Raw genomic sequence first — 72,089 nt, forward strand, 5'->3', positions numbered from 1 at the left:
ATTTCCACCACAATATGCAATATGGAACAAAATTTAGAAAAGCGATTAAAGTAATTGAAATTAATAATTGAATAGAAAACAATGAGAATCTATATGAAACTATTACTAGAAAATAAATATTATAATTCCAGAGTTTGTAATCCCCACCGAAGAGGGATTTAAGCAAAACCAAAAAGAGATATCAATAACAATATTCTTTAAATCAATTGATAACAATATCTTCTAAATTAATAGCAATATTTTCTACCCAAAATCTTTAGCATTTCCCTCTTATGTGCTGCTACTAGACACATCAATTGGGTCGGGTCGAATGGAGGCCCGACACGAAGCACAAAAAAAAAGCATGGCACAAGAAAGCCCAGCCTAATATTGTAATGTGTCGGGCTAGGCCCATGGGCCTATTGGGTTTTAATATTAAGCATGTGGGTTGGCCCAACCCGGTCCAATACTGTTAAAATTTTTTTTTTTAATTTTTGCTGGCAAAAGCAAGGCTTTTGCCTTGTACATCCTTTTGTGTTGCAAAAACCTTGTTAGGCAGAGGGAAGCAAGGCTTCTGCCTTGTGGCAGAAGCCTTGGCCTTCATTTTTTTTTAATTTAATTTATTTTTTATATAAAGCTATTCAATTTTTCTTTATTTTCACTTTCGTTTACAAATCTCTCAATCTCAATTATTTTATTATATTTTCAATCTAATTTTCTCTCATCAATTATCTTTCAGAAAATATCTGAATTCATAAATAATAATTCTTTGTGTTATAATTTTATTTTTATTTTAATTTTATCATTACAAAATATTACAAATGTATCAAGTATCAAATGAATTCAATCTATTTGAATATTATCATGGTATATATTTATTTATGTTTTATAATTTGAAAAATAATTTGTGTTTAAAATTTTTTAAAAATATTTAAAGCCCGGCCCGACCCATTTTTATATAGGTCAGACCTTGTGCCTTTATATATTAATGGGCCAACCTGATCCGAAAGTCCATTACTGTTTAAACTTTAGGCCTGACCCGACCCATTAGCCCGATAAGTCGAGCCTGAGCCAACCCGACCTGACCCGTTGACACCTCTAGCTGCTACCATGCATAGCTTATGGATTCCCTAAATTTGTAGTTTCAATATCTTCTAAATTTCCAAAACTGTTTTGCCTCTATTTGCATTTTTGGGTCTACGCACATAAACCTTTGTTATTAGACTTCTATCATATCACCACAAAGATAAAATGATTATTAGACATAAATTATTATTATATTTAATAAAAATTAATAGATATAAATAATTAGTGTTTGGTTGGACATAATAGAATATTACTAAGATGTTATTTTATTTATATATCATTGGGTATAATTATTCTAAAATATTTTTTATATTATTTATTATATTAATTGAAAATAAAAATACTTTTCTCCTAAAAAATTAATAAGTAAAAATATAAATATAACAAAATTAAGATAATCATGATAATATTTTAATATCTAAAGTAAAATTAATAATTAAATTATCTCTTATATTTTTTGTTATCTCACTATGAGTAATAAAAAATTATTAAAATTTTTTATTACAAATTGATAATTAGATTATCTTTTATATTTTATATTATATCATCACAAATAATAAAAGATTATCAGAGTTTTTTAAGATTTATAATAAAAACAACTAACAAGAAAACTATCAAAAGAGTCTTAAGAGGGAATACTATGTCAATATCTACTTCCCATCCACAAGAGTTTTTTTTTTTTTTTTCTAAGAAAGCTTGAATATACCGTACTAGGGTCTAGCCATCTAAGCTAGGTGGCACACTGATGCGTACCTGAACTTGAGATGATGATGCTGCTGCAAGAACTGTGACAACTCTGGAGCTGCTTTCAATTGCTGGATACCTGGAGATGTAAATACTTGTATAATGTGTTTGTAAAGGCTGTGTAATAGAAATTATTGAATGGTTGTAAAAGACAGAATTGATATGAAATGAATGTAATTTGCTTTATTGAATGAAAGTGTGCCAGAATACACTGTTCATTGATGAAACTAGAAGACCAGAATGACCAATACACTGGTACTGCAGAATACAGATAACCCTGTGTCCCTAGGCCCAAGCCCCCAAAACCCAACCTAATTGTTTGTGTTTTATCTTGATGATTCCTCCTCACAACATTGCTTCCCTTTTAAAGCCAGGCTCCTCGGTTGAGAATGTGTCTTATCCAGTTCCTTGAATTATCTTGATATGCTTCCATGCTTGTGTGAGAGTTATATGGATGATGTTTATATCTAATTATTGTAGTCTGAGCTGCAGGAGGTGCAATCGCCATCGTACCCTTTCTTTGATAAGCCTGGATAATTGGAGGTCTATCACACACTTGAAACGTAAGACCTAGTCTAGTATAATTTAAGCATGACATTACGATAAAAAGGACAACCCATAAAAGTAAATTAACAAAGTTACCTAAGATATAAGACAAAACCAGTTTCATGAAATATTAATGTGAAGATTAACTATTACTGGTAATCTCCCTGAAATTACCAATTTGCAGAAAAAAAAAAATGCAAGATTTAACCCGAACGGAAGCTTTTAATTGCGAAGGCATCATACTAAAAACAAATGGCAGGAATGGCATAACAAAAATCTATTTTTATTAAATAAAAGAATAGTCAGAATTGAACTAAATATCTTCATTTTGAGGCTAGAAAAGCTTTTTCTTTAATCAAGTGAGCTTATAAGGCCTTCAGGAAAATATGGTACTCATATAGAAGTCAATGAATGCAATATCCTGCACGCAGGCTTGATTGTGAGGTATAAAAGGTTGCAAAAACAACGGATGCGTCAAAATAGTCATTCTATGGAAATTATTGCAGAGTGATGAAGCTCCTTCTTGGATTTATAGAGAAAAATGTTTTACTTAAAACATAAAAAGGACTCTGGCAGCTTTGGAGGGTACAAGTCTCTAGGAAGCCATAGGGAGTTTTTAGGCAATAAGGTGGAAAACTTTATCTGAAAACAATCCCCATTTATGGGAATCAATTAATATAATGTTTATACAAATCCACTTAGCAGAAGTGTTACATCCACAAGTCAAATTGTATTTTCTTAAACTAGACTCACGCCTAGTAGCTTATTGACATGGACTACTAACCAATCTGATGCGAATTTAACCCGACAAATCCAAAATGATGCTGCTCAACTAACGGTAAATGAAGGAGCACGTGTTGTCAAGAAAGTGGGCGAAATTCAAAAGGGAAATGCACTATTTTCAGTTTTAAGATAGATGGCATTCCAGGGATAGTCAGGTGAAGATCGCAGTTCTACACTTATAAAGGAAGGCAATTCAATAGAACTAAGGATTCGTTAAGGCTTGAGGGGATCAACTAGTGACTTAGGAAGATTATGTGCAATGTCTCAACTCTAGATTTGGGTATTGCACATACGACAATCCGTTCTCTAATTTGTGAAACCTCAAATAGGTAGGCTCTTTGCAAGAATATATTGATTTGTTTGATAAACTTTACCCAAGAGTCAAAATCTACGAGGATCAGGTCTGCAGTTTCTCCCTATCGAGACTGATCGATGTGCCTCAAATACCAGTTTGAATGTTTAAACCCTAGACATTGGCTAAAGCTTATTCATTAGCTAAGCTTCAAGATATCACCATAGTTGCTTTAAAAGAGCAACCAAGGCCTTCAACCAAGAACCCTTACCTGAGACCATCCTTTCGATCATCTCGTAATTATCCCACCTCCCAAAATGTTACTGCAACACAATTCCACCAACCTACTCCTCAACCAAGACTCTTACCAACTTCAAACACATCCAAATTACCACTTATAAGCTAAGTAGCATAGAAATGGAAACATCAAAATGCATTTTCTCGAAAAAGTAGGACACAACATAGGGATAAAACTGTAATTATCTTTTATGCCCAATGAGTCATAGTTGTACATCACTCCTTTGACTGACGGTCTTCTAACATTTCCCTAATGTCAGTTAAACTCATTCAACTCATCATGACCGTGCTACTGAAATATTATAAAAGAAGTGGTGAAACACTTAGGGATTAATTTCTAAGACATTGTAGGAGAAGTGGTGAGATAATTCAAACATACTTCATCAATTAATTGTTGAAAAAATTTAGGAAAAAGTGAAGTCACATTTCCATTATCTTTATACTAATCTGATATACTCTTATATAAGTATGGGTATCATATTTGACGTGGGTATTCATTTTTAATCTCTTTGAGTGATTTATTCTCTTATATACCTACTTAGAATCAATAAAATACTAGTAAAAATCTCACCCATGAACGTAAACCATGCTAGTTGAACCACGTAAATCAGTTTTATCCTTTTTTAATTTACTTTTTTTCTTTGTGCTTGTTTTTTCTATTAGTTATTCCTCATGTGAAACACCTTGCTATCATTTTGGTATCATAGTATCCTTTGGTGAGTTGAGTGTTTGAATTTTTTCAAAAATATGGCTACAAAAAATACAACCAAGTTTGAAATTCCACACTTTGATGGTGCAATTTTTGCACTTTAGAAATTGAATATACATGTTGTGCTAGTTAAAGATGGTTCCACAGTAGCATTCTTAGGGAAGGATAGCAAACTAGAAGGGATGCCAAACAAGACATTTACAAAGAAAAATGAGATGGCCTTGGCAAATCTTCTTCTTGCTTTAGAAGACACAATATTATTCAACATTGAAGTTGAATCGATTGTGAAAACATTGTGGGATAAATTGAAAAATATTTATGAAGGAAAATCTTTAACAAATAAGATTTTCTCACAACAATAGCTTCATACTTTAAAGATGAAAGATGGAACATCAATTTGAGAACATCTAAACCTGTTCAATTCACTCATAAACAAACTCATGACTCTTGATGTTAAAATCAATTATAAAGAAAAAACTAGCCTCTTACTTTGTTTTATGCTAGGTTCTTCGAATAATATGATCATGAACTTAAGTCATGTAAAGACTTTTGATGTAGATGTTTTGATAACATCACTCTTTATGAAACCCCAAAGGTTAGAAAAACTAGTAGAACATTAGAACTTTCAAGATGAAGACTTAGGTTTGAATTTTTGTCACACTTATAAAACCTTGAGTTATCTAATATAGTGGTTATGAGTCTGGTTACTATATCTCAGGTTTACCTATTCAGAGATAAGGTCCTCAGTTATAAAAAAAAAAATCATTCTTGACTAAAAAGCTTAGAAAGAAGACTAGTTTGAACTCTCTGGTGATGTTATAGTCATGAGAGGTAGACCTATTGATTGAGACAATAGTGACAAAAGCAAATCAAGATCAAAATCCAACGAAAAGAAGAAAGTGAAATGTTGGGGTTGTGGCAAATCAAGACACCTAAAAGAAGGACTACAAAACTAAAAAGGCTTCTAGTAAGAATTCTAAAAGTGATTCTTATGGAAATATTGTAGAACCGTGTAATATTTTAGAAGATAAACATGTATTTGCCTATATAAGAAAGAATAGAAAATTCCAACTAATGGATTCTTGATTCTAGAACATCTTTTCACATGATTCATAAAGAATGGTTCCATAGTTATAGGTCGTATAATGGTGGTATTGTTTACATGGATGATAATATAGAATTCCAAGTTGTAAGAATTAAAGATGTGAGAATCAAAATGTTTGATAAGTGTGTTTGCAAGATTTATAATGTTAAACATGATTTAGTATTTCAAAAAGATTTTTGGTTCATGGGAAAGTATGATGAACACAATTTGAAATTTATTAGTGGGAATGGCCAATTGAAGCTAATCAAAGGTATTATGATAATCACAAATGGTAAGTTAGTTAGTAATTTGTACTAGTTGATTGATGAGACTCTTGTAATGCCCCCAGGTATGTATCAGGGGTATTTATGTTTTTTGATCTTATTTTGATATATATTATATATATTTATAATATATATATATATAACATAGTTACAAAAAGATAAAGATAAAGAGATAGATACGCATATAAAGAGAGAAAAGACAAAAAAGGAAACTTCAAGCCTTTTTCCATCATCTTCTCCCATCCATTCCAACAAGCAGCCTTCTTCATGCTGTTTTCTTTTGTTTTGTGAAGAAAAATGAAGGAATTGAAAGGGCTTTGGAAGACAAAATAAGAAGAGAAAAAAATGAAGCACTTTGGAAGCCTTGGTAACCAAAAGATCTCTTTCCTATCCCTTTACCTATGTTTATATATATTGGATGCATATTATATGAATATTTTAGGTGTTGATTTAAGGTGGTTTTGGTGATAAAGGAAGTAAAACAAAGATGAGGGAGTCAACTTGCAAAAATTGGCTTGAAACAAGTTAAGGGGTATTATCCTTAGTATGTTTCATGATTTATGTTTTTGGTTCCTTGGCTCTATGTTATAAATTATGATTTTGAAGTTGAGAAATGTTGTTTTGCCATTTGGGTTATCTATGTGTGTTAGTTTGTTCATGGCAGATGATGGTATTTACCGTTTTGTCATTGACTTCGTCCCATGTTTTTGTTGTCTTATCTAATGAATCATGAGTGCTATTATAGCTTGTTGGAAAGCTCTTTGAATCTGATTTTCAATGATATATAACTAGTATGAATTAGAAATTGTTTGGACTATTAAATTTCATGAACAAAAAGACTGTCTTACCAAATAAATAGTGAATACAGTTTTTTACCATTGACTTTATCCCACGTTTTGGCTGCCTTATCTGATGAATCATGCATGATATTATAGCTTGTTGGAAATCTCTTTAAATCCTCTTTTTCAATGATATATAGCTTGTATGAATTAGAAACCGTTTGGACTGTTAAATTGTATGAATAAAAAGACTGTTTTACTAAATGAATAGTGAATATAGTTTTTTGTCACTAATTTCATCCTAAGTTTTGACTGCCTTATTTGATGAATCATAAGTGATGTTATAGCTTGTTGGAAAGCTCATTGAATTTTCTTTTCAATGATATATAGCTTGTATGAATTAGAGACCGTTTGAACTATTAAATTGCATAAAGAAAAAATACTTTATTAAGTGAACAGTCCTGTGAACAGTGATTTACAGTTTTGGAAAGAAAGAAAGAAAGAAAGAAAGAAAAGAGAGAAAGGAAAGAAAAGAAAGGAAAGAAATGAGAAAAAAAGAAAGAAGAAGAAAAGAAAGAAAACTAAGAAAAGGAATTTGAGGCTCAAGACTCAAAGGTCGTCCCAAGAGTATAGTTGTTGGGTTGTGGATAATTTTAAATGGGAACAAGATTAATAAGATATAACGCATGCATGCATAGTATGAACTATGAGGGAGCACTTTACACTACATCACCCGCAGTAAGACACATCTATAGTAAGACATAGACCCACAATAGAGTTTGCTTGTAGTAGAGCATACTCGTAGTAGAGCTTAATTCAGATTCAAAAATGGTGTATGAGAGAAAGAAAGAGAGCTCGAGCTTAGAAAAGTGTCAAATCCCTCTAGTCAACTTCCAAAAAGTATCAAATAGACACTATATAGGACAAAGTATGACCCAAATAGTAAAGAATGATCTAGATTATCCCCTCGATTCCTTATGAAGGTTATGATGTGAGATTGAGTCCCGAGAGTGAGTTAGAATAGGAAAGAAGATAGTTTACTTAATTCTTTCCCCTTACTGAGTATTTTTATCTCTCACTTCCTTTTCTTTCATGATTGCAGGTATAAGTGATCGTGGTAACTACGAGGCAAGGTCAAGTCAGTGAAGATAGATCTGACTGGAGCAGGTTATCTCTGGTTTATATTACATGCATATAGTTACATGTCTTGTTGATTTTTGACCTTCTTGAGATAGTTGTATAATTGTATATGATTACTCCATGTCTTCAGATGCTTTCAGATGAGTTTTAATATAGGATATATACATCTTTTATTAGTTTCCATATTTTTAGTTTTCTTCGAATAATTTCTAAACACTTTTAGTAATGAGTTTAGTTTAAAGTAGTTTTTTTTTTAAATAAACACTTTAGATATTAATTCGTAACATTTCTCCTTCAGAGGATAGTAATTCTAGGGAGGAATGTTACAAGTTGGTATCAAAGTATGATTTTGGGAACCCAAAAGATATTTTCTAAAACAAAATAGAGTAATCCAAGTATTACAGAGATGAAATACCTTCCAACCACACTGACCACCCTCATAACCAATCACTGTAAGTTACGTTTTCACTTATACCTGTTGAGTTTTATGGGACTGATGTGCTCTTTTTAGGACCTATGAGCCAAACACTAATAAATCCCTCTCAGAAGAGCCAGAGTGAAGGAGTAGCTCCCTAGTTACCCTAGGGAGACTCAGTGCACATGATATGCGAGAGATTTTCAAAGAGATAATGAGAGAGCATAGAGGTCCTCTTACGCAGGGAAGTGAGACAACGCATACACCGCCAACTTAGGGACATGATACGATAGAGGTTACTTTAGCATCTACAGTAACCCCAATGAGAACTCAGCTGTATCCTATTTTCAACCTCCCTAGTATACACAAACCTCAAAAATTTGATGGTACAAAGGACCTAATAGTAGCTGAAGAATGGTTGGAATCAGTAGAGAATACAATGGCCCTATTTGACATGATTGACCAAGAGAGAGTGAGATATGCCATCTATCATTTCAAGTCAGAGGCAAGAATATAGTGGAACTTAGTCAGAGAGATGATCAATGTTTCAAAGATGACTTGGTCCGAGTTTAGGTATCGATTTGAGGTAGAGTATAGAGGCACCAATGTTATTTGTATTAGGGCCTAGAAGTTTATTAATCTAGTACAGGGGACAAATTCAGTAAAAGAATATTCCATAAAGTTTAATCAGTTGTCCTAGTATACCTTCGAGATAGTTAGTACAGAGATAAGACATATGACGAGGTAGATCCAGAGATAGCCCGAGATGTTATTACAGGGGTGCAGCCACTTAGGACTTATGCATAGGCCCTTGATAAAGCTTTAAAGGCAGAGGTTTTGTGAGGAGGAGGTTTGGTTAGACCACAGGGCAAAAGGTTACACCCCTGCTACCATGTCAGCTCCCCCAATGAGCAGTGGTTCAGTTTCAACAAAGAGAGGCCCTCCTCTAGAACTATATAAGAAAGGTAAATGACCTCTCCAGTTCAAAGGCATGAAAAAGAACTGGAAAAGTGGAAAGCAATAGAGAGAACCTAAGATACCAACTTGCCAGAAATATGGGAAGCAGTATAGAGAATAGTGTTTGACAGGTCAAACAGTTTGTTTTAGATGTCGTCAACCTAGACATATCACCCGTTTTTGTATAGTTGCCCCAATGAAAGTACGATCACCTAAGGCCTAACAGAGACTAACCCATCAGCAGTCACAATTCAGATTCTTTATCTTAATACTCTTATTTATGTTTTAGTTAATTGTAGGGCTAATCATTGTTTTGTAGTCAAGAGTTTGTCTAAGAGGTTAAAGTTACAACCCGTTAGAATAGCCTAGAGGATTATGATTAAGTTACTTAATAGGGGGTCAGTCACTAGTAAAATGATGCTACTATGACAAAGTATTATGATTTAGGGTTGACAGTTACTGGTAGACCTGATTGTGTTCGAAATGTTAGATTTTGACATGATTTTAGGGATAGACTTTTTAAGGAGATACGAAGTTAAGATTAATTGTAAAAAAACAAATGTGAGATTTAACTTAGACTTTGGAGATCAATTCGAGTTCAATGAGGGTCATATCTGAAGTTTGATAATTAGTATGTTAAAAGCCAGTAAAATATTGAAAAAGGGGTGTACGAGATATTTAGCTTAAGTAGTGAGCAAAGTTGAGTCAGACCTGACTATTGATGAGACATTAGTGGTACGAGCATTTTCAAAAATGTTTTCGAGTGAGTTATTGGGATTAGCTCTCGAATGAGAGGTTGAGTTTAGTATAGAGCTAGCATTAGACATAACACCTATTTCGAGAGCACCCTATCGAATGACCCCTACCAAGTTTTAAGAACTGAAGAAATAGCTTCAAAAGTTACTAGACCATGGTTTTATCAGACCAAGTCATTCTCTTTGCGAAGCTCCCATCTTATTTATAAAAAAAAAAAGGTCTATGAAGAATTGCATTGATTACAAAGAGCTAAATAAAGTCACAGTTAAGAACAAGTACCTATTACCCAAGATTAATGACTTATTTGATCAGTTGAGGGGATATGTGGTTTTCTCTAAGATAGATTTAAGATCTGGTTATCACCAGATGAGAATGGCAGAGAAGGATATACCTAAGACAACTTTCCGAACAAGGTATGACTACTTTGAATTTGTAGTTATATCATTCAAATTGATGAATGCCTCTGCAGTATTTATGGATTTGATAAATAAGGTATTCCACGACTGCCTGGATAAATTTATTATGGTATTCATTAATGATATCTTACTGTATTTCTGCAGTCAAAAGGAGCATAAATAGTACTTAAGGTTTACCCTCCAGAGGTTGAGAGAGAAATAACTGTATGTCAAATTCTCAAAATGTGAATTTTGACTAGATAGAGTTACCTTTTTAGGGCATGTGATTTCAACAGAGGTATATCCGCGGATCCTAGTAAGATTAAAGCTATAGTTGAATGGCAGAGACCAATGACAGTCAAGGAGGTTTGTAGTTTCCTAGGTTTGACAGGGTATTACAGGAGGTTTGTAGAGGGATTTGCTAGATTAGTCAGACCTCTTACAACTCTCACAAAGAAAGCAATGTCATTTTAGTGGTCAGATGTTTGTGAGGCAAGCTTCCAGGAATTGAAAAGAAGATTAACTACTGTTCCTGTGTTAGCACTTCTAGATAAGGGAGTTAAGTATAATCTATACACCGATGCCTTACACGGTGGTTTGGGAGTAGTGTTGATGTAGTGAGGCAAAGTGATAGCATATGTCTCAAGACAGTTGAAAGAACCCGATACCCTACTTATGATTTGAAGTTAGTAGTAGTAATTTTTGCTTTGAAAATCTGGAGACACTATTTGTATAAAGTAAGATGTAATATTTATACTGACCATAAGAGTTTCGAATATTTCTTCACTTAGAAAGAGTTAAATATGAGACAAAGACGATGACTCGAGTTAGTAAAAGACTATGACTATGATATTTAATACTATTCAGGCAAGGCTAATGTGGTTGTAGATGCCCTCAGTAGAAACGTGATGATATCACAACTAACAGTCCAAAGAGAAATTCAGAGAGATATGGATTAAGAGCAAATTAAGCTTGTGATTGGGCCCTCGCCAGATTAAAGATTCAACTTATGCTTATAGATGAGATTTGAGAGGCTTAGACAAGAGATGAGTGGTGTCAACATAAAATTTAGAAAGTTGAAAGGTTTCAAGATAGATTTTCATATATCGAATGAAGTTCTTAAATTCAAAAATTGAGTGTATGTTCCGCAGATAACCGAATTGAGATAGAGAATTCTTACAGAAGCTCATAGTTCTCTTTACACTGCCTATCTTGGGGGTGTAAAAATGTATCCGGATTTAAAAAAATATTTTTGATGGTCGAGCATAAAAAGGGATATAGGTGAGTTTGTTACCATATGTCTCACATGCAAATTAAGGCCGAACACCAGAGACCTTCAAGGTTGCTTCAACCTCTGCCTATTCCAGAATGAAAATGAGAGTATATCTCCATGGACTTCATTAGTAAACTCTCTAGATTTCAGAATTGATGCAATGTTATATGGGTGATTGTTGATAAATTAACCAAGTCAGCTCATTTCCTACCCATCAAAGATACTACTACCATAGATTAGCTAGGGAGATTATATGTTAGAGAGATTATTAGATTACATGGTGTACCCAGGACCATAATATCTGATTATGATACAAAATTTGTATAAGCTTTCTAGAAAAGTCTCCAAAGATCTTTGGGTACAAATTTGACATTTAGTACAACCTATCATCCTTAGATAGATGGTTAGACAAAGAGGGTTAATCAGATTTTGGAGGATATATAACTACTAGGTGACTATTTAGATGACACCTTATAAGGCATTATATGATAGGAGGTGTTGTTCTTCTCTCTATTAAGATGAGATAAGAGAGAGAGAAATATGTTATCTCGATCCTTTAAGCCTGAGTTGATCTAGAAAATGGTCGATAATGTCCAGTTGATCAGACAGAGAATGAAACAGGCCTAGGATCAACAGAAAAGTTATATAAACCATCGATGCTGAGAATTAGAATTCAATGTAGGTGAGTTTGTATTTGTAAAGATTGTTCCATTCAAGCATTTGATGAGATTAGGAAAGAAAAGAAAGCTAGCTCCCAAATTTATTGGTCAATATAAGATAACTGAGATAGTTGGTAAAGTGGCTTATAGATTAGCTTTACCAACGAGTATGAACCAGATTCATGATGTATTTCAAGTCTCATCTTTGAGGAAGTACCTTGGTGATCATTCTTAGTTTGTGAATACAAATGATATTCAGTTATCAGAAAACCTTAGTTATAACTTGACAAGAGAATTAAGCAACTAAGAAACTGACAGATTCCTTCAATAAAGGTTTTATGGAGAAACCAGAAGATAGAGGAAGTGACTTGGGAAATGGAGTAGACCATGAAGGAGAAGTATCCAAAGTTGTTTTTACGAATTCTGAGGATGAAATTATTGTGAGGGGGGAAGAGTTATAATACCCTCTGGTGTATTCTAGGAGCATTTATGTTCTAGGAGCATTTATGTCTTTGATCTTGTTTTGAGATATTTTCAATTTTAAATATATATATATTCACATGTATGTGTGTGTTTATATATATATATAAAACATAATTACAAAAAGATAAAGATAAAGAGATAGATACACATATAAAGAGAGAAAAGACAAAAAAAAAAAACTTCAAGCCTTTTTCCATCATCTTTTCCCGTCCATTCCAGCAGCCAGCCTACTTCATGTTGTTTTCTTTCGTTTTGTAAAGAAAAAGGAAGGAATTGAAAGGGTTTTGGAAGAGAAAAAAATGAAGCACTTTGGAAGCCTTGGTAACCAAAAAATCTCTTTCCTATCCCTTTACCTATGTTTATATATATTGGATGCATATTATATGAATATGTTAGTGTGTTTTGGTGTTGATTTAAGGTGGTTTTGGTGATAAAGGAAGTAAAACAAAGATGAAGGAGTCAACTTGCAAAAATTGGCTTGAAACAAGGTAAGGGGCATTATCCTTAGTATGTTTCATGTTTTATGTTTTTGGTTCCTTGGCTCTATGTTATAAATTATGATTTTGAAGTTGAGAAATGTTGTTTTGCCATTTGGGTTATCTATGTGTGTTAGTTTGTTCATGGCAGATGATGGTATTTACCGTTTTGTTATTAACTTCGTCCCATGTTTTTGCTATCTTATCTAATGAATCATGAGTGCTATTATAGCTTGTTGGAAAGCTATTTGAATATGCTTTTCAATGATATATAGCTCGTATGAATTAGAGACCGCTTGGACTATTAAATTTCATGAACAAAAAGACTACCTTACCAAATGAATAGTAAATATAGTTTTTTGCCATTGACTTCATCCCACATTTTAGCTGTCTTATTTGATGAATCATGCATGATATTATAGCTTGTTAGAAATCTCTTTAAATCCTCATTTTCAATGACATATAGCTTGTATGAATTAGAAACCGTTTGGACTGTTAAATTATATGAACAAAAAGACTATCTTACCAAATGATCACTGAATATAGTTTTTTGTCACTGATTTCATCCTAAGTTTTGACTACCTTATTTGATGAATCATAAGTGTTGTTATAGCTTGTTGGAAAGCTCTTTGAATCCTCTTTTCAATGATATATAGCTTGTATGAATTAGAGACCGTTTGGACTATTAAATTGCATAAAGAAAAAACTACTTTATTAAGTGAATAGTCTTATGAATAGTGATTTACAGTTTTGGAAGGAAAGAAAGAAAGAAAGAAAAGGAGGAGAAAAAGAAAAGGGAGAAAGGAAAGAAAGGAAATGAAGGGAAAGAAATGAGAGAAAAAGAAAGAAGAAGAAAAGAAAGAAAAACAAGAAAAAGAATTTGAGGCTCAAGATTCAGGGGTCGTCCCAAGAGTATAGTCTGGTGGGTTGTGGATAGTTTTAGATGGAAGCAAGCTTAGTAAGATATAACGCACGCATGCATGATATGAACTATAAGGGGGCACTTTATATTACACCGCTTGCAGTAGGGCACGTCTGTAGTAGGACATAGACCCATAATAGAGTCCGTCCATAATAGAGCATACTCATAGTAGAGCTCAGTTCAGAATTCAGAAATTGTGTAGTGACAGAAAGGAAAAGAGCTCGAGCTTAGAAAAGTGTCAAATCCCTATAGTCAACTTCCAGAAAGTATCAAATGGACACCAAATAGGACAAAGTATGACCCAAATAGTAAAGAATAATCTAGATTATCCCCTCGATTCCTTATAGAGGTTATGATGTGAGATTGAGTCCCGAGAGTGAGTTAGAACAGGAAAGGAGATAGTTTACTTAATTTTTTCCCCTTACTGAGTGTTCTTATCTCTCACTTTCTTTTCTTTCATGATTATAGGTATAAGTGATCGTGGTAGCTACAAGGCAGGGTCAAGTCAATGGAGATATATCCGGCTGAAGTAGGTTATCTCTGGTTTATGTTATATACATACAGTCGTATATCTTGTTGACTTTTGACCTTCTTGAGATGGTGTACAGTTGTATATGATTACTCTATGTCTTTAGATGAGTTTTCATATGGGATATATACATCTTTTATTCGCTTCTAGATTTTCAGTTTTCTTAGAATAATTTATGAACACTTTTAGTAATGAGTTTAGTTTAAAGTAATTTTTTTTAAAAAAATAGACGTTTCAGATATTAATTCATAACATTTCTCCTTCAGAGGGTAGTAATTCTAGGGAGGGATGTTACAACTCTACTTAGAAAGGTTATTGTAGCTAGCACAAAGATGGAATCTTTAATGCTTTGGCATAAACATTCGGGACATAAGAGTGGACTATAGGTACTATACAACATAAATCTTCTTCCTCATCGTAAGTTTGTATCATTGAATTTTTGTAAAGATTGTGTTTTTGCTAAACAATATAGAGTATCATTATCTCTGTCTACTCATAAAAGCAATAATTTTCTTGATTTGATACGTGCTAACCTGTAATTTTTTTCGGTTGGTTGTTCATACTTTGTTTATTTAATAGATTATTTTTCTCAAAAAGTATAAGTGTATTTAGTTAAAAGAAAATCTGATGTTCTTGAAAATTTTAAAGTTTTCAAAGCATTAGTGGAGAATCAAATAGGTTCGCAAATCAAATGTTTTCAAACTAATAATGAAGGTGAGTTTTTTTTAAAGGAGTTTAAGAGTTTTTTAAATGAACATGACATTACAAGAAAATTAACAGTTTCTGTAACACCACAACAAAATAGTGTTGTAGAGAGGATGAATAGTACTTTTATGGAACATGTTAGGAGTATGTTGAATTCTACAAAACTATAAAAGAGCTTTTGGGGTGAGGCTTTGAATACAACATGTTATTTGATAAATAGATCATCTACCATTTCTCTTGATTTGAAAACTCCAAAAGAAATTTGGACTAGGAAACCTACTTATTACTCATTCCTTTTTGTGTTTGGCTGTAATGCTTATACTTAGGTTCCAAAAGATAAGAAGACTAAACTTGATATGAATTTAAAGAGATGTATTTTTCTTAGCTATATAACAAATGTAAAATGGTAAAAGTTATAGGATCCTACTACTTATAAAATTATTATTAGTCGAGATGTAATATTTAATGAAAATTCTTTGTTGTGTACAACTAAAAAGCAAAGAACAACTAATGTTTCAGTTGTACAGGTACTTGGTGATGGTCTTGACAAATCTAACAATGGTGAAATTCGTAATGATGAAAGTAATTTTGAATCTAATCTTTATGAATTTAATGATCATCATGGTTGTTCTCATAATCCTAATGATAAAGGTGATTCGCATAATGTTTCATATCAACTAAAGAAAAATATTAGACCCCTATCAAGGTATGATGATTATGTCACATCTTTCAAGTCTCAATTTAATTGTGTTATCGCTTATGTAACATTAGCATATGAGCATGAACCAATTTCTTTTAGAGAGGCTTGTGAGTCTATAAATTCAGATAAATAAAGATGTGCCATGGAAGAGAAAATGGAATCATTGCATAAAAACAATACTTGGGAGTTAGTCAAACTACCAATAGGGTAAACAACAATTAGGAGTCATTAGGTTTACAAAATTAAAAAGGATTCAGAAGGAAAAGTGGAAAGATTCAAAGCAAGACTAATAATTAAATGATACACTCAGAAACTAGGTATTGATTTTGATGATTTTTTTTTCTATTGTTTGCTTAGCTACTATTAGAACTGTTTTAGGTATGGTTGTCGTTCTAAACTTGGAATAAAAAAACTAAATGTGAAAATAGCTTTTTTGCATGGAGATCTCAATGAAGAAATTTTTATGACTCAACCTGAAGGATTTATGGAAAAAAGTACGAAGACATTAGTTTGTCGACTGAACAAATTACTTTACAGTTGAAAATAAACACTTTGATATTGGTACAAGGGATTTGATTCTTTTATTATAAGCTTGGGTTTTCATAGATATGAAGCAAATTATTGTGTTTATTTCTATGATTGTAAAGATGAGTGATTTTGTGTTTTACTATTATACATTGATGATAAGATTATTGCAAGTAATAACGTGAATTACATAGCTACTCTTAAAGCTTGTTGACCTAGGAATTGACATAAAGGACCTAAGTGTTGTAAATCAAATTCTTGGGATAAAGTTGATTAGAGAGAGAACTGATAGAAAAATTTGTTTATCATAAAAGCATTATATGGAGAAGATTTTGCAATGTTTCAATATACAAAATCCCAAACCAATATGTACTTTATTTATTTTTCATTTAAAGTTGTCTTCAAGTTAGTCTCCTAACACTAAGGAAGAGAAAACAACCATGTCTCAAATCCCATATTCATCAGTAATAGGAAGTCTTATGTTTGCCATGGTTTCCACAATACCTGACATCACGCAAGCAGTGGAAGTTATAAGTAATGGTAAATCTAGACAATGATAATTGGAAAGCAATAAAGTGGAACCTTGGATATTTAAGGGGCACTTCAAATTTGGCTTTATGTTATAGCTTTGCAAATAGAAATTGTATTGGTTATGTGAACTCAGATTTTGCAAAAGATTTGGACAAAAGAAGGTCTACTTCAAGTTATATATTCTCTATGGCAGGTGGTGTTATAAGTTGGGAATCAAAATTACAATCTATAGTGGCATTATGAACCACAAAAACTGAATATATTACTACAACTCATGCTTGTAAAGAAGCAATTTGGTTAAAGAGAATAATTGGAGAGTTCTACATAAAGCAAGACCAAATTTCTTTGTATTATGATAGTCAATTTGCTTTGCACTTAGCAAGGAATTCAACTTTTCATTCCCAAACAAAACATATTGATGTTAGTTATCATTTTGTTCGAAAAGTAATTAAAGATAGACAAGTCTTGTTATATAGAATTAGTACAAAGTTGAATCCTGCTAATATGTTAACAAAATGAGTACCAAAAGAAAAGTTCATCTAATGTTGCACTTCTTTTGAACTTAAAGCAAAGTAACAAGTTGTTAGTGCTAGAATATGCCCTAAAAACCAATCGCTTTAATTGATTTTAAGGGTTGTATATCTTGTATATACATTATTAATAAAAGAAGAGTTTTGTCATACTTCACATGTTTTCTACGTCACTTTTATATCTATGTTGCAGTTGTATATTACATCCATATTAGCTACATGCATACGATATATGAAAGGTTCCGATGAGTTTTAATAAACGTCATCAAATCGTTCCTTACATAAGCAATTTGTTTAGGCAATAGTATTGCATAGTGGGTGTGTGCTATATCACCACAGTATATCAATGGATGATATTAGACATGGTGGATATACACATGGGTAAACAATAGAACCGTTTGATGGTTAGAAAATTGATCAAAGGTTATTATATTATATTATTTATCGAACGTGACCACTAAACGATGATCACATGGGAATTAATATGTAGTCAATGATACATCGTAAATCATACTAGTGCATAAATCCTTTGACTTGAGATATCACGGTTGTGCTTTATTCCGGAATGTATGGTTCATACGGTGTATACCATGAGGCTAATCATGTCCCGTTCAGAAGTCGTTTTGATCATATGTTGCTTGAGCGAGAGGACAAGTGATGATCATACAGGGATCCGTCAGCTCGACTGCTCCCGAGTTCCTATACGAATATCAAAAAACATGAAAATCTAAGACACTGGCCAGTGTAGATAAAAGACTACATTAAGAGAGTTTCGATGTGGCACGTTATGATGTATTACTTGATATTCGAAAAGATTAAATATTAGATTTTGACATTCCATGAATCTGAGTTTAATCGGGATGTAACGACGGAGGGATTGAACTATATAGTAAGTGTGAGTAAGAAAGGTTCATTTGACATTATGTGAAGCTTGTACTTCATTATGATGTAGGGGTTATGGGACATTGCTAGATGACACCACATAATTAGTGGGAGCTTCGTTTTATAGCAAAAAATGAAGTATATCGGTTAATGACAACTTTAAGTTATATAGTGATATAATGAAACGTATCCTCCGATATGGGCCTACGGCTACGTCATTATAAACCTTGAAAGTCACACCCATATTTCAAGGAAGAAAATGGTGTTATGAAGCTGAAAATATTTATCTATGGTTGGCTAGCACTTTTCGAGGATAAAAATTGTGTTTTTCGAATAAGATTCAAAAAAAGGGTAAAATTGTCATTTTGCACCTTTTAAATTGTTTAGAAAGTTGCATGAATAATTTTAGATATAAAATTATTCAACATGTGTCAAATTATGATTTACTCTTAATTATCAACCAATGAGAATTAGACACTTGATTTAACTTGATAAATATCAAGTTTTAATGTAATAAATGTGAGAAAAAATAAAGAAAAATATAGATTTTCTCTTCTTCTTCTTTTTTTGCTGGAAAAAGCACCATTTTTCTTCGTTGAAGGGTGCAAGTCAAGAGATCACTTATTTTAGTGATTCAAGCTTCCAAACTTCAAATCAACTTACAAGGTACAAGGTAGTTTACATGTTTCTATGTTTTATTTCTTGAAACAACATGTAAATTTTATATTATCATTATTATATATGATGTGAATATGATCTAAAAATTTTAATTTTCTTGCCAAAATCCTTCAGTTAGATGGTGAGAATTTCTTATTTATTTGTTGATTGATAATGTGTATTCAAATAAGAGAATTGTTGAGATAATGTAACAAAAGTGGAGAAGTAGTGAGACATTTTAGGAATAAATTCCTAAGATATTGCAAGAGAAGTAGTGAGATACTTCAAGAATACTTCATCAATTAGTTGTCGAAAAATTTCAAAAAAAAGTAAAGCCACATTCTTATTATCTTTATATTTATTTAATATACTTTCATATAAATATAAGTATCCTATTTGAAATGGGTATTCAATTTTAATCTCTTTGATTGTTTTTTCTTTTGTATACCTATTCAGAATCAATAAAATACTAGTAGTAATCTTACCCATGGACATAAGCCAAATTGGCTTAACCATGTAAATTAGTGTTGTCCCTTTTTAATATTTTTTCTCTGTGCTTAATTTGTATTGTATTTTTTCTATAGTTATTCCTTAAGTGAAACACTTTGCTATCATGTGCATCACTTGCATGCATAATCAAGCACCTTAATTCCTATGTACAAGCGTGCACCCCATAATACATGTTTGTTCACTCTTTTTTTATACCGATTTATGGTCATGCATCATCACCTATCTTATAGTTTCTAGCATTTTTTCTGGTAATTTGAAATAAGTCTATAAGGCCCCTAGGTTATATTTCCATCAGTGATTACCATACAGAGCATGCATTTAAATTTGATATAAGATTTTTAGGGGTTATAAAAGATTCCTCTTAATACTATCAAGTCGTTAACATCATTATCCGTAACAACCAATGTCATATTTTATACTAATATACTCATAACCTAATCATGTCATGCAAGGCATAAAATCATGTTGGGTGGCACATAGTGCATGGTTTGAAACATGTTGGTTGTGCATGTTTACATGCCAGCCGTGCATGTATGTTGAGGGTGTTGGGTTTGGATGAAATCATTGTTGCACTCGGAGACCTGCACAAATAAAAGTATGCATCAAAATTATAACCAAAAATATACAACACTTACATAGAATAAACCCTAGTCGCAAGTTTTCTGTTTTTCTCTCCTCTTCCTGTGAACACAAATAATCTAGTAAAGAAGCTTTAGCAGCCTTCTACCTGGATTGTCTCTTACGTGTTTGTGCTTCGCATGGATACCAAAGCGTGACCTCTTGAAGGTTGGATAGTGTTCAATCTCAAGTCACATGAAGGTTTGGAGGAGAAACCAATGTAGGTATAAACTTAAAAGTAAGCAAGGGTGGCACTTTCTTAACACGAACGACTTGCTTCATTTATTTGTTTTTGTAAGAATTCCAGAAGCTTGAACAGTTTGCATGCCAATTTATGCACGGTTAAAGTATGATCTTGATTTTACAAAGGGCACAGTTGACACAATTGAAGCATGGTTGGACAAGGCTTTGATGAAGTCTTTGTTTCATTGGTTTGATATCTCTTTTGCATGGCTAGAATTCTTGCTTTTCATGAAAAAGCATGATTGGCCAATTTTATGAAGTTTCACAATTGGACTGAATATTGCACGAATGGAAGCCATTTTATGAAGCATGATTGAAAAAGGTATTGAACAACTATAAGCTTGTTGAAGATATGAAGATGCACGACTGGACATGTAAGTGTGAAGCACGATTAGGAATGCGGTTGCACAGTTGGACAAGAAAGGTTGCACAACTAAATAATAATTTGAGACATGAAGATGCACGATTGTACAACTTCCTTGCACAGCTGGACAAGGCTTTTCTCTTTAAATTTCAACCAAGTTTCTAGAAGGTTGAACAAGAGGTGTACGACTTTGTCACGACTAAGGCATGACTATATTATCTTTAATCTAAGTCTATCTTTTTTTTATCTTGTAAATTTCAAACTTTGTCCATTTTGTAATACTTAACACATTCCTTGGACATGTTAGTAATTTTAACTTATGTTTTTATAATCACCAAAACACTTGGTGTCCAACAACATAAGCCAAATTGGCTTAACTACATAAATTAATGTCATACCTTTTTAATTTTTTTCTTTGTACTTATTTTGTGCTTTGTTTTTTCTATTAGCTATTACGCAAGTGAAACTCTTTGCTATCATGTGTATCACTTGCACACACAATCGAACACCCTGATACCTTTTGTATAGGCATGCACCCCATAATGCATGTTTGTTCACTCCTTTTTTATATAGATTTATGGTCGTGCATTGTTGGTTTTCTTGTGGTTTTTAGCTTCTTTTATGGCAATTTCATCAAAGTCTACACTTACTAATGCAATAAAATAAGTCTATAAGGCCCTTAGGTGATATTTCAATCACCAATTACCATATAGAACATGCATTTAAATTTGATCTAAGATTTCTATAAGGTATACAAGATTCCTCTTAATACTATCAAATCATTAACATCATTATCCAGAACAAACAATGTCATATTTTATACCAATATACTCATAACCCAATCACAAGACCCTTTAATGTTAATAGCATGCTTCTATCTCATAAATTAATTCAGTTAAGGAAAAATCCTACTTACTTGCACTTTTGATGATGCACTGGTCCTCATGTGGTTATAAGGTGATTCTTCTATGTCTAGAGTATTTCTAACGACATCCAAATCTCTAAGTCTCTCACAGTCTCTTTTATGTTTACTCTGAAAATGTGTATATAGAAAAATAACTCTATCAAACACCACATCATCCCCTTTTGTTTTGGTCAAATAACATCACTCAAGACTATGTAACCTCCCTATATAGTTGTATAAACAATTTTATAGCAAAAATCATGTTTCATGATTAGAGGAAATATGTTTATCCAAAATTCAAACATCATGCATGACCATACATCTCCTTATGCATGGGCATTTATGGTGATTAGTTGGCACTGTTCATCTTTATCGGGTGTACGAGTTTGTATCACCTTTATGCACGACTATACATCCCTTAATACTTAAACTATTTCATGTGTCATGCATAAAATAACCAAATTGCCTTTCACGACACATGTACAAGCGTGCACTCATGATGTGCACAACCATACAATGCCCTTTATACATATCGCTTATAAATAAATCAATATGAAAATATTAAAAGACCAAATTACCTTTATTACATACATGTGGGTATGACATGATTGTTGAGATTGAGCATGATACAACCAACAAACGTGTAGATCAAGTGTGATGCAACGTCATGCCATTTACAGACGCCAACTTTGAATCATCCAAGATGCCAATGAAGAGGTGAGATGCAACAAAGAGGAGCGATAAAGATTCAGTCATATCATAAAGGGAGATTGCAAGATTGGGTTGGTAGAGGTTTTGTTGATATGAAATGAGCAAGAAACAACAATATTAGTGTGAGAATAAGTCGAGGATGATAAAATCAACATAAACAATATGTGTGGAAATTAAACCAATATTAGAGACGAATCGCTAAAAGTAAGAATGATAGTTGAAATTTGATGAAACGACAAGAAAAAGAGTATGATGATAATTAAAAAAAAAAAAAGAGAATAAATGAATTGTTATTCAAATTAGATATTTAAAAAGTTTTTTAAATTTTTGTTAATTTTTGGAGATATAATAATTTTTAAAAATATATTAATTAAAGTTAATATAATAATTCAACTTTCTATCACTAGACGAGGATTTTTTTTCGTTTAATGAATTCGATTTTGAGTAGAAAATTAGATTTATGCCAAAGGTGTGTGTCAGACCGTGTTACTCCCTCATTTATATAAAATGGAAAAGACGAAATTGCGCACACCTCGAGTGCTCGTCGCGTGATCTGTTAAGAAGCTGAGTAGACCAAAACCCAGGAACACTGTGACGGAGCAAGTCCAGGGTTTAAGCAAAATGTTGCTCCGCTCAATTCGAGCCACCGTGGCCGCCGCACGGCTTTTCTCTACTAAAGCGGCAGAAGTAAAAATCGATGGAGCCGTCAGAAATGGTGGAGGCGGCGGTCGAGACACGCTGGGGCGGAGACTTCTGAGCCTGGTGTACACAAAACGCAGCGCGGCAATTGCCATTCGGAAATGGAAAGAAGAAGGTCACACAGTGCGCAAATACGAGCTCAATCGTATCGTGCGAGAGCTCCGGAAGCTCAAGCGCTACAAACACGCACTCGAGGTGTGCACAATTTCGTCTTTTCACCTGTTTAGGAACGTAAAATCATATTTAATCTAATTTGTTATGATGCAAATTATTGAAAGAAGTGATTTTTTAAATGCAATAGGAGGTTTTAATCAATCATACCCAGTGAAATTGAATAATTAAGATGATATATTACTTCTAGAACTGAAGTCTATCAGCTTTGAACTTGTGAAAAATTATGTCCATCGATGATGGGGCTTATGTTTTAGGAAATATATTTTGATAATTTATGCAGGTATGTGAGTGGATGACTTTACAGCAAGATATTAAGCTACTACCTGGTGATTATGCCGTTCACTTGGATTTGATTTCGAAAGTTCGCGGTGTACCTAGTGCAGAAAATTTTTTTGAGAATCTTCCTGATAAGATGAGAGGTCAAGCCACTTGTTCAGCTCTGCTTCACACCTATGTCCAAAACAAGTTGTCTGCCAAAGCCGAGGCTTTAATGGAGAAAATGAGAGAATGCGGGTTCCTGAAATGTCCCCTTCCCTATAACCACATGTTGTCCATGTATATTTCCAGTGGGAAAATGGATAAGGTTCCTGAAGTGCTTAAGGAGTTGAAGAAAAACACTTTGCCTGATGTTGTTACTTACAATTTATGGTTAAATGTATGTGCTTTGGAAAATGATGTTGAAACAGCTGAGAAGGTCTTTCTTGAGCTAAGAAAGGTGAAACTAGATCCAGACTGGGTAACGTATAGTGCATTAGCCAACATGTACATAAAAAATAAACTCCCTGAAAAAGCTGAGTCTACTTTGAAGGAAATGGAGAAAAGAGTCTCTCGGAAGAATCGAATTGCTTATTCATCCCTTCTCAGTTTGCATACTAATATGGGGGACAAGGATGGAGTTCATCGAATCTGGAAGAAGATGAAATCATTGTTTCGCAAAATGAATGATGCTGAGTATACTTGCATGATATCTTCACATGTGAAACTCGGGGAACTCCAAAAAGCTGAAAATCTCTATAATGAGTGGGAATCCATTTCAGGGACTGGTGATCCTAGAGTTCCAAATATACTTCTTGCAGCTTATATCACCAAAAACCAGATGGAAAAGGCAGAAACTTTGTACAATCGGATGGTGCAGAAAGACATCAAGCCTTGTTACACTACCTGGGAACTTTTTACGTGGGGTTATTTAGAAACAAGCCATATGGAAAAGCTTCTAGATTGTTTTCAGAAAGCTATTGGTACTGTGAATAAATGGAGTCCCGACAAAAGGTTGGTTAAGAAAGTATTTGAGAAGCTTGAGGAGCAAGGAAACATCGAAGCAGCAGAGCAATTGCTGGTTATTCTTCGAAATGCTGGCTACGTGACAACTGAGATATATAATTCATTGCTGAAAACTTATGAAAAAGCTGGTAAAATGCCTCTTATAATTGCAGAGCGAATGGAGAGAGACAATGTTCAGTTAAATGCAGACACTCATAAGCTTATAAAAGTAACTAGCACAATGCCTGTGACTGAAGTTTCAATTAGCTTTCCTTAAGCAGAATTCTACAAAAGTCTCTTCGAGCTCGGGATGAGAGGAGGGTTTTCTTTTCATGTCAACATGGAGCATTGAGATTTCTTTTTTTTTTTTTTTTTAAATTGTATGTTCCGTTTTCCTTCTGCAGTTGTGAACAGAGGACTATTAAAGAATATCTGAATGCTGAGGAAATGTTGGCATTCATTTCAATATAGATTGCGTGGTGTTCAACCACCACAAAAGAGTTATTTGAAATTAATACCAATTGTAAGGATTGACCAGTGACTTCTATATCTGTTGTTCATGCCCTTGATATATATATATACACACACACACACACACTATTACTGTTAAGAATAGTAACATTACTTAATTTTTAATGATTGATTAATAGTATGCTTGAACAAAGAGGTTGTTGTGCTGTTCCAAAATAGAATACGTGCATAAGGAGGTTTCCCCGTTCCAAAATAGCGAAATCTTACTTGACTTTCCCATCTGCCTAACATTTTCATTAGGGTCGACCAATCAATACTAAAATTCACGTTTCCTCTTCAGTATTGAAGAATGATTGAGTAGCTATGGCCCCGTGCAACAAGCATAAAGAAGACAAAAATCAATTTGGGTTTGTTATTATTGTATCAAACCAATCTCAAGATAAGCAAATTGCTATTGGAAATAGTGGTTCACCTACACCATCATAAAATTATAATCACGTAAACAAGATTGAAGAAACGAGGGCAGATGAATGGTCCCACCAAACAAAACCTGACCAAGCCTAATCTTATAATCTTGAGAAGCGTTATTATAATAACACAGGTAGTTATGCAGAGAGACCACTTTCCTAATCCAAACTTTCAAGGATTTTTCAGGTGGATTGTTGAGGTGGTTAAGAAGAAGAAGAGACAAGAAACCGCGCATAATCAACAATATAACTACGCAATAAAGAAAATGAAGAAGGTACAAAATTGAAAGAAAAGCTACACAAAATGTTAGGGAGTAGCAGAGGATTACGTTATGGGTAAGTTTTTTATTTTTTAAGGAGTTTTTTATGCTCATGGAGCAAGTCATACATCGTGATGACACGTGGATGCAACGTTTCCCCTTGAGGTCGATGCGTTTGGATTGGAAACTAAGTGGGAACGCTATATAAGAAGGAAAAACGCTACGTATAATCACAAGACAAGAAAAAGAAAGGGGCACATTTAAGTTGAGAGTAGAAAATCTGTTAACGCTTACACGTAAATTATTTAGTTGAGTTTCAGGTTTGAAGTTGGAAGTTTGGAACTGAGACAGACCGCATTATTTCTCTTTATTCCAGAGCAAGACAACTAACTAAAATAATAATAATAAGTCTAAGCTATCTATCTCTCTCTTCAATGGCTGCTTTTGTTGAAGATGGAGGAGAAGTCGGTTTTGAAGAAGGATTGCCCTGGCTTCCTTCTCATGTTCTCGATGAAGCATTTTCTGATACTCATCATCATCTTCAGGTTTTATAATTTTTTCTTTTTCTCTGCTTAACCGTTAATTGCCAGGCCTGCCTGTATATAGATTTTGATTGTTTAATTTTTTATTGCAGAGACAAGTGAAGCACAAGCAGCATCAACAGCAACATCCCCCTAGTTCTAAATTGCCAGCAGAGTCACTTACTGTGGTAAACATTTTCTATCTTTCTCTGATTGAATAAATCATTTTGTTTTACTACCAACTTAAAAGTACTGAATTTTAGATGTATAATAATGTATTGTTTTCAAAATAATTTCTCATGCTTTCACCTTCAAGCAATAAGCTCGGAGGAAAAAGATTCAGACTTCTTTCGTTTTTGTCTCTGGGTCAGTATTGCTACTTTTGGCCCTAGGAAATGATAATAGGGAAGAAACTAATGTTGAGGGACGAGAGAGATGAATGATGATTTAAACCATTCAATTTTGATAATTCGATTTGTGGGATGAGAGGAAGTGTTAACAAACCTTCCCACAGACTCGGTTGAATTTCCTTCCTTTGAAGATGCAGAAATATGAAAGTTGAGTGTTATTAGTGCCATTTATCTTTAGGCCAATGTTATGACATTTATCTTAGCAAAATGAACAATGATGTAAATAAATGTGCAAGAAAACGAATGGCTTACTCATGCTGTCTATGTTATTGTGTCATCAGCAATCGAAAACTGGCTCTCAACCGCATCACAAACCGAGGTATCCCAGGGCATACAGAGGATCTGGAATGCAAGCAATTTTTCTAGAATCTGGCCAGAAATCTTGTGGGACTGGAGTTTTTTTACCACATGGAGGCAGCACCAATTTCCACCCGAGCAGAAAGCCAGGTACTACACCCATACATTACTGAATCCTTGAAGAAAATTTATACATGTAATGGTTTTCTGAGTGATGCCTCAATGCACAAGAATTTTCGCTAAAGGAAAACATTGTGGAACTATGTTTTTGTAGCTTGCTCCCCTGTCCTTCTTCCTTCCCGAGTTGTTCAAGCCCTCAACCTCAATGTACATGCAATAGGCCTGCAAATTTCACAGCGAAAAGGTTCTGTCTTCTTCTCTACTGCATTTCATCATCTTGATGTTACAAGTGCTGACACTGATCACTGAACATAAATCATAAACATCTCTTCGTTTGCAGATTATAAAGCTAATAACTGTGATAACTCAGTCAAAGTTAAAAGTACTGGGAATGATGTGTCGACAAAATGCAGTGTAATCTTACAGCATCAAGAGAATTCTTCACCAGATATATTTCTTCCTAAGGAATGGACTTACTAGCTCTCAATAATGAACTGTGACATTCACTGTAAAATTCCCTAAATGCATATTAATCTCAAATTTAAACGAAATGCTTTTGATTTCTATCTATATCATGCTTGATAATCTGTAACATAAACAATAATGGCAAGAAATCACATTCTGGTTAATGTTCAATCGGTGTAATATATATATGTATGTATGTATGTATGTAAAGGTTAACAATAAAAATTAATTTTGGAGGGTTGAAAGTTAATATAGATATTTCATGGCATCCTGGAAAAAAAGTACATATTTTGACAGCTTTTACATACAAAAGATTCTGCTACTTGTATTGTAGCCAAAGTATCTCCATGGAAGCAACTCTTCTTTTAGCTCTAGTCTCTTCACTTCCCAATTCTTCTCCAAAAATGTCATAAAATTTAGAGGTTAGTTCGCCTGTTTGTTTTTGTTCTGTTGCTTTCGGAGGAAACGAACGAACTATACAATTTTAACAACATGAAAACAGTAACCAAATGCTTCGCATTTTGTTTTGTTATCGTGTGAAACCCTAGAAATTGTGCAGCTTTTATTAATTGGAGAAGGCTTTTTTCGGAATTGCGCTTTCAATTTATACGACCACCTGTTTCACTCTTTTTGTTGTTTCCTTAAAGACGCCAGTGTAATGCCAATGGGTCTTTTCTTTTTACTGCATATAACCATAGTTTTTAAAACTGAAACAGATCATTCGGTTCAATCGATTAAATCAAAAATTAACATTAAGTTCTGCCTAATTAATATTAAAAAATAATTTATTCATTAACTTAGTCAAACTCAATCAAAATCATGAATTGGATAAATATGTCAAAATCCGTAGAATCAGGGTCAACCAAAATTTACGATATTTTTTAAAAAATTAATTATTTTTGAATAATTTGATTATTTTTTATTAGAATTGATGAATTTTTAAAGGTTTGTAAGAAAAAATAAGTTAAAAAAAATATTTCATACTTATTAAAATATCTTTTATAGACAATAATTTATGTAATTATGTAATGTAAATGTTAATATTTTTGTGAATTATTCTTTAACTTTATTTTGATCAAATAACTGTATCTTCTTCATCTTCTTCTTCTTTTTTTTACTTAATGTAACATTTTCATACTCTGTAATCCCCTGCATGTGAAGACGCCTGCTTCTGTTAAGATAGATTTAGTAGAATTCAGCCAAGGGAATTTGCTCCTGAACAGACCTTTTTTGTTGAAAGCAAGGAATAAATATTTTATCAGTTCTTCAGATCAGTTTCAAAGTGACTATATGCATGTGGAGGCTAAATCTGCACATTCTGTGAACCTTGAAGTTGTTCCACCAATATTGAATGATAGGCCAGGCATTCCTAGTTCATGCAATGGCAATAACATGAGAATTCACAGTCAAGAACTAAAATGTTTAAAAATGGGTTCTTGAATTTTGTACGTTTAAGTTCCGTCGTCAATAATGCTGCAGAATCATTTTTTAAGAGTGAGATATGGCGAAGATTATTTGTGACATCTGTACTACTTATAGTTAAGTTAGTCGTGTTGGATATTTCATTCCACTACCTGGATTTGATAGAAGACTGATACATCAAGATTATCTTAGCTTCGTTTCAGGATCTATCGGTAAGTATAACACAAACATGCATACGTAAAGAAATTGTATATTTTATATGCATGGCTCTTCAACCCGCTATAATGATGAATGTTCTTATTTCAAACATGCATTTAGTCACTAATGTTGTCATCGGCAGATGAGCTTGGTGATTTTGCAGCAGAACTAAAACTTCCGTTTATCAGCTTGGAATTAGTCCCCTGATAATAGCATCAATACTAATGCAAGTTTGGCCCCCAATATTGATATTGATGATGGGCCCTAGGCTTCTAATGCTCCAGCTGATGATGTTACTAATGGTGCTAATGTTGACGTTGATATTGATGACAATGATGATGAGCTAGATGAGGATCTAGATTGATTCAAGTTGTAGGCTCGTGCTTCAGGTAAGAGACCTAGGATGGCTACTCGAGCAAGTTTTTTTGTTGAGCCGATTATTACTTCAGCCGCTAATCCTATCTCTATTTTGCCTACTGAGCTTGCTAGTCTTCATGCTAAGGTTCGCACTGATTTTGCTAATATTTGTACTAGTATTGCCAATTTTCAGACCAAGGTCATGAGCAGCATAAGTGAGCTTCTTTATCGTTTTGTTCCACCTCCTTCTTAGTTTATCTTTGATGTATATGTATTTTACACATACTTTTATGTTTTATCTTGTTTGGACTATTGGTGCTTTTATTTTACTAATCATGCTTATTTAGACATTGTATTCATGCACTGTGGCTTGATGTTTATTTTTGGTCATTTTGGTGATAATTTATATATATGTTCATGCATGTTAGTCTTCTTTTGTTTCATTAACTATATGATTTGCCTATCTTTTTTTCATAATAACAAAGGAGGAGAGGTTTTAAATGTTATATTCTATATTTGAACATGAATATATTTGAGTATGATTATAGATATAATATTTGATTAATGTTGTGGATATTTTGATGTGATTGATATTAGATATATGATATTGATATTTGATATTAATATTTGATATTATTAAACCAAGTCAAAACTGTTAGTGGAGTTAGTGGTGGAGTATAAATAGGAGAAAATGGGTTTTTATGATATAAGTGGATAGACCACGTATTTAGTTAGTCATGAGTTGTTAATGGGTTTTTAGTTGTTATTTTCAGAGAATTTAATTGTTATTTCTTAGGACATTATGTTGATTTCTTTTATTTATATTGTTCATGTAACTCTGCATTTTATGTAGCTAGAAAACAAAATTAACACAGTATTTCAGTTTATCTTCTTTCTCCTCTTCTCAAAATTTTAATTGATTCTAGCAGTTTGGTATCAGAGTCATACAATCTTGCAATCTCAACATATCTATTTTCAGTTGTGAATCATGACAAACAATTTCAATGTTGTTTGGTCAAGTCCCAAACGGGACGAGAAACTTGATTACAATTATTGGCAGATTTTGATGACTACACATTTAAAAGCTCAAAATCTTTGGAGCTTTGTTGATCCAAGAATTATAGATGAAGCTGATGCAAATTCCCAACGACGAGATCAACTTGCATTAGGACAAATTCATCAAGGTGTTGATTATTCTATGTTTGGAAAGATAGCCAATGCCAAGACAACCAAGAAGGCGTGGGAGATATTGTGATTGTCTTATAAAGGAGTATATCAGGCATAGAAATCCAAGTTGCAGACCTTACACAGAGCATATGATCATTATGAGATGACCATTTCAGAGAGTGTTGAGCAATATTTTTCTCGTTTTACTGATCTTGTTAATAAGATGAGATTATATGGAGAAAAAATCGATGACAATACTGTAGTCGAAAAAATTCTTCGAACATTGCCAATGAAGTATGATCATGTGGTGGCTTCAATCACAAAATCACACAATACCAATCAAATGACAATTGCAGAATTACAAGGCATTGTAGAGAGCCATGTTGACAAAATACATGGAAAGTCAGAGAAACCAATTGAAGAAGCCTTGGGGTGTCAAGTCACTTTAAGTAATGTTAAGCCAAATCGAAGAGAATGATTCAATAGAGGTTGGGGCTACAATAATAGAAGAAGAGGAAGAGGAAGAACACATGGTAATTATTTGCCATACAATCCAGGACAAGGAAGAGGTGGAGATAATGCCAAGCACGAGAAGTTTCAGTTTCATTGCTTTAATTGTGGAAAATCTGGGCACAAGATTATAGATTGTCGATTAAAAAAATTCAACAACAATGGAAATCAAGCAAATATTGCTAAAAAACATGGTGATAATTCTAATGAATCAGAAACTTTACTTTTAGCTTGTAATGTTTAAACTGTAGACGAGAACGTGTGGTTTTTGGATATTGGATGTAGCAATCACATGTGTGGGAAAAAGGAATTTTTTTCTGAGTTAGATGAATTTGTTCATTCAGAAGTAACTTTTGGCAACAATTCAAAAGTTTCAATTTTGGGAAAAGGTCAAGTATCTATTAAATGAAGGATGGCTCTCACAATTATATTTCGGATGTATTTTATGTTCCTGGTATTCACCAAAATTTATTGAGCATAGGTCAATTGTCAGAAAAAGGATATGACATTTTAATTAAGCATCGACATTGCACCATTTCAGATGCAGATGGAAATTGATAGCAAAGCTAAATATGTCTTCTAACCGACTATTTCCTTTGAAACTTTAGCATGAAGTTGTTTCTTATTTCAGTTCTATCATTATTGATGATAATTGGCTATGACATATGCGTTTTGGGCATTTTCATTTTTCTGGCTTGAATTATTTGGCAAGAAAAAAGTTAGTTTCTAGTTTGCTTGTTATTAATACTTCTGATCATGTTTGTGAGATTTGTGTTTTGGGAAAGAAGCACAAAAAACCTTTTTCTATAGGCAAATCTTAGAAAGCTAAAAATCAATTGGAGATTGTTCACTCAGATTTGTGCATAGTGGAAGTTCCATCACATGGAGGTAATAGGTATTTTATTATCTTTATTGATGATTGAGTCGAAAAACATGGGTTTTTTTTTTAGACAAAAATCAGAAGCATGTGAAGTTTTTAAAAAATTTAAGTCTTTTGTTGAAAAACAAAGTGGATGCAAAATAAAATTTTTAAGAACTAATAGAGGTCAAGAATACCTAGTTTGCAATTATTTCTTTGAAAAGCATGACATTCAACATAGAAGACAACTAGATACACTTCACAGCAAAATGGTAGCTGAAAGAAAAAAATAGAAATATCATGGACATGGTGAGATGTATGTTAAAATCTAAAAACTTGCCTAAATATTTTTGGGGAAAAGTTGTTTCTTATGTTGTCTATGTGTTGAATAGGTGCCCAACAAAAAGTATTCGAGATAAAACACCTGAGGAGGCTTGGAGTGGAAGAAAGCCATCTATTCGACATCTTAAGGTTTTGGTTGCATGGCATATGCACATGTACCAAATCAGTTGAGAAAAAAGCTTGATGATAAAAGTGAGAAAAGCATTTTCATTGGTTACAATGATACATCAAGGGCTTATAAATTGTATAATCCAAAGACTAAGAAAGTGACTGTTAGTCGTGATGTTACTTTTGATGAATATGGTGTTTGGGACTAGTCTAATAAGGAAGAAAAACCAGTTATTGTTACTAATAACTATTTTGATGAACAATCTATTCAAAATGATCTTGAATCTTTATCAAGTTTGCAACTTCAATCACCAACTCGAAGACCGTAACGTGAGCGTCACATGCCAACTCGTTTGCAGGATTATGTTTTAAGCACTGATGATGACCCATTTGATGAAGAAATTGTTCAGTTTGCTCTTTTTGCAGATTATGACCCTATATCATTTGAGGAAGCTACTAATGATGTCCATTGGCTACAAGCGATGGATGCAAAAATTCATGCTATTGAAAAAAATGATACATGGGAGTTAACTGAGTTACCTTCAAGAAAGAAGCTAATTGGTGTAAAATGGGTCTATAAGACAAAGTACAAGTCTAATGGTGAAATTGATCATTTCAAAGCGAGGTTGGTAGCAAAGGGTTACAAGCAAAAACCGAGTATCGATTATTTTGAAGTTTTTGCACCAATAAGTAAACTTGATATAGTACGTATGCTTATTTCTCGTACTACTCAAAATAATTAGAAACTACACCAAATGGATGTAAAGTATGCTTTCTTAAATGGCTTCTTGGAAGAAGAAATATATATTGAGCAACTATAGGATATGTGAAAAGAGGGGAGGAAAATAAGGTCTACAAGTTGAAGAAAGTTTTTTATGGCTTAAAGCAAGCACCAAGGGCATGGTATACTTGGATTGATTCTTATTTTGTTCAGAATGGTTTTGTGAGATGCCTTTATGAACATGCTTTGTATGTTAAACATACTAAATCTAGTGATATTCTCACAGTATTCTTTATGTTGATCTAATTTTTACTGGGAATAATTTGAAGTTGATCACAGAATTTAGGGAGGCTTTAATTAGCAAGTTTGAGATGACAAATATAGGTTTGATGTGCTATTTTCTTGGACTTGAAATTGTTTAGATAGATGGTGGAATTTTCCTTTCACAACGAAAATATGCCACTAATATTCTAAAGAAGTTCAAAATGGAGAATTCTAAGCTAGTTCTAACTCTAGTAGCTAAAAAAATGAATTTGTCAGAACATAGAGCTGGGAAGAATGTGAATGTTACATCTTACAAAAGTTTGATTGAGAATTTGAGATATTTAGTCGCTACGAGACCAGATATTTCTTTTGGAGTTGGATTGCTTAGTAGGTTTATGGAAGAACCAAAAGAGTGACATTGGGAGGTAGCAAAATGAATTTTGAGATATGTTAAAGGTACAATGAATGATGAATTTTTTTACTCTGCTAATAATTTTATGAAACTTGTTGGCTATATAGATAGTGATTGGGTCGGTGATGTTGAGACTAGAAAAAACACATCAAGTTATGCTTTCCATCTTGGTTCAGCTATCTTTTCTTGGTCTTAAAAAAAAAAATAGCAGGTGGTGGCTCTTTCAACAACAGAAGCAAAATATATTGTAGTAGGAAGTTGTGCTACTCAAGCAATTTGGTTGAGAAAAATTTTGGAAATTCTGCAACACAAACAAAACACACCTACGTATTTATCAAATTGAAGTAGGCACTTGGAATGGCTAATCTCTCTGACTTGGATTAAGGGAGGCACTGATATTATTAAACCAAGTCAAAACTGTTAGTGGCGTTAGTGGTGGAGTGTAAATAGGAGAAAATGAGTTTTTATGATATAAGTGGGTAGACCACGTATTTAGTTAATCATGGGTTGTTAGTGGGTTTTTAGTTGTTATTTTCAGAGGATTTAATTGTTATTTCTTAGGATATTATGTTGATTTCTTTTATTTATATTGTTTATGTAACTCTACATTTTATGTAGCTAGAAAACAAAATAAACTCAGTATTTCAGTTTATCTTCTTTCTCCTTTCTCAAAATTTTAATTAATTCTAGCAATATCAATTGCATTATTATTTGTCTATGGTACATATATTCAAGAGGAGGAAATTTGATTTTTACGGCAAACTCTTGTAAATTTTTTATAAAAATCAAGTGTTTCTTAACTTCAAGAAAATCTATTCATTGACATACTTTATAAATTTTTTTGAAGTATATATATGTTTATCATCATAAAAAATGAGAGATTGTTGATTTAAAGAGTCATTATACTCTTATTTTAATAATAACAAACTAATATGTTTCTAATCATATTGACTAATGATTTTATTTAAGTGCGAGTTTAGTTACAGGATTTTATGTAATGCATTTAAATGAGTATCATGATGAAAACCAAAGATACGATTCCAAATAAAGAATTCTTGAAAATTTGAATAAAACCTTAAGTTTAGGTAGATGGTTTTTGTATCTTGAAACATTAATTTTGATTAAAAATTTTGTTTACATGTGAAATGTCACTTGAAAATATATATTTTACATTTTGGGGGTTAAAGTGTCATTTTTCAAACCTAAACCAATTTTTTATCAAATTTCAATAACTCATTTGAAATTATAAAATCTTGTGAACTAAAATTTCATATATCAAAGTTGGTTTTGAAAAGGTTTTCTAAAATAGGTTAAATTGTCATATTTCAAAGTTTTAAGTGAAAATTACAAATTTTCAAATTTCAGGGGTAAAATATAATAAAATTCTATTGAGCAAATTTGAATAGCCAATTTTTTTTTTTATGACAGCTTCTAAATTATCCAAAAGCTATCTATTTTGACTTTTTAAAAATCTGATCGAATGAATTCCTTTCAATTGATCGAATTGTGGTATCAATTTTCTAACGACTAGTATTACGTGGATGTCATAGAAGTGTCACATCATATTTGGTTGACTGAATTACATTTGGTTGACCAAATTCTGGGTTTTTAAAAAAAATTAAAATAGCTAGCTTTATACATAATGGTAACTTTCCTTATTTTTCTTTATATAAACTCAATCAAAATCACTTGAGAGTAACTTTTGGCACAAAAAACTTTCATATATTTGAGTGCAAATCATTTTTTAGCGATTCACTTGCAAATCCTTTTCTTTAATTAAAACTTTTGCTTATACACTCTATTGATTTTATTTGTATTGGGTTATACTACACTTAAATGTTCATATACACTTTTTGAGAGAGATTATATTTCGAATTTATATAAAAATTCACATTAGAAAGAAATAAAGTTCATTTTTGGAGAGACTAGAGATTTCTAGTGAGAGAAAGTAAATTATAATATTTGTAAATGTTAATAGCACCTGAAAGCTATTTGTATTATGAAGAAAAATTTGGTTAGGGTTTTGTCAACCAAGAATTAGCATAATACTCCAAAGGAAATAGCTTGGAGGAGTAGGCATAGATTAGGTTGTGTTGAACCACTATACATCATTTGTATGATTTTCTTTTCCCTTAAATTTATAATTTCTGTTATGTTGTATTGATGATTTAAAATATATATTGAAATACTGACAAACTGCATTAAAAATAGTCATCATTCATTAAATTACATAAATTAGTTTAATTATTTAATTTGGTAAAAATTGTTTTAAATTGTCTAATTGATCTCCTTTTTTTAGGCAATTCGATCCTTTAGTATGTATAGTTTTAATACTAATTATTTAATCAAACATGTTTTTTTATACTTACGTTTATTGACTAATGAATATGTTGATGCTTTTTAAAATTGTAGATGAATGCACCTATTAGATTACCCCATGGACAGAGGAGACACTTGGCTACTATGTTTTGAAGTCTGCAAACTTGAAGGTCTGTCTAATTACAAATATTTGGTATCAGGGTATAAGTGACTGATATATAGACATTGTGGACTTTCATGAATGGGTATCAAGGTCTGTCTAATTATATATATATGTTCATCCATGTCACAACCTGTTTATTTGCACCAGCCTAGTAGAGGTTCGTCTAGCACAATTCTAACATTTGGGTCACTTTCATTCAAGTAGCCAAGAGCCCAGCCAAGCTCATGTGATAGCACAACCCATTGCTCGCCACAAGTCAACAGGCAATCATGCAACCTTATATGCATAAGACTTTTCAACCAACCATTATGTAGGTAATATGCATGAGGCTCAACAGGCATGTAAGCAGAGTATGTAAGAGGCTCTACAGCTGAGCAGACATGCAAGTAGTATGTAGGAGGCTCTACAACTAGGTACCTATGCAAGCAGTGTGTAGAGAACCATGCATGCAGTATGCAGAGGACCATGCATACAGCATGTAGGGTCTTAACAATATAAAGAGATGAAACATGTCCTGTCACATTTGTATATATCAATGAATTTTTTCTTTTTTATAAGTTTTTGCCTATAGAAGGCTACACCTGTACAACATAAGGTATATAAGCAATACAAAGCATTTTCCAACATATTGAACTTTCTCTACTTCTACCTTTTTGTGTTATTTACTTTACAAGAATTAACTAATTTTATGTTTTTGCATATTTTTAGTAGGGCAGCAATGTTGGGGACATTTAGGCTGACTTAGTGCATATTGCCTTTAAGTGTCCTACAGGACTATCATGTAAACATAAGCCTGTGACAATTAGTATTAGAGCACTCAACTGAAGATGATGAGTTTTAAGGAAGTCACCACTCATAAAGGTTGCAAGAAGGAAAGAAAAGCACTAAGCAGCACAAAGAGAGGTCATGGGACACCGTCTCAGACATTAATGTTAGACTTGTGAGGTTAGAGCTAGCTTACAAGGACAAATTCAACCAAGTAAGGGAACTCGATGAGCTTACCAAGAAACTCGAAGGCAACCAAGAGGAGTTACGAGAGGAAACACAGGGTGCATTCAATGTCATCATCGAATAATGTCTAAACTAAGGTAACCAACTAAGAGACTTTCTTCTTACTACTATTAATGTTTTGCATGGTGAAGTTGTAGCTTTACGGGAGAAAGTTGCAATGTCAGAAATCGGGTTAGTTAAGGTGCAAGGCAACTGGACCATTTGCAAGAAAGTTGTAGCACATGGACAAGCTATTGTAGCATAAGTCCTAACAAAAATTCCAAGGCCAACGTACCCAAGCCAAAGGCGTATAAAGGGACCAAAAATACTAAGGAAATAGATAATTTCCTATAGGGTATAGAACAGTTTTTCGCACTATTGGTGTTGAGAAGGACACTGATAAAATTGACCATGGTACACTTTACTTTGATGATATTGTTATGGTTTGGTGGTGTCAAAGGCATGCAGAAATAGAGCAAGGCAACAACAACATTACAACATGAGACAAGTTTAAAGGTGAACTCAAATGACAGTTTTATTCAAAAATGTTGAGCATGAGGCTAAGACTAAACTTTATCAACTCACATACAGAGGTAATGTGAAAGACTATGTCAAGGAGTTTTTTGAATTGCTACTAGAAATTAAAAAACTTTCCCAACAGTGAAGTATTATTGTACTTCATGGATGGGCTACAACCGTAGGCTAAGGTTGAGATCCAATGAAGAGGAGCTTAAGATCTTAATGCCAATATAGTCATTGTCGAGTACAGGAAACAATAAAAGAGCAAAGACCAAAAGAATAACAAGGGCAAAAGCAAAAACCGCCACTATTCCAAGGATAGAGCCTGAGACCAACACAAGCACAAATACAAGGCCACTTAGAAGGATGAGAAGGACCAACAGGACAAAAGCCATTAGAGAGGGTCACCAAAATGCTTTTTGTGTGATGAGATACACGTAATCAGGGAGTGCCCGAAGAGGGGCATATTGATAGCCCTTATAAAGGATCGTCCAGACTTACAACCATAGTAAGAAACCCGAGTAGGTTCACTAGAGATTTTGAGTGACATCAAAGCCAAGTTAAACATGCCAAAATCTAATAAATTAGGGCGACCTTATGTGGTAGCCTAGATCGAGGACCAAGAAATGCACACCCTTGTTGACATGGGACTATCCCACAACTTCATGGAACAAAAAAAACTAACTAATTAGACCTTTGGTATGAGCAGGGACAAAGATGGCTCAAAGAGGTCAACTCCACACCAAAGGTAACGTATAGCATTGTATGAGGAGTTCATGTGCGTTTGGGTGAATGGTCAAGTATACTCAATTTTTCTATTGTTCCTATGGATGATCACCTTATTATGCTTGGTATAGAGTTTATAGATTAGGTCAAGGTAGTGCCTATTTCTTTTGCCAACACTATGATAATTTTGGACAAAGGAAAGACTAGCATAGTACCTCTTTCACGTGAAGGAGTGCTTATGGCGATTACCTTTTCAATCTTGCAGTTCACAAAAGGCCTCAAGAGAGCCAAACCTACTTTCTTTGTAGCCCTTAAGGAAGAATCATCCCTCAAAAAAGCCAATCGACCTACCTAAAGACATCTAAAACACCTTAGAAGAGTTCAAAGGTGTCATATCGCCAGAATTACCTAAGCACTTACTGGCACAACAAGAAGTTGATCGTCACATTTTGCCTTACCGAATGATAACTCTTGAGTTGAAGGAACTAAGAAAGCAACTCAAGGAAATGCTAGATGTCGGGTTCATTCAACCATCAAAAGCACCCTATAGAGCACCAGTGTTGTTTCAAAAGAAGCATGATGGATCCTTCAGATTATGCATTGACTATTACACTTTCAACCACATCACCATCAAGAACAAGTATCTGATCCCTCTTATTGTTGACCTCTTCGACTAGTTTGGAGATGCCCGCTGGTTTATAAAGTTAGATTTACATTTTGGGTACTACCAGGTCAGAATAGCCCAAGAAGACATGACCAAAATAATGTGTGTCACTAGGTAAAGATTATTTGAATTTCTCAAAATGCCCTTTGCTCTAACTAATCGCCCCACAACCTTTTACACTCATATGAACAAGGTCTTTCAACTTTTTCTTGACTGTTTTGTCATAGTGTATTTGGATAATATCATCGTTTATAGCAAAACACTACCTGAGCACATCTAACACCTTCGACAGGTTTTTTAAATGTTATAGGATAATCAGCTTTACTTCAAGAAGGAGAAATAAGTCTTTGTATAGAAGAAGGTAAGCTTTTTGGGTCATATTGTTGGCACTGGGATGTTACGTATGGACAAAGCCAAAATATAGGTCATTCAAGACTAGACAACATCGAAAACCATATCTAAGCTAAGATCTTTTTTGGGGCTTGTGAATTATTATCGTAAGTTCATTTGAAGCTATTCAATCAAGGTCGTACCTCTAACCGACTTACTAAAGAAGAGGCATATATAGGACTAGATCAACAAATATTAGAGGGTCATTCAAGCCTTGAAGTAAGTAGTGATCGAAGAACATGTGCTTATGTTCCCAGACCATTCGAAAGCTTTCAAAGTGCATATTGATGCTTCTGATTTTGCTATAAGTGGTGTTTTAATGCAAGAGGGATACCAAATCGTATTCAAGAGTAGAAAATTGAATGAAATAGAGCACTGCTACACTATCCAGGAAAAAGAGCTGATAGTTGTGGTACACTATTTACACACGTGACAACACGACTTGTTGGGTTCAAAGTTTGCGATCAAGAATAACAATGTAGCCACAAGTTATTTTCTCAAGCAAAAAAAGCTCACGCCCAAACAAGTTCGATGGTAAGCTTTATTACCCGAGTTTGATTTTGTAATGGAGTACAAACCGAGTAAGACCAACTTGGCAGCAAACACATTAAGTAGAAGAGTTAAGCTTGCAGTCATCACAATGTTGCAATCACTCATAGTGGATAGGATCAAGGAAGGCATCCGATATGAACCCCAAGCTAAGAGTTTATATGAATTAGCAAGCTAAAGAAAGACTTGAAGATTTTGGCTACAGGACATACTATTGCACACCAAGGGAGAATAGTTGTATATGCCAAGATAGGGCAGACCGAGGAAAGAAATCATCAAAGAGTGTCATGATTTTATATAGGTCGGACACCTAAGATCGTAGCGTACCCGAGTACTCATTGAAAATTCCTATTACTAACCATAAATGCGAGATGAAGTGAAACTCTACAAAAAGACCCGTCTTGTGTCCCTATAAGACAAAAATGAGCAGAATCATCCTATAAGATTATTGCAGCCTTTAGCTATCCCTAAGAACCATGAAAGAGTGTCTTAATGGACTTTATTGTAGGTTTTCTGAGGTTTGAAGGATACAACAAGGTTCTAGTTGTAGTGGATAGATTAAGCAAGTATGTCATTTTCATTCCCACTCTGCACAACATTAATGGGCATGACACTGCCCAACTTTTCTTCTAATACGTAGTAAAGTATTGAGGACTATTGAAAACCATCATAAGCAACCAAAATGCTTGATTTACAGGTCATTTCTAGACTAAATTATTTAAGATTTTGGGGTCTACTATTTTTTACTACTTTTCACCCTTAAAGCAATGGGCAAACTGAGCACATGAATGCTTTACTAAAAATGTACTTTGAACTTGCAACCAAGCAATAAGTAGTGACACTACAAACATAGGCTACCTATATGAAGACAAAGCTCTGAAAGCCTTCCAGTTCACCAAAGTATGGAGAGAAAAAGGTAGAATTAGCAAGATCATGCTTGACTCAAGCAACCAAGAAAATGAAGAAGTGGGCATACAAGAAAAGAAAGCTGTGAGAGTTTGAAGCAGGAGACTTAGTACTATTAAAGCTTTTTGCTCACTTGTCTAAAAGCATTCAATATTTTCACAAGGGACTGCTTTGAAGGTATGAAGGCTTGTTTCCTATTGAAACTAGAATTACACCAAATGCTTACTGAGTGAAGCTCTCCTCCTACTTAGTGTTTCACCCAACCTTTCATGTTAGATTCTTGAAGCCATTCTACCCAGACAAGCAAGACCCCAACCAAAATGAGTTAAGTCGAGCATCCACAACTATTATCGCTTCCCATGAGCGAGAAGTTGAGGAAATTCTAGCTCACAGATTCAAGCCTAGAAAAGGAACACACCTGAGACATCAAAAATACTTAATAAAATGGAAGGGACATTCGGATGCTAAAGTAAGTTAGGAATCAAAACTTGACGTATGGCAATTCCAAGACAAGATTGAAGAATTCCAACAAGGGCTAAAACAACACAATGAGGGCATTGTGAGATTAAGCAAGGGAAAGTGTCAAAGCCCGTTTATTTACACCAACCCAATAGAGGTTCGTCTAACCCAATTTCAACATTTTGGTTACCTTTATTTAAATAGCCAAGTGCTCAGCCAAGCTCATGTGACAACACAACCTATTGTGTGAAGCCACTTTATAGGAGATAGCTACTAGTGCTTGCCATAAGCCAACAGGGTAGTCATACAACCCTGTGTGCAAAAGACTTTTCAGTTAGGGCAATATGCAGGAAGCTTAGTAAGCATGTAGGCAGAGTATGTAGAAGGTTTTGCAGTTGAGCAGACATGATGCCAAATTTGAGAAGACTATCATAAAATGCACACATAAAATCTAGAATTAATATGAAATGCACATCTAATCTATCATTTTTTGCAATAATTAGAAAAAATAAATCTCAAATTTGAGAACTATAAGTAAAAAATAAAATGGAAAAGATTTAAAATCAGACTTGAAATTTGAAAACTATATATTGAAAATTTCTAAAACAGGAAAAATAAAAAAATCTAACTAAAATTTGAAAACTATTCATTAAAAAATCTTAGAATGAGAAAAATTGAAAAATTAATCTGAAATTCGAAAACTACAAATAAAAACTGCCTAGAGTGAGAAAAATTGAAAACCAATATGAATTTTGAAATCTACATGTCATGAAATCTTAGAATGAGAAAAATAAAAAGCCCAGCTCTGAAATATGAAAACTACAAGTAAAAAAACCCTAAAATAGGAAAAAAATTGACCTAAGTTTTGATAACTACACGTTAAAAAATCCTAAAATGAGAAAATTTGAAAAAATAGACTTGAAATCTGAAAATTACATGTCAAAAAAGTCTAGAATGAGAAAAATCGAAAATACATACTTGAAATTTGAAAACTATATTGAATGACCCTATATTGAGAAAAAAAAAAATCTGACCTTAAGTTTGAAAACTGTATATCAAAAAATCCTAGAATGGGAAAAATAAAAAAAATCTAATTTGAAATTTGAAAACTACAAGTCAAAAAATCTTATAATGAGAAAAATAAAAAAATCGACTTAAATTTAAAAAACTATATGTTAAAAAACCTAGGATGAGAAGAATCGTAAAAACAAACTTGAAATTAAAAAACTATAAGTTGAAAAGCCTTCGAACAAAAAAAATACATATGAAATTGGAAAGCTACACATTAAGAAATCCTAGAATAGAAAAAATATTAATTTGTCCCCTTAACAATTTCCCTCCCTCCCATAGGTCTTACTATTTCAAAACTTACAATTTCCCCCTTAGAACATGTTCCCTTGGGTTACATTGTTTAAAAATCTAAAATTTCCCCCTTTCCCTGTGGTACCCCTAAGATTTACTCTTCAAAAAATCCCAATTTCCCTCTCCCTAAGGTCCTCTCAAGGTTCTCCCGAGATCATTACTGTTTAAAAAATCCTAATCCCCCTAGATGTCGATCTAACTTGAGGGATATTTATCCACTTCAAAATTCCCTAAAATAAAACACTAAGATAAAATATCCATATTTTCTACCTAAAATCTCATTTTCCAACTACTATTTCAATAACAAATAAATCTATATCTACTATAACATAATAACCCTCCACTAATTCATCTAAATACACAAAAATCAATTGTTCAAAACTGAAAACCTTAAATTAATAACACTTAAAATTTTCATCTAATCAATAAAATTTAAATGTCAAAATGATTCAAACAAGATTAGGAACGATGCACTCATCTTCTTTGTTATTTTTGTCATCGAAAAACTTAAAAAATGCCATCAAAAATACCAAAATCTCTCTCTATTGTCGGAACCCTTGGAAGCCTTAGGAATTCTTAGAAATTGAAAACAGTAAATTCGAGAGGAAAATGGGTAGAGATTTGATTTGATTTTGTTTATACATGAGGATATTTTGGTTATTTTATGTTAATGGGGGCATTTTTGCTTTATCTAAAGAAAATTGGAGAACTATTTTAAAACCCTAATGTTTAACGCAACTAATTTAATATAAAAAAAAAAAAATCAATCCAATTACTGTGCCCAGAATTTCAGTTCAAATTATAGCATAATTATTTAAAAAAAAAACAATTAAATAGAGAGAAATTACAGTATCGAACCGATGCCCCGGCGCCCAGTTTTAAATTGGGCCTGGCTCGTCAACACCTCCAAACCTCAAACCTTCGTCGTTGTACAGAGGAAGCAATTTCAGCTTACAGCGGCGCTGAAGTGAACTCGCTCTCCCCAGAAACTACCAAACAACCCCAAGTTTTCAATTCTCGTCCACCTCTCCCAACTCAATCCATCAATCAGACGGTCTCTCTCAGTTCAATCCATCAATTAAAGAGCATTTCTCTGTTCAAATCTCTCCGGTAGGCGGACAAACAATGATCTTCAAACTTGAAGATGTCACAGTTTATTTCCCGTACGACAACATCTACCCCGAACAGTACTCCTACATGCTCGAACTCAAACGGGCTCTCGACGCCAAAGGCCACTGCCTTCTTGAGATGCCCACGGGCACGGGCAAGACCATAGCTCTCCTCTCTCTAATCACAAGCTACGCCCTATCAAAGCCCGAGAACCCGATCAAGTTCATTTACTGCACGCGCACGGTTCACGAAATGGAAAAGACTTTGGCCGAACTGAAGTTATTGCACGATTACCAGACTCGCCAACTGGGACCCGCCGCCAAGATTCTCGCGATTGGATTGTCTTCAAGGAAGAATCTCTGTGTGAATTCTAGGGTTTTGGCTGCTGAGAATCGTGACTCCGTGGACGCCGCGTGTCGAAAACGGATCGCCAGCTGGGTTCGTGCCTTGGCTGCGGAGAATCCCAATGTGGAGACTTGTGAGTTCTTTGAAAATTACGAAAAGGCGGCTTCAGCGGCGGTTTTACCTCCCGGTGTTTATACATTGCAGGTAAAAATTACTTTTTTTTTTTTTAAGAAATAATGTGATTCTTTTATTTGAGATTATTGAATTTAACTTGGATAATATGATAATTGAAGGATCTGAGGGCTTTTGGAAAGCAGAAAGGGTGGTGTCCTTACTTTTTAGCGAGGCACATGATTCAATTTGCAAATGTGGTGGTTTATAGTTATCAGTACTTGCTTGATCCGAAGGTGGCTGGGATTATATCAAAGGAAATGCAAAAGGAGTCTGTTGTGGTTTTTGATGAGGCTCATAATATTGATAATGTGTGCATTGAAGCACTTAGTGTTAATGTGAGGAGGCAGACATTAGAAGGCGCCACCAGGAATCTTAATAGGATGAATCAGGAAATTGAAAGGTATGGGCTTTTTTTTCTCTGTTTAGTTGATATTTCTTAATATTTGAACAATATGTACTATACAGTAATATTAGTTTTCATCTCTGAACAAATGTGAAAATGCAAGTTTTGCTAATTTGAATCAATTTGACTTAGAACACTAACAGGCTCACGAGGCTTTTGCTAAGTTTTTGTCTATTGTCAAAGTAATGCGTGATGTTAACTCTGTATCATGATTTATTGGGATAAATCACTAAGAATTTTCTCTGCTAGGATGAGTGTTTATCCTCTAATTCATTGAAGTACAATTTTATATATTTGTTCTTTACATGTTTGACATGGTAGGAAGGTTCAAGGCCACTGATGCAGGTAGATTACGTGCTGAATACAACCGGCTCGTTGAAGGTTTGGCACTGAGAGGAAATCTACCCAGTATGTAGAATGCAGATGCACCAATCTTTTTTTTTCTGAATTAGTTTTGCTGTTTTTATGACTACATAATTTTTTTTCCTAATGTACTTTTTTTCTTCTCTATCCAGTCACAGATGCCTGGCTATCAAATCCTGCCTTACCGGATGATATTCTGAAGGAGGCTGTGCCTGGAAACATTCGCCGAGCCGAACATTTTCTACATGTTTTACGTAGATTGGTCCAATATCTAAGAGGACGCCTGGAAACTGAAAATGTTGAGAAGGAAAACCCTGTTAACTTTGTTGCCTCCATTAATGCACATGCTGGAATTGACCAGAAAGCACTAAGGTTTTGTTATGATCGGTTGCACTCACTCATGTTGACACTAGAAATAACAGACACAGATGAGTTTTTACATATCCAGACAATATGTGACTTTGCGACACTTTTGGCAACATATACTCGAGGGTTTTCGATTATAATTGAACCTTTTGATGAGAGAATGCCTCATATTCCTGATCCTGTGCTACAGGTAAGGTTTTTTTTTTTTTCGTTTCTTGTAAATTTTTTAGTTTAACAATACTTTTCCAACAAGAAAAGAGTGACCTTTTGGCAGACTCTTATTTTTAATGGCATTTAGGGTCTGGATTCAATCATTTATGTATGATGTTTGTCGGAACTCTGACACAAATTCCACCAATTTTTAGGATCTTACATTTTTATGACCATTAAGTACTGATTCTGCTTTTCCCCAGTATCCAAATCAGATTTACAGATGGCTGGATCATGACGATTTATGTTTTTCTAAAATGATTTTTGGTAGCATAATATCATCTGGTGGATCATGATATATGCTGTCTTTCTCGACTATCCAAATTGACAAATAAACCCTATCAGCCGCTAACAGATATAATTTATGGCTTCTGCTGTTAAAGCATTTGATATACTCTTATATTACTCCCATTGATTTTTATTCATTATTTTTAACTATTCATATCTTTTAATCTCTTTTTTCCCCTGTTTGTTTGCATTACAGCTTAGCTGCCATGATGCTTCTCTTGCCATAAAGCCTGTGTTTGACCGTTTTCAGTCAGTTGTGATTACATCTGGAACTCTAACCCCAATTGATCTCTACCCTCGTCTTCTTAATTTTCATCCAGTTGTCAGTCGAAGTTTTAAAATGTCTTTAACAAGAGATTGCATATGCCCTATGGTTCTCACTCGTGGAAGGTATAAAGTTTAATCAAAATGTATCTCTTATATTTGCAATAAACTGAGCAAAATGTAATTTCTATTCTTTGGATATTTGTTGAGTAACCTATTTTTGTTTGTTCTTTTTTGGAAAAAAGAACTTGAATATCTTCTGGTTTGTTATTTCAGTGATCAACTTCCAGTGAGTACCAAATTTGATATGAGAAGTGATCCTGGTGTTGCAAGGAATTATGGAAAGCTTTTGGTGGAAATGGTCTCTATTGTTCCAGATGGGATTGTATGTTTCTTTGTTAGTTACTCATACATGGATGAAATAATTGCCACATGGAATGATAGTGGAATTCTGAAGGTGAAATCATGTTCTTTGGTCTTATTTTATCTAGTACTCATCAATATTTTTGGCCTCTTCATTACATTCTTCTGTTATGGCTTGTTTTGCAGTATTTTAACTTGATAATTAAAATGATCTCTGTCTCCATTGTTTTGAGGGATATCTAATGCCCTTGTTTTTGCAGGAAATAATGCAACATAAGCTTGTCTTCATTGAGACACAGGATGTAGCTGAAACTACATTGGCTCTTGATAACTACCGTACAGCTTGTGATTGTGGGCGAGGTGCAGTCTTTTTCTCTGTTGCCAGGTATGAGTAAATTCAAAGTGAAAAATCTTTTTCGAAGTATGGAGTATGCACTTTAATAATTCTTTCTTAAACTTGAGAGAGCATGTGAAGTTGACACAATAAAAATTCTCTTTCATGGAAATTAAACTATCTAAAAGTATATTTCATTTTTTGTTAGCAAATAGAAAGGTGAATTTTGTAAAATTGAGAAGTTGTGACATAATTTCCATGACACGTTCCAAAAATTTGCTTCCCTTCAACTTCTTCATTACACGTTTAAAGTTGATTGAGAAGTTCAACATGTAATTAGGATTTATCTGCATTTTTCCTTCTGATATTAATTGCTCTAATTTTCCATACTTTGTTGTGTGATATATGTAGTTTGTGTATTCTAAAAGGTACCTTAGTGAGAAACTTTGCATGCATTCAGAAGGAAATTCCTTATTGTCAGAAATATGTGAGGTCCATTGTAAATTGTAATGTGCCTTCTTTGATAGTTTTATATCTGCACATTGCAGGGGAAAAGTAGCGGAGGGTATAGATTTTGATGGACATTATGGCAGACTAGTTATAATGTTTGGTGTTCCTTTCCAGTACACATTAAGCAAGTGAGCCTCATTTTGTAATGTCTATGTTAACATTGTTTTTTATAAAGATGCTTTATCAAAATATGATTGCTCTGCAGCTTTGCATTGTTAATTTATAGTAGATATGCCAAAAATTTTGAATTCAGCGTTTTGAAATGACACTTGTTGTTTGACATGCAATGCATTATGGCAATAAAATGTGTCACCATGCATTGCTGAGACCTAAGAATCTGGTTTTAGAAGTTATTTTTGTCTGGACATGTTTAGATTATTTTCTTATTTATGTTGCAGAATCTTGCTTGCACGTCTGGAGTACTTACGAGACCAGTTTCAGATAAAGGAGGGTGATTTCCTAACTTTTGATGCGTTGGTATGATTTTCCATAGCGTTTTTCAGAACAACATGCATCTGTTGTTGCTGTTATTATAGATTTGATTGTTTGGATTCTACTGACAGAGACAAGCTGCTCAATGTGTGGGTCGAGTGATCCGGTCAAAGGCTGATTATGGGATGATGATCTTTGCTGACAAAAGGTATGTAGTTAATGCAAATTTATAATTTCTCAAATTCAAGACTGAAGCTTTGCCTTTCTGCATTTACATTGGTCCCATGATATGCTTGTCTGTTGCTAAAGTTGATTTGAAGCAATGTACCTATGATGATAGAAGAACTGGTCTTAACTAAACTTTAAAATCAGTATTTCTAAATAAATATTTTCAAACAATATATTTTTCTTAATTTGTCTTTCTAATTTCTTACATTTCTTTTGGAGGAAAAAAAAAAAAACTCCAGCAAGACTTATTGAGACTGAACCAGGTTGAATATGTAGACTTAATAAATGATCTTAAAGAGTGCAGTATGCATTATTTATTTTCAAGTTTAAATCTGTATGAAATGATTGTAAAGTTGTATCTGTGATTTTTTATTTTATTATGATATGTTGGCTCCAGTTTATTTATCTTTTTCCCTGGGAAAAAAAGTTTGAGGTTCATAGCATCTCAGGAATTTAATAATTTACTTGAATTTTGCAGGTATAGCCGACATGACAAGCGCTCTAAGTTGCCTGGTTGGATACTGTCACATCTACGTGATGCACATCTGAATTTAAGCACTGACATGGCTTTGCATATAGCACGTGAGGTGTGTAATATTTGATTGCTAGCACTTTGGAAACTTACAAATATCTGTCAAAAATGTTGGTGACATTAAAGCCTTTTTGATATGCTAATCTGTTACCTAATTCATTTCTTTGAGGTTGCAGTTTCTGCGGAAAATGGCTCAGCCTTATGATAAAACTGGAGGTGGCAGTCGGAAGACTCTCTTGTCACAAGAAGATTTGGAGAAGATGACCAATGACGGCAGCATAAATAACATGCTGTACTGACAATTTAATCTTGTAGTTTGCAGATAGCCATGTTTGCTCTAATTCCAATTTACATATAGTGGAGTTGGATAGTTTCTAGTGTTTAAAGTTTGAAGGTGGCTTTCTGGTGCACAACCTCAGAATTTTAGCATGATATGAGAATTTGTTTACAGCGATTTGCAGTGGTCTGTCTCTGTCAAATTTTGGAGCTACAAACAATTTTTGAAGTCATGTACAGAGTATTGATACATGTAGCTTGCAACATCTTAAGCAAAATTATCTTGAAGTCAGTACTCCGTTGGATATTGTTATAACCCTGAGAGGGTGTTTGGTTTAGATAATATTTTATTACTAAAATAGGAAGATTATTTTAAAAATATATTACTTACAAGATTACTGGATATAAATGATTATTATGTTTAATAAAATTTGATAAGTATAAATAATTATTATGTATGATTAAAGGTAATAACCTCGAATGTTCATCTTCATTGTATTGTCTATCTTCGATTGGAGATATTAAACAAAGCTCTGGCATTTCTTATACAGTAAAATTTGTTAGATTACACATGGCATGGGGATGGATGGGGAACGACATGACTAGTTGATTAATTAATTATATTTCATTTTAACCATAACCCTGACCTTTACAGATACAGCCACCCTCCTGTTTCATCACCACAAACATAGATATTTATATATCCATGTTTGTATCCGTCAGTACTGGGCGGGTATTATCTGATGAATTGCCCTCTTCACCTCCACAATACTTGCCTTTTTCCCGTTTGCATCATCCTTCACCTGCGCCGATCAAATTTAAACTTAATTAATTAAAACCCCACTTAATTACTTCAATTAACCAATTAAATCTCCAAATCAACCCACAGTTACCTTGGCCCTTAATTGTGCCACAAACATCCCATTGTTCAAAGAAGATTGAACTGCTGTCACTTCAATCAGTAGCTCCCTCAGTATTTGCATTATATCAAGAAGCAACCCTTCTCTATGCCGACACTGCAATTCCACCAATGCATCACTCTCTATGATTGACACCTGTACCGACGTTGTCAATGCTGCCACCCCCGTCGCTCCAGGTGCTGGTGAATCCACCGACTTCGGTTTCGTAACGCCACCACCCGCCTCTACTATCCTCAACTTCCTCTTGTCCGACGCGGGCCCGGGTAGGACTCGGGCTCTGTCCAAAACCGTTTGCCCACTTCTTTGCTCCCTTGACCCACTACTTGTAGTCCTCTGTAGCTCGGCTAATTTTGACCGCTGATCGGCCTCCATTTGCTTATTACGTGTCTCCAGATCCTGGATCTTTTTACGTAATTGTTTCACGTACTCAATAGTGTCGCCTAAAATTGAAGCCTTGTCCATTTTGGTGACAAACGGGACGAGTGACCTCAAAATGATGAACCGTTCATTGAGTTTCTCACGGCGGCGCCGCTCCGCCAGAACGTGGTTGGCGCTCAGCTCGTCTTGCGGGGTTCCTTTGCGGAACCTAGAGGCGGCGTCGCCACCGCCGTCAGGCAATTTGGGGGAGTTCTCGTCGCGGTATTTATTGTGCAAAAATGGTACGCTGAACAAAATGTACTTGAGGAGCCACTGTGATGTGCCTTCAACCTGGATTGGGAGGTGGTGATCCGAGCGGTTTGTCCACTTGGAAAAAGCTGATTGGGTGGAGTAGGAGACGTAGCCGGTGGACAATGAGTCCTGCCAGGGGCTCAGGTTGGGCTGCTTTTGAAGAATTGTCGATACAGTTTGTGAATAGTGAGTGTCTTCTTGAGTCAATTCCTCCGCTTGCAGTGGTCCTGAAATCAAATTTCAAAAAGCAATAACAGATGATACAACAGATTATAATGAAATAAATCTTTATTACAAAGCAGGTCAGCTTTTTGTGATATTTTCTCTCCTTGTGTTATAAATATGATCTCTTTTGCAATTGTGGGACCTCAAATGAGTCGAATCGTTGAATATTTGGGATAAAATTTTGTTCTGGAGTGAAAAATTCAACTTCATGTGCATCCCGTTGATGAACACAATAGATCGTCATCACTGAAATCATGATTTGACGATCAGTTGCTTGAAATGGGTAGCTGTAATTTGTCGTGATCTTGTCCCATAACAATCTGAAAGCTAATTTATTATTTATTATCTCGTATCTAATCTTCAAATAAGATCTTGAGCTAGATTCTATGACTGTTCAATAAATCCAACAACTTTTACCTGAAGGAGCTTGTTGAAGTCCGCTGCTACTCAATGGCGCTCCTTGCAACATCGGCCATCTCCGGCTTGACTCGGCTCTGAAGGAGTCAACTCGCCTTTGGTGATCATCGGGGTTACCAGCACCTTGGCTAACGGCTAGCAGATTAAAATCTGAGTCGAGGTTATTCGAGGCGTCATCGGGCGAGCCCAGCCGGATATCTTCGGACATCTCCAGCTGCATTAGTTCACTGGGTTCGGCCACGGCTGGGGCTACAGCTTGAGGGTTTTGAGCTGCTGCTTGGCGGCTGTTGCGACCGGTTTCAGCTTCAGAATCGGACTCGTGTTCCTCTTCGTCATCGTCTTCTTCTTCCTCCCCTTCTTCTAGGTTGGCATTGGCTGGTGGAACAACGGCAGCGTACATGACTGGGATAGGAGTTGAATGGAAGCGCGGGTGGTCGGAGGAGGTGGCAGGATTGGAGGTGGAGTGCTCGGAAAGAGCCGGTTTTGGTGGGTGAGGATTTGGGAGGCGGTGGTCGGTGAAGAAAGTCTTTACATGTTGAATAAATCCAAGGTCCTCTTGAACCTACGGTACAAAAAAAAAAGAAATGGCATTGAAAACAAGAACTCTTCCAAGGAAAATGCAAATTACTTTGAACACATAAAAGAAGCTTTCTTTTACCCTTTCTATGGTGCCAAATTCAACCACACCATCGAGAAGAGGAATGCACACAACAGTCTGCACGATAATACCAACTTTCCTTCTTTAAAATCTCCAGAAAATGTCAAAGCCATGAACCTAAATATAATCAGGCCGCCTAGATTCAAAATTTACCTGTATACGAGCACTCTGGTGAAACGGCAACCACGTTGATCATGCAGAGAAATAGATCAAATAGTTAGCAATACAAGCCAAAAAAAGATATAAACCGAAGGGAATATATCTATCCTTCTTTTATTTCCCTTTCGTTGGCACCATTGATGATTTACGAAGCTATTTTTAAGCAATATTGTCCTTTAGATTCAGTTGTTTCTTTAAGAGGCAGCAAACTTTTGTAATAATCAAGAGAGATGTGTATCTTACGAGGTTTATTGAGTACATCAAAATGCCATACGAGCTGGCTGTTCAGCTCAATCTTCGAAGCCGAAAAATGGACAAAGAGATGAATGTATGTATTGGTTTCAAAAACTATTTTTGCCCGTATTTTTTTAAAGCGGAAATTTTCAGTTAGTGAAACGAGGGCAAGAGGAGAATTCTGATGGCACCTTTGCGAGAATAGCTCGAGAGAAGGTTTTACTGTCAACCTCGTTTGCTCCGGTGAGCCATACATGTTGCCGCCGTGCATATGCTTTTCCCGGCAACCTAAACATCGCATTTGCATTTTCAGTAACAACTCTACCACCCCAAAATAAAGTGTTAGGAAAAAGATGATACAAGAGTATTAAATATTCTGCAATCTTTTGCCTAACAAAATTACCAAGACATTGGCCCACTTCCTTATTAGATATACCAGTGCTGAAATAGAATGGCCGGTGGCACAAATATATCTTTTTGTCCACCAATGATTCAACTGATTTCCTAAAGTTACATGGGAAAGAGAGACAGCTTCTAAGTACAGCAAAGGAATGGTGTAGGTGCTTTCCAAAAACTTGACGTATTGGTTTGTATGTTTTCCCGAATCGGCATGCAGTAAACCAGAGATAAAACTTTTCAAACTCAAATCAAAATTTTACGTAATTTATAGCTTCAGGCTCTCTTTAACTTGTACTCTCCAGTGTGTGTATATATACATATATTTTCTCCATCTATACGAAATATCAATCTATAAATTTTCTTAAGACAAACTGAAACAAAGGATTAAAGACCAGTTCCTCTTTCACTCCTCTACAGAAAGAACAAGACGACATTAATTGAAACAATTCATCATTTACTATTGTTGAGTGTGAAGTAGGTTTCATGTCATTTACACAATTAAAATGACAACCAATTTCCTACGCCAACTCCAGATAAAAGGATGGAAAAAATTGAATAGTGTCATAGATGTCCGATTATCCAGGAAAAGAATTTTGAAGGAAATATATGGAGAAAGATTTTGACCTAGCGGATGATAAAGAGTGTAAAACAAATAAAAAAAAAAAAACAACATTCCACCACTAAATTTTACTACTTTGATTTGCAGATTGATGCACTCAGCTCAATGAAAGATTCAAACGTCTATTTAGTGAAACTCACCCAACTCCAGGAGCGAAAGTGAAGGAGACACACATCAGATAGAACCACTCAGACTCCGTCAAGTCCTCCGGTGACAAGGCCGCGCAAGGCCGTCTTGTTGGCTGGTTAGTTTCACCGGCGGATAAGGAGTCGTAAAGCTCTCTTAGCTGTTGACTTCTCTGCAGAGAGGCTTCCTCGGCACTAACTTCCATTGGCTGGACTGTTTTTCTTGTTTTAATAGCTCCATTATAATACCCATCTCCCCATATTAAGATCCTGAACAAAACAAATGTCTAATTCTCGACAAAATTTGCGTTAACATTAGTTAACTATTTAAAGAAATTAATTAATTACCCTTGCTGTGGACAAATCTGCCAGAAGAGACTGTAAGTCCACTGAACTGATTGCACCGCCTCTTGCAGCATACTCTGAAGCCGGCTACTCGGCGGCGCAGCCATTTTTTATTCACCGGCAAAACAACTGTTCACAATAAACAAAATCAATTATACGAATTCCAAATTCCAAATTCCAAATTGGAGCGAAATATAAAAAAGTCAAATCAACAAACAAAATTAAAAAAAAAAAAAGAAAAAGGAAGAGGGGAGAAATAAAGCGAAGTAAAAAGGCAGAACGAAGAAGGTCCAAGATCGAAGCTACAAATCAAAACCTTTAATCCCAACTGAAAATGAGAAAGTAAGGTAAACTATGAAGAAGACTTGAAGGCATACAGCGAAAGAGACCTGCAGGTGCGAAGAAATGAAAATAGAAGTAAAAATGGTAAAGAAAGTTAGGGTGGATGACTTTGAGGTGGTGATAATCCAGGTGCCCAAGAAATTATTATGTGGTATTATGATCCAAAGATGGAAGGGTCGCTAGGAATCTGAGACTGAGATTAATGGGTCAGTTAGATTTAAAATTTATATAAAATAAAATAAATGGCAATATGTATATATAGCTAGGGTTTCTTTAGGAAGAAAGAGAGAGAAGGGTTCTCTCTAAGTGTGAATACATTTTGGTCTCTTAAGGTTTTGTCTATAAAACTACACTTTATGTATTACCAACTATACAAGTACTCGAATATATTATTCATATATTCATAATTATATAAATTTAAATAAAAAATAAATTAATATTGAATCACATACTAATTTATTAATATATATATTTGTATTATTTTAAGTTAATTTTAATGACAATTTATATATAATTTTGAATGTATAAATAAATATATATATGATATGTTATTATTTGATTGAATATTATTTTATTCTAAATTCAAAATTAACAAATTATATAATGGCACATCACATGTTTCCCATTTGTAAACTTAAAATTGTATACACAAAGCACTGCTCAATATGAAAATAATACTCTTAAGTCTTTATGAATTACAAGTTATATGATTTTTTAATTTGAAGTATCCATAATCTTGTAAATTTATTTTTTATGATTAAATAATTGTTCAAAATTTTAGCAAAATGGCCAATCAATAGCCAATTTTTAATTTAGTCTTCTACATGAGACGGGATAAGGGTACTTTAGAGTTTAGATATTCAGAAAAATGTTTAAAAAGCAGTAAATTAATTGGGTAACAAGGATTTGAGTGTTAGTTTTAGATATTATTAGACTTAATGTAGATTAAGTAAACTCTAGGGACTCAGAATATTTAACCGAGTTTTGACTGTTCGGTCTATGGGACAGCTGCGACGACAGATTTCAAGGTTGGGAGAAATTTGTTAGTTGAGTGATGCGAAGAGCGATAATATTTGGTTCAGATTTTAGAAGAAAGATAAGGTGAGTAATTACCCAAAGACCGGGCGTTGGGACTTTGAACAAATGTTAATGCTGAATAGATATTTACTGGGGATTTGAAGCCAACCCCCCCGAATTTCCACGCCCTCTTTTGGTTGATTTTTTTTAAATTGCTTAGGTTTTCATTATCAAGTTTACAATTATCCTAATAATATATAAGAATTTAAGTGATCAACAGCTCATAATAGTTGTAAAATAATTTCAACTTATTGTTGATATATGATATCATTGGTGTGATTAGTGGTAATGAGGTTTTTTTTAACCGACAAATGACGTATATAATTTAAAATTTTGTATAAGATAAATTTTATACGATAGTATTATTGAGATTAATAATAATAAATCTTAATATTTAATATGTATAAGTGGTATATCTAAGAGTTTCACTTAAAAAAATATTTACGATTTTGTCATTATTTATCAGTCAACTAATAAAGTTTAAAATAATAAATAAGAAAAACTTGAACAAATGAAATAATACCATATCAAGAAAATAAAAAGAAAGAATGTAATTACATAAATAATTAATTTTATACATGAAAGAGAAGGTAATATCCTTTTTATAAAAAGAGTAAAAGGAAAGTTATGATATTTAGGTTAGTAAGGCCGACCTTTCAACAATTTTTTTTTAACTTTCTCTTTTTGTTTGTGGGTAAATAAATCTCGTTAATTAATATTATCAATCTTAGATCAGTTTCAAGCTTATCTAAGTTAAAAATTTTAATCCAAAGTTAAACTTTTTTTATTAGGTATTGTTGTCAATGTTATGAGACTTCTTTATTAAATGAAATTTAAATAATCTCAATATTAATAATCTTCATTAACAATATACGGTAGATTTCTTTAACCTCTTCAAATAATTGGACATTATAGTTGTTAAATGAAACAAAATATTATGATATATGTAAGTAATTGATTTTTCAAAAAAAGAAAAAGAATTCTAATACATGGGTTCTAAGAAACGAGATTAGGTAAAATAATTCATATTGTATACATCATAATTAAATAATCTTATGGGTAGCTAGCAACCCCCATTGTGACCACATTCTTACCTCTTGTGTTGCACATGTACCACCCAACTAAAAATATTAGATATCTTTCTTTCATGATTTTCAAATTCACATAGACATTTTCAAAAAACAGATAATTAAAATTCTCAAAATTTTAATATACTTTCGTTCGAATGGTGAGCCACTTGCCACTTCATTGTACTTCAAAAATCTTATAACAAAATCACAATTATCTTTTTCATGTAAAAAAGATTTACGGAAAATTTTAATTCTTATTTTGAAAATAACTTGGGTAATTTAAAGGAACAAAGAAAATCATCAAAAATGAAATAGAGTTGCAACCAAAACCCACAAATTGCATAATCATGATATACATACATGTACAGCCTTCAAAATAAATAAAGACTTAAAAAATTACATAATCATTCAGTGATTTATGAATCTACTGTAAAAATTTTATGATGAAACAAGTGTTTGTGAAATAGAACAATAAAGCAATAGGACTTCAACACTTTCCACTTGAAAAAAAGGCTCAAGATTATAAAATTTGGAGGTAAAAAGTGAAATAAACATTTTAAAGAACTTGGGTTGCATTTAACTACAAAATGGAAATTATAATTTTTTAATTGAGTTGAGGGTATACTTAATCCATCTATTTTTGAAGTGCGCCTATCTTCACAAAGACTTAGGTAATTATCTTCTTCTTGTTGTTAAGGAGATTCAATGCTTTACCAAGTGAAAAGTCTATCCTTATCTTGTAAAAAAAAATCTGGTGATGGAGGAACGTTCAGTGGGGCAATGCATTGACTTGAGAATTCCAGTAGAAGAAGAATGGCAGATTCCAGCAAGAAGTTAGCCTTGGAATTGTCATTACTGAAATCCCACCCCACCCTCTACCTTATTTTGTTTCTTCTAAAACAGAAATATTATTAATTTATAAGCCCTAACCCTAGCACGAATACATGGAACTTTGAATAATATTTTATAATGACTTAATTAATAGTATAATTATTATTATTAATTAGCGCTACAATTACCATTACAATTATTGTGATTAATAAAAAATGTCATAGTAATTAAATTTGAGTGTAGGAAAGGCAGGTGATGGCTCCGTGATCCATTTTGAAATATTAAAATGTCAATAGAAACGTAGAAAGGTGGATAAGTCTCCCAGTCTCTGGACCGGCTGAATTGTCCAACGTTGACTCTACATATTGAAACACATGGCGTACATGAATAGTGGGGATTCAAAGCGGACCGTTTGAATTTGATAAATATTCTATTTAAACAAATTAAATTCGAATTGGTATAGTGTCAATTCAACTCAAACAAGTCACTAACCGTTTTATTTTTTTCAATAACTTTTCAGGTGCGTTTGGTTGACGGTAAGATAGATTACCTTGGTAATCTATCTTTTATTCCATTATTTGATTTGTCAGTAATAAAATATTACAGTAATCTTTTATTACCAATACTGATGTGACAGGTTATATAGATGGTAATCTGATTACTACCTTCACCTTAGGTATTTAAATATTACTAGGGTAATCTTGAGTTTATTAAAGAAAAATTATTATTTATTAATTTTTTGAGATAAAAATAAATTTATTTTTAATTAATATGACAAATAATATAAAAAATACTTAAAAATAATTATATTCAAGGGTATTTAAATAAAATAATTTACTAGTAATCTTTTATTACCTTTAACCGAACACAATAATTATTTATACCTATTAAATTTTATCAAACATAGTAATCATTTATACCCAGTAATCTTCTAAGTAATCTATCTTCAAAGTAATCTTTCTATTTTAGTAATCAAACATTACCCAAATCAAACGCCCCCTTCTTCTTTTTCTCTAGTACTTGTTAACAATCTCTCTTATTACTCATTACCAATTCAAAGTAAACTTTTTAAATTTGAGCGAAATTTGAATCTAATCTTATTCAAGTTTAGCTTCCTAAAATCCATCCTTATATAAGAGACTCTGAGATTGTGAATTTTCTTGTTTGGGAAACACAATAGAATTCAGTCTATATTACAAAAGATTTATACTTATTGACGGTGATCAAGGTGTGTGGTTTCAATTCAAATTATAAAATCAGACAGAACCGTTTAAAAATTACTATTTAATTTAGTTTGATTTCGGTTTGATTGATGAATTATGAAAAATAGTTTCTTGTTTAGATTGTAGTTTAAACGATTTTTAAATTGAATCAAACTATAAATAATATTTTTTTTTAAAACTAAATTTGATAAAATATTTTAATAAGCAATTAGATGTATAACTTGTGTTTTTTATAATTATCTTGTCATTTTATTTAGGTATATATTGTTTATACGTTTTATATTTATTTTATATATTTATATTATATAAAAAAATATATAATAATAATTAATTTTATTAAATAATATATATTTAAAAATAAATAATTTTAATATATCCATCGAATTAAATCATATTTTTAATTTAATTTAATTTGAAATTTTTTCAATTTTTCTTTTTTATAAGTTTGAACCCACTCTCAAAGTATATTAAATCGATTAGACAAACTTGGGTATCCGGATTTCTATAATAATATTAATATAATTGAAGAATTAAATGGGGATGTAACAAAAATGAGGAATTATTGTCCTCCTTTATTAATTACACAAACTCAACCTCAGCCTCTTCAGATCTCAACAACAGGTATTCTTTCTCTACCGAGGACCACAAAGATTGAAGACGAAAGGCAAACAATTGAGAATGAAATGACAAAGGCGTCATGGTGAGAGGGGTTGTCGACAAAGGTATAATGATAAAGGGGGTTGTCGATGAAGGATCTTAAAATTGAAGGTGGACTGTAAACAAAGATGAAGCATTTTCTAATGGCTCAAAACCTTAAATGATCGATTTTGTCTGATTTTGCTCGAAACAACGACAAAGTTTCATGATCGATTACCTCTTATTTCGACTAAAATGATAAGAGTTTAACAAACAAGATTCAGTGAATTCGATCCATTTTGCCAAGCTGTTTTTCGTTGAGAGTGATAGAGAGCTTTGGAGAAAGAAGGTCACCAAAAGAGAAGCGGCTGAAAAATGTATTTTGTTTTGAGTTAAACCTAATAGGATAAAATATGCATTTTTAAAACTTAAGATGAGAAAAAATTATAAATTTTTAAAATAAAGAGAGAAGGGATGAAATAAGATGAAATTTTAATTTTTTTATATAATTTTTTAAATAACAGTTTTATCTTTGAAATTAACAAAAAATATTAATAAAAAACTAATATTTAAATTTTTTAAATTTAACGTGTAGGACTTTGAAATTAAATCAAACCTTTAGTGGGAAAAAACCTTTTGGCCTAAATTAGAGCATTCTAGTTTCGTAATGACATTTAATTATCAGGTAACCAAACACCATTAATTGAACACCAAACTTATTTAATATTTTCAGGTTTATGAATTTAATTAATTTTCTTTTTATTTTGTGCTGAATATTCTATAGTCTGTACCCATTTTATTGATGATTGCTCTTCCAGTTTTGGTCCAAATGATGTGAAAAGTAGGCCCATGGGTTTAGAAAGAAGTAAATGACCACGATGATTTCTAGGCCAATAAATAAGTAGGGCTAGGCTAATTGTTTACACTGCCATTATCACCCCTGCACTCATCCTTCTAGATAGGATGGAGAGTCAAGATACAAAATAAAGACAGACAAAGCCTCCATAATAGAAGCTAAACGGGTTAACATTATCTCCACTTGAATATTTAACAAAGTTTTTATAAGGGAAATTAAAATAAATGCCCTTTTTAGTGGGTAATAAACAAATTTATCTCAAATTTTGAGGTTAAAGCATAAATACCCTTAAATTAAAGTATTTAAACGAAAATGTCCCAAATATCCCCTTAAATACCAAAACTATCCTTCTAATTTAAATTACTATTTTATTTAAGGGTAATAAACAAATTTACCATAAATTTTGGGGTTAAAGCATAAATACCCTTAAATTAAAGTATTTAAACAAAAATGCCCCAAAATAATACCAAAACTACCCTTCCTCTATTTCTATATAAACCACATATCTTCCTTCATTTTTAACATATCTGAGAGAGATTTCTGAAGAGAGAAAATAAGTTCGTGTTCAAGATTTTGGGCGTGAAGAGAAAAGTTCGTCATTACGAGGTATTTATCCCTATCATTACTTTAATCGTTATTATTTTATTAATAATGTAATTATATGTGATATTTTATATAATAAATTATAGTTGTATGTAATTTGTAAAATAATAAAAATTAGATAGGTTATGTTTTAAATATTATAGTAGTATAGGATAACATGATATTACTTCAATCGTTATTATTTTATTAATAATGTAATTATATGTGATATTTTATATAATAAATTATAGTTGTGTGTAATAAGTAAAATAATAAAAATTAGTAGGGTATGTTTAATAATATTATTTTGTCAAACTGAAGTATGAAAAAGATATAATTGTGTAATAGATATCTGTAAATATTATTTTCAGGCGTATTATTTATGTTGATTATATATTTGATTTAGGTAATATACAATTTACCCCCAAATTTTAGGAGTTAAGCGAAAATACCCTTATATTAAAATATTTAAACGAAAATGTCTCAAATATCATCTTAAATACCAAAACTACCCTTTTAAATTAAATTATTATTTTTTAAAGGGTAATACCAAAACATGATATATTTAAGTAGTCACAATATATAATTGAATTATGGAATAGGTATAATTATGTAATAGACATCTGTAAATATTTTTTTCAGTCGTATTATTTATATTGATTATATATTTTATTGTAGGATTAATCTAAATAGCTGAATATGCTTCAATTAGATGTGGGGGAAATTGGATAGAAAAGGGTGTTAATGTTATAAAATATGTTTGAGGTAATAGGAAATTGATTAAAATTCCAGAACACACATCATTCAAAGAATTAATCGAAATAGTGAGCGACAAGTGTAATATAGATCGACGGATATTTAACATTCAGTTGAGTATGAAACCAAGACATCTCGACGACGGTGCTCTGATAGAAATTTCGAATGATGAGAATGTTGAGGTTCTTAACGGTCTATCTAACCTCTTCAAAGAATGTGTTACAGTTTTTGTTATAACTACAGTTACTGATAATAGTTATGAGACTCAACAAGCAAATGAAGATTTTCAAGGCGGGGAATCGAGCAGTTATCCAGAAAATCAAACTATTAGTGTAGAAGAGATTCAAAATATTGAGATCAATCCGAAACAAGAATTCTTAGAGGAAGATTTTGCACATATAAATGAAGTTAACGTTGATGCATTGTATCGAGCAGAAGAATTCCTTAATGGGGATGAAGCAACTTTTCCAGACTGGAATGAATTTAATGGAAAAGTTGAACAGAATATTTCAATCGAAGAACCAGAGATTGAAGAGAAGACCTACGGTAATAACGATATTGGAGGTACGAGTTATTTTCCAAAAATAAATCCTGCTGGTGGGAATGTTCTTACTGATGCATTTCATTGGTTACCACCTTTTCCTGATCAACCATCTACATCTAGAAACTCTAAAGCATCGACCGATACTGATTCTCCAAAAGCTGGTACATTATTTCCTAGTAAACAACATGTCATTGATGCGATAACTCAAGACGCGCTTCGTAGGGGATATCAATTTTTTGTGGAAAAATCAGACACGCTTAGATGGATTCTTAAATGTCGCAACAAAGAATGTAAATGGTGTGCACGGGCAGTTAGGGTGGGAGAAACTGATAGCTTTAAATTACATCGTATTGATAGCTGTCACACATGTTGCAGAAATCAGATATTACCTCATCATAGGCAAGCAGGTGCTCGAGCTTTGGGGTAGATTTTGAGGACCAAATTCATTTTAGTTGATCGTGTTTATCGACCGAAGGAGATCATTGCTGATATCGCTGATCGATATAAAATTGATATATCATACGCACAAGCATGGCGGGCGAGAAATTGGGCGCTTCAATCATTGAGGGGGACACCAGAAGAGTCGTTTATGTTGCTACCAGAGTATTGCCTCAATTTAGAGCGTTGCAATCAAGGGACGGTGACACATATACTAACGGATGAGGAGGATCGATTTAAATACTTTTACATGGCATTCGGTTATAGTATCTGTGCATTTTAGCAACATATTCGACCGATTATTTGTATTGATACTGCTTTCTTGAAGGGTCGATATTTGGGTCAACTATTTATTGTTGTCGCATTAGATGGGAACAATCAAATATATCCACTTACTTTTGGGATTGGTCCTAGGGAAGATCATGACACATGGTGCTGGTTTTTAACAAAGCTGAGGGATTGTATTGGTGAGGTACCTCATTTGGCCATCATTTTAGATCGACATGTCAGCATATTTTCTGCATTGGCTGAAGTTTTCCATGGTGTGCATCACAGCTATTGTTGTCACCATTTCCATTGTAACAAGCGGTCCAAGTACAAAAAGAATGCTAAAGTCTTATGGATGTACTAGAAAGCAGCCAAGGCGTACACTGAATTTGAATTCCAATAGGTCATGAAGTCACTGTCCCGTTTGCACCCTGAGGCAACTGCATACCTATGTGAAGTGGGTTATGATCGATGGGCACGAGCATATTTTCCAGGCCATAGGTACAATGTAATGATTATCAATATTGCTGAGTCGTTTAATGCCTTGGTCAAACACGCTCGAGGTTTACCTATTACTATGCTGATCGAGTTCATTAGAGGTACATTGCAGCGATAGTTTTATGAAAGAAGAAATCATGCCAGTAAGTTCATATTCACTGTTATACTATGTTATAAATGTGTGTTACTAAACTTATACTTGGTTACTAACCAGATGAATTTATATTTATATGATTTACAGATGTTTGTACTAGTCCAGTCACACCTTGGGTTGAAGATAAGATCGCAAAACGTGTACGAAAGTCTTCGAAATCATACCCTGGTAAACCTGACGGAGCATACATGTACTTGTAGAAAATTTCAATTATCAAAGATTCCCTGCATGCACGTTATTGTTGTAGCCAGATATATGAAGCTTACAACCTGCCTTCAATGGGTGCATTCATACTACAGCACAGCTTTTTATCGAACAGTTTATGCAGACGTAGTCAATCCATTGGGAGATCAGTCAGAGTGGTTTCATCCGGAGGAGGCAACTGTTATCCACCCATTATATGTGCATCGTCGTCGTGCAGGACGTCCAACAAATAAAAATAGACGGCCTTCTCAAGGAAAGGTTGTTGAACAACTTATCTGTAACCGATGTCATCAACCTGGACATACAAGACAAAACTGCAGAAGCCCTATTCCAGTACCTAGTTCTGTACCATCAAGTTCAAGAAGAAAGAAGAAAGATGGGAAATAAATGCACTTGTTATTTGTACTTGTTAATTTTAATATAAATGTTGTTTTTGTACTTGTTTTTGTAACTCTAATGTTCGTGGATGTTAATTTTAATATAAATGTTATACTTGTACTTGTTTCTGTAAACATAATGTTTGTGATTGTTACTGCGAATATTATCTTTTTATATTGGTTTTTTTATTTTGGGTCTACGAAGATCCTTCGATTACGCTTCACAATTCCTTATATCGAATCACATGCATATTCAACCCTAATAAAGTCTATATATTGAAAGTTGAAAACAATTTATATATATATATATATGCCTTGCAAATATTCTCAATATTTAATAAATTTTGATATTATTTTTCGTTGATAAATTTTGAGAATTTTTTCTTTTTAAATTGAATTTTATGTAGGGAGAATTTTTCGTATTGTGTCTTATTCCAACATCACAATCAAACAATGAAATAATGCCAAATAATAATAATATATCTATATATTGAAGTCACATGAAACACTTTAATAATGAAAAGTAACGCTACTTATCACTTAAATTAAAACATTATTTTTTAGATGGATTTAATATAAAACACAAAGCAGAGCTGTCAATGCTTTTGCCTATGCTCACCATAGTACAAGCGTAGATTGCATGGGCTCATGCCTTTTACTTATTATATTTTAAATTAAAAAAATAAATTACACAATTACGATGAATTTATTTGTGTAAAATTAAATAAAAAAGAAAATGACTTGTTGTAATAATGGAAGAAACACCTTTAAGTTATACATCTCATTCTCATTTTTGATTAAAAAATATTGTGTATCAAATCCAAATAGTACCGCATATATATATATATATTTAAATTTTATATATATATAAAATTTAAATATATAGATAATATATCATTATATTATTTTATTTTTTTATTATATGAAATTCTTAACTATCAAATGATCTTTTTCAACTCTCCTCAAGTATTTAATTTTAACTATAGTCTTTTAATATTTCTTAATTCTTTGATTAAGTATTTTTAGCTATATATTTGTTATGAGTATATAAATGAATCAATATATAGATAAATATATATAAAAATGAATAAAGAAATATATATACAAATACAAATAACATATACAATAACCGTCAATCAATATCTTGAAAATATAGCTGCGTGCCTAAACGAGTGCGCAGGCGTAACGAGTCCTCCCCCTCAAAGCATAACGAGCGGTGAAATGCTAAACACTCGATGTATCGTAACATGAACACCCCACAGTCACCTGATAGGGGCGCCTGCTGCGGTATATCCACCATCCTATGTAATACAAATGGATCGTCCCGTGGACTCCGATGCGAATCGGCCCAAAATGATGTCGCAGCTAGTAAATATGGTATCATCGACGTATATCCCAACATCTTTCGCCTAAATAGCTCTGGGTCAGCTGTGAAACTCTGTAAGGAGTCGTAAACCGTAATCTTCCACTCTTTCAAATACAACATCCCTGCTACCCAATGAGCATTCTCAAAGTTTATTGAGATAAAAACCTGCACACGTTGATATAATTGTAATTAGATCTTAATCGATTATTCTTCAAAATGTACTCGATATTCGATTACTAACCGCATCGATCATACCCCAAGGTTGCAAATGCAACTCAAGTGGGTAATCTGCATCCACCATACGTGTAAATAGCAAAGGGAACTGGTAGCTATCTGGATCTCTCGTCCAGACCGCATACTCATGAGGTATGTATCCAACAAAACAACTCAAAACCATCGTCCAATTCTGTCGAACATTCGTAGTATTGTCATGCTGGCGTCGACGTAGTAACCCCAAAAACGAATCAACATGCTGAAAAAATAGAAGCTATAACGTCATCAGGTTATAAAAGGATTATCTAACCAAAATACGAAATTCATTTGTTAAAGTGAACTCACCTCGTCAGACAACCATCCAGAGGTATTCATGAGTGCACCCCAAAATGCAATTTTGGTCCGCACACCTATGTCATACACATGACTTTTCTCGAACATGTTCGGCTCTGCATACTATTTCTTGAAAACCTCCTCACGTTCGGTTTTTGATAACTGCACAGCGGGTCTTGCTCATTGGCCACGTGGTTTCAGAGGATTCGTGTATGGACTACGAATCAGGGGTCCCTTCTTGACAATCCTACCACAAACTGTGCGAAAATACTACACCAAAACAAATGAAACGTTAGGTAAAATGAATAATAAATGCACACAAGCGAATTTAATAAATTTATTAAAAATTTAAACTTTTTAATACCTTCTGCATCGCTGGAGTCATAGCTAGAGAATCCCCAAGTGAAGTTATATCGAATATATTTTCTTTTGATATCGACTGTATTCAAATACATGAATTGACTAAATAGAATGATAAATTATTTCAATGAAAATAAGTTATTAAACTTCTTGAAAATTCAATTACCTGCTCATGGTCCTCGTGTGCAGTGATCTCAACAACATCATCAGTGACCTCATCATCTTGGGAAACAATATCGATCACCTATTTTCCTTTGCTTGGAGTGTTGAGATAGATCAAATGAAGATCCTATTGTAACAGGATAGAAAGGTTAAACAACTATTGAAATTAACAAATGTAACATATGATAAAAGAAATTTCTGACACTTCACCTCAACCTCCTCCCAATCCGTAATCGGAGATCCGCATGTGGTGATCGATCGACATCGGTAATATCCTATGACAATATTAACATTTAATATTAGTAAATTAAACTATTAAGCAAAAAAAATAACAAAGTATTCATTATACAACGTACGTACCTCTAATGTCGAAACAGAGTCACAATGGGATCCGTAATCGGAGCATCTGCATGTGGTGACCGATCGACATCGGTAATATCCTATGACAATATTAACATTTAATATTAGTAAATCAAACTATTAAGTAAAAAAATAACAAAGTATTCATTATATAATGTACGTACCTCTAATGTCGAAACAGACGTCATAATGGGATCCGTAATCGGTGCAGCCACAGAAACGTCAGGCCGCTGTCACAAAGGACGATATTGAAGTTTAGAAAAAATCAAATTACAGATATGTAAATGAGATATAATATTGTATATCTATGTCTGACTAACCGGAATAATCACAGAAGGTGTCGACGGAGAAGACCGCATGTGAAGTGATCCATCGTCGCCGACATCCTGTATCAGTATTAGCAATTAATATTAATTAATCAAAAAGTTATATTTAACGGGATTAATAAATGTATAATCAAATAATTCAGATATAACATTTATTTCAAAATGACGTTCTAATTACCTGAACCATCGTATGAGGTGCCATCGAGAAAACCTCATGCGATGATATATAATCGCTAATATCAATAGTCAAACAGATATCTTCTCGGGATGGTCTCTCATCAAATAACCGACACTGTAATAATTTTAACATATTAAAATTTATTTCAAAAGTAACATTCTTAAAAAACTATAAGCAGTTAACACTCACATCGATAACAGGTGGAGACGGAAACGTGAAAACGTCTGTCGATAGTCTGTCACCATCGTCCCGAGAAGGTTGTAATATAATTTACAATTATTATAAGATTAAATATGATTGTGTATATAAATAGATGAAATATCCTATAAAATATTAACTTTTTTATCTGTCCGACAGTATCTGTGTGGTGATGAGAGTGTCCGACCTCCGTACGAGTCGTCATATCCACTATACAATTCAATCTATCCTCCATAAGAGTCATCCTACCCTCGATGCAACTAAACCTATCCTCCATCCTAGCCTCTAATCCAGTAAGTTGATCTAAGATAAGATTTCCCCATCGAGCCAATGTAGCATCAAAATGATGAATGGAGAAATCTGATCCAGTGGTAGGAGGATCATCTGATATCTGCTAGTAGTAGGGGGCATAGGCACGGGATCCGATGATATGTGCTCGGTGATAGGGGGCCTAGGCCCGGGACCCGGTGATATAAGCTCTTCGATAGGGTCACTAATCGAGCATATGGGAAGGGGCTGAACAGAAGCATCAACAAGAGGAGGAGCAACGATCGGAGAACTAACGTCACGAGGACTTGATAGTGCATCTCCTGACGCCGAAGAAGATCGACTATCTGACATCCCTGTATATCGGACGATATCCTCATACCACTCCGTATCTCTCTCAACAGGAGATAAATCTAATAGAAAATTAACATCATCCTACAAGATATTTATTTTCATTATTCATTATTGTCATATCTAGAGTATATGTTAATACTTAATAAATTAGTACTTACTGGATCTCCAGTGAAGATAGCTGAGATAGAATCACATCCCGGAATGTCCTTCGTGTGCCATCTCAACATCCGGGTGGCTCCAACATACGGCGACTCGTCTACCCATCGAAATAACGAATCCAGCGTCTCGTAAATCCAAAACTGCAATATCAATATAAATCGATTATTGTATATATTTACAATCATATTAAACTAATTTTATTTTAAACATTCATTTTTTGTTTGAATTAATAAATATCATAATTACCTGAAACGCTAATGGAAATCCCATAATGCCATACTGCTTAAGCTGATTTTCCTTTTTCTTTTTTGGACCGGAATCAATAGAAATTCGGGAGATATTATCGCATATAGAGCGATATGTCATCTACCACACTCGTACTCCCCACGGGTATGCATTAAACCCATCCAGATGATCAGCTAATTGTAATATCTTCTAGGGAATTGTTTTTCTCAAGTCACTCCCTAACAACCCCATATGAAGATAAAACAACAATGATAACTTAACTGCATCAGTGTCATCCTCCCCCCACGGTCTCTACTGGAAAACACGACTCATATCAGTATATGTAACTGATTTACACCGGTGAAAATATGTCTGGAGGATCCGATTGTGGCCTTCGATGGAATATAGAGGTCGATATCTACCAAATGACTGAATCGAAGGCCCGTCATAATAGTAAACTCATATGCACTGAATCTGACATCCACGTCATTAACCCGAAACCATAACTCCTCTCTCGAAGTCACCTTATTTACTACTCGAAGGATGAAAGAATGTATTAGGACCCCACTAAATCGACTATCCTTCAACTCTAGGAAGTGTCCGAAACATGTACGTCGAAACATTTGTAATTGTCTCTCTGTTAATAATTTTTTTATTACGGCTTCAACATCTCTATATCCACGTGTAATAACTTGAGCCTTGAAATGCTTTTCGAGAGGGAATCGCAGTTCATCTCTGCTTTCGTCTCTTTTTCTCTTTTGTACAGTTCCCTGTATGAAAATTAAATTACAATTATATTAAATTTTTAAAAATTTTAGAGAATAAATTATTCAATTCTATACATAAAGGCCTTATTCGAAAAAACAGATATCAAATTCAAATTCTACACGTCAAAAAACCTTAAGATGGTTAAATTTCAATTTGATCCCATATGAAAAATATCAAAATAGCCCTAAAATTTAATAGAATTTCATTCTGCCCCCCTGATTCCAACAAGAGGAAACGCATGTTGGATAACTCTGGAAAATCGTAATTTGCCCCACCACGCGAATTCGCACTTCAACCGCGCAAATTCATGAGTCAATCGCACGAATTCGGGGGGTTGATCATGATTTTGCCAGCCCACAAAGTTTTCCAATTTATACTATGCCCCACCACACGATTAAAACGCGTATTTTCACCCCCAACCACACGATCACGTGTAGTCCACGAAGTTTGAAAAGTTCAAAACACCTCCCCATCTACACGAATTCTAACCACACGAATTCATGTGGTCACTGCACCATTCGTGTGGTGACTGCCGAATTCGTGTGGCCACATTTCACCTTCCAAACTTCGTTTTTCAAACTCCATTTCAACAACAATCAACTCTACACCTAATCTAACATAAAAGCCCTAACATAATTCATCAAAATCAGCAAGAAATCAAGCATTTTCTTCGAAAATTTCAAACCGTAAGCCCTAACGCAAAACACCCAGATTTCGCATCAAATCGCTCAAATTGTGAAACGAAATGCATAAAGAGATGACAAGGGTTCTTTGACTAACCTTTTTGTCCATCGTCATTGCCGAAAAACGTCAGAAAAATCGTCGGATGAAATCGGAGTTGCCGAGTGCACGAACGTGTGTTCAAAATGTTCTGTTTTCGTGTGTTTGGCTACATTGCGCGTGGTTATGGACGATTTTGACTGGAGGGGCATTTTCGTCTCTTCGCATATTTGGGGCATTTTTGTTTAATGTTAAAATTTAGGGGTAATTTCGCTCTGCCCCTTAATTTTTGGGGTATTTATTTTAATTTCCCTTTTTATAAGGATAAAATTCAAAAGAATTTAAATTATTTAACTTTACGAATATATGTACCAATTTGACCAATTTTACATCTATAATATGATTCATTTATTAGATAAATTACAATAATCTAGATAACAATTTTTCAAGATTTTAAACTATAACCTTTTTTTAAAATAAAATTAATTTTTTTAAAACTTAAGGAAGAGGCCAAATTTATATTCAATCAAATTAATATGAACAGTATCCCACATTATTTTTTATATTGAAATTCCCTTAATTAAATGAAAAATGGTTACATTTCTCATGCACACTACTTAGCTTTGGTGTGGAATTTAAAAAAGGCCAAAGACATATTTCCCACCCAAAGTATGTGATTTTCTTAAATTTCCTTCCTTTAACTTTGAAAATCCTAAATATCCACCCATGAGTAGTTAAAATTAACGAAATTTTAACTCCTTAAAATTTTGTCTCCCCCTCCACCCAAAACTTTAAAAACTAAAAGTTTTCCTCCAACCTAAGTTTTAAAAAGGCCAAACGACTATTTCCCACCCAAAGTATGCGCTTTTGTCAAGTTTCTCCCCATTAATTTTGAAAATACCATTTACCCACCCATGGCCAGTTAAATTTAACGGAACCTTAACCCCTAAAAAATTTATCTCATTTTTCCCCCTAAAATTTTAAAAACTACCAATTTTCCCCGACTCAAGTTTTAAAAAACAACGTTTTCCCCCTTCGGATTTTCAATTTTTCAGAGTTAGTATTTCGGCGCCGTTTCTTTCTCTCTGGCGACCTCCAGGTGACTCCTCTTCCTCTCCAGCGCGGCCTCCTTCTAGCGATTATGCTAGGCACAGTCGTCGAGACGAAGACGACGTCTTAGTTTCTGACGAAGACGAATCATCTTCGTCTCTCTGGATGAAGATGAGGTCTTCGTCGACGACGAAGACTCCTCGTCGATGAAGACCTCGTCTTTGTCAGAGACGAAGACGACGAAGACAAGTCGTCTTCATCGACGACAGTTTCCAAGACAACCGCTAGAAGGAGGCCGCGTCGAAGAGGAAGAGAAGTGGCCTGGAGGTCGTCGGAGAGGAAGAAACGACGCTAAAAAACTAACTAAGAAAATTGAAAACCCTAGGGGGAAAAATGCAGTTTTTTAAAACTTGGGTTAGGGAAAATTGTTAGTTTTTAGGGTTTAGAGGGGAAAATAAAATTAAATTTAAGTTTATTTTTAATAGTATAGACAAAATGACGATTTTACCTTTGAAACCGTTAAATTTAACTGGCCACGGGTGGGTAAATGATATTTTCAAAGTTAATAGGAGGAAACTTAACAAAAGTGCATACCTTGGGTAGGAAATAGTTGTTTGGCCTTTTAAAAATGGCAGTTACCCACTAGGGTTTAGTTTCCAGGGCTCTAACACCAAATCTAACACTATTGTCGACCGTCTCTCCTCCAGAAGCTTTCTCTCCCTCTGTCAGTCTCTTTTCATCTATTTGGATATCCGATTGGCGTCGAATTAGCCTTGAAAGATGAAAAGCTTCATTGGAGAAGACAAAACTCTTCGTCTTCCTAGACATCTTCTTCTGGGAAGATGATCGTCTTCTCAGACATCTTCTTCTAAGAAGGTGATCATCTTCCCAGACAAAGACAACAACTTCGTCTTCATCTTCCAAGGTTGGGGAAAAACTTTAGGGGAAAATTGTCATTTTTTTGAACTTTTGTTGGGGAAAAACTTTCATTTTTTAAAGTTTAAGGGAGAAAAAAAAGATTATATTTTAGTTTATTTTTAATATTATAAATTAAATGACGATTTTATCTTTACTACTGTTAATTTTAACCAGTCATATGTAGGTATTTAGGATTTTCAAAGTTAAAAGGAAAAACACTTAGAAAAATAACATACTTTCAGGGGAGAGGGGGCCCTTTGGCCTTGAAAAAAAATGTTACAATTTGATAT

At 33.6% G+C, this 72,089-nt stretch overlaps 4 protein-coding genes across 6 annotated transcripts; 3 read left to right on the plus strand and 1 right to left on the minus strand.

The window, feature by feature from the left end:
- Positions 1-22,969: 22,969 nt before the first annotated feature.
- On the plus strand, positions 22,970-25,148 carry LOC123222746 (pentatricopeptide repeat-containing protein At4g02820, mitochondrial). Its single transcript, XM_044645678.1, has 2 exons — positions 22,970-23,362; positions 23,622-25,148. The coding sequence occupies exons 1-2, from the start codon at positions 23,090-23,092 to the stop codon at positions 24,876-24,878; spliced, it is 1,530 nt and encodes a 509-aa protein (XP_044501613.1). The 5' UTR covers positions 22,970-23,089; the 3' UTR covers positions 24,879-25,148.
- Positions 25,149-25,739: 591 nt separating this feature from the next.
- Positions 25,740-27,783, plus strand: LOC123224294. The gene is made up of 5 exons (XM_044647916.1): positions 25,740-26,344; positions 26,434-26,508; positions 27,012-27,177; positions 27,302-27,391; positions 27,488-27,783. Exons 1-5 carry the CDS (start codon positions 26,234-26,236, stop codon positions 27,625-27,627), a joined length of 582 nt encoding a protein of 193 aa, XP_044503851.1. The 5' UTR covers positions 25,740-26,233; the 3' UTR covers positions 27,628-27,783.
- A 16,084-nt stretch (positions 27,784-43,867) lies between these two features.
- On the plus strand, positions 43,868-49,509 carry LOC123222967 (general transcription and DNA repair factor IIH helicase subunit XPD). The gene is made up of 12 exons (XM_044646001.1): positions 43,868-44,678; positions 44,768-45,048; positions 45,377-45,459; positions 45,567-45,970; positions 46,475-46,668; positions 46,819-46,999; positions 47,166-47,290; positions 47,788-47,877; positions 48,148-48,226; positions 48,313-48,389; positions 48,888-48,996; positions 49,118-49,509. Exons 1-12 carry the CDS (start codon positions 44,145-44,147, stop codon positions 49,238-49,240), a joined length of 2,280 nt encoding a protein of 759 aa, XP_044501936.1. The 5' UTR covers positions 43,868-44,144; the 3' UTR covers positions 49,241-49,509.
- Positions 49,510-49,736: 227 nt separating this feature from the next.
- On the minus strand, positions 49,737-54,557 carry LOC123222968 (transcription factor BHLH42-like). Of its 3 annotated transcripts, none has more exons than XM_044646004.1 (9): positions 54,377-54,557; positions 53,991-54,116; positions 53,658-53,912; positions 52,691-52,787; positions 52,260-52,274; positions 52,107-52,163; positions 51,449-52,010; positions 50,111-51,033; positions 49,737-50,020 (listed from the first exon to the last, which is right to left on the minus strand). In XM_044646004.1, the coding sequence occupies exons 2-9, from the start codon at positions 54,092-54,094 to the stop codon at positions 49,937-49,939; spliced, it is 2,097 nt and encodes a 698-aa protein (XP_044501939.1). In that variant the 5' UTR covers positions 54,095-54,116; positions 54,377-54,557; the 3' UTR covers positions 49,737-49,936. The 3 variants fall into 3 exon arrangements, with proteins under 3 accessions (XP_044501939.1, XP_044501938.1, XP_044501937.1); XM_044646003.1 differs by having other exon boundaries at positions 54,304-54,557; XM_044646002.1 differs by lacking the exon at positions 54,377-54,557 and having other exon boundaries at positions 53,991-54,275.
- Between the last annotated feature and the right edge of the window lie 17,532 nt (positions 54,558-72,089).

Source organism: Mangifera indica, chromosome 8 (assembly GCF_011075055.1).
Source record: "Mangifera indica cultivar Alphonso chromosome 8, CATAS_Mindica_2.1, whole genome shotgun sequence".
NCBI lineage: Eukaryota > Viridiplantae > Streptophyta > Magnoliopsida > Sapindales > Anacardiaceae > Mangifera > Mangifera indica.

Coding starts and splice junctions, on each gene's coding strand:
- LOC123222967 (XM_044646001.1), top strand. CDS start 44,145: ATGATCTTCAAACTTGAAGATGTCACAGTTTATTTCCCGTACGACAAC. Junction 45,460..45,566: donor ACTGAGAGGAAATCTACCCA/GTATGTAGAATG, acceptor TTCTCTATCCAG/TCACAGATGCCTGGCTATCA. Junction 48,227..48,312: donor TCCTAACTTTTGATGCGTTG/GTATGATTTTCC, acceptor TTCTACTGACAG/AGACAAGCTGCTCAATGTGT.
- LOC123222746 (XM_044645678.1), top strand. CDS start 23,090: ATGTTGCTCCGCTCAATTCGAGCCACCGTGGCCGCCGCACGGCTTTTC. Junction 23,363..23,621: donor GCTACAAACACGCACTCGAG/GTGTGCACAATT, acceptor TAATTTATGCAG/GTATGTGAGTGGATGACTTT.
- LOC123224294 (XM_044647916.1), top strand. CDS start 26,234: ATGGCTGCTTTTGTTGAAGATGGAGGAGAAGTCGGTTTTGAAGAAGGA. Junction 26,509..27,011: donor CAGCAGAGTCACTTACTGTG/GTAAACATTTTC, acceptor TTGTGTCATCAG/CAATCGAAAACTGGCTCTCA. Junction 27,392..27,487: donor GCAAATTTCACAGCGAAAAG/GTTCTGTCTTCT, acceptor CTTCGTTTGCAG/ATTATAAAGCTAATAACTGT.
- LOC123222968 (XM_044646004.1), bottom strand. CDS start 54,094: ATGGCTGCGCCGCCGAGTAGCCGGCTTCAGAGTATGCTGCAAGAGGCG. Junction 52,011..52,106: donor AATTTGGCACCATAGAAAGG/GTAAAAGAAAGC, acceptor TTTGTACCGTAG/GTTCAAGAGGACCTTGGATT. Junction 51,034..51,448: donor ACTTCAACAAGCTCCTTCAG/GTAAAAGTTGTT, acceptor ATTTGATTTCAG/GACCACTGCAAGCGGAGGAA.